Here is a 69,466-nt window from a genome sequence, read left to right as displayed (position 1 = left end):
CCGGAGGGGCTGCATTGGATTCTGGGTCTCCCACTTCTCCATCCTTCCCCGTGAGTTTCTTAGTTGAGACCCCCTGGTCTGGAGGCTGTGTGGGAAACACTGACCCGTTTCTGTCGGGTACTGGGAGAGGCTTCAGCCCTGATGAGCCATGGTAAGATACAGCCCCGGGCGTGGAGGCCCGGGGCGAGTGGAGCACTATCCATTTTGTGCATCCTATCCCTCCGAACTTCCCCGGGAGATTCTGAGCAAGGAACCCAGAGCCTGGCGGGTGTTTGTGTTTGTGTGAGCCCATCTTTCAGGTACAGGAACGGCTTCAGGCACAGTGAGCCATAGCGAGCAGCCCCGGGCGTGGAGGCCCGGGGCGAGCAGCCCCGGGCGTGGAGGCCCGGGGCGAGCAGCCCCGGGCCTGGAGGCCCGGGGCGAGCAGCCCCGGGCCTGGAGGCCCGGGGCGAGCAGCCCCGGGCCTGGAGGCCCGGGGCGAGCAGCCCCGGGCCTGGAGGCCCGGGGCGAGCAGCCCCGGGCCTGGAGGCCCGGGGCGAGCAGCCCCGGGCCTGGAGGCCCGGGGCGAGCAGCCCCGGGCCTGGAGGCCCGGGGCGAGCAGCCCCGGGCCTGGAGGCCCGGGGCGAGCAGCCCCGGGCCTGGAGGCCCGGGGCGAGCAGCCCCGGGCCTGGAGGCCCGGGGCGAGCAGCCCCGGGCCTGGAGGCCCGGGGCGAGCAGCCCCGGGCCTGGAGGCCCGGGGCGAGCAGCCCCGGGCCTGGAGGCCCGGGGCGAGCAGCCCCGGGCCTGGAGGCCCGGGGCGAGCGGGGCACTTCCTATTTTGTGTCCCCAAACCCTCGGACCTTTCTGGGGAGTTTCTGAGCTGAGACCCCTGTGTCTGGAGCCTGTTTCTGGTTCTGTGACCCCTTTATCTCAGGTACAGGGAAAGGCTCCAGCCATGGTGAGCCATGGTAACGACTCAGGGCCTGGAGGCCGGGGCTCGTAGCAGGTGTTTGGGATTCTGGGTCTCGCATCTCTCGGTCCTAACCCGGGAGTTTCGGAGCTGAGAGGAAGGGTTTGTTGGCTTTTCAGGATTCAGGCATATGCCTCCTTGGGTTTTTGGGCTTGTTGCATAGCCCCCGGAGGGGCTGCATTGGATTCTGGGTCTCCCACTTCTCCATCCTTCCCCGTGAGTTTCTTAGTTGAGACCCCCTGGTCTGGAGGCTGTGTGGGAAACACTGACCCGTTTCTGTCGGGTACTGGGAGAGGCTTCAGCCCTGATGAGCCATGGTAAGATACAGCCCCGGGCGTGGAGGCCCGGGGCGAGCGGAGCACTACCCATTTTGTGCATCCTATCCCTCCGAACTTCCCCGGAGATTCTGAGCAGGGAACCCAGAGCCTGGCGGGTGTTTGTGTTTGTGTGAGCCCATCTTTCAGGTACAGGAACGGCTTCAGGCACAGTGAGCCATAGCGAGCAGCCCCGGGCGTGGAGGCCCGGGGCGAGCAGCCCCGGGCGTGGAGGCCCGGGGCGAGCAGCCCCGGGCGTGGAGGCCCGGGGCGAGCAGCCCCGGGCCTGGAGGCCCGGGGCGAGCAGCCCCGGGCCTGGAGGCCCGGGGCGAGCAGCCCCGGGCCTGGAGGCCCGGGGCGAGCAGCCCCGGGCCTGGAGGCCCGGGGCGAGCAGCCCCGGGCCTGGAGGCCCGGGGCGAGCAGCCCCGGGCCTGGAGGCCCGGGGCGAGCAGCCCCGGGCCTGGAGGCCCGGGGCGAGCAGCCCCGGGCCTGGAGGCCCGGGGCGAGCAGCCCCGGGCCTGGAGGCCCGGGGCGAGCAGCCCCGGGCCTGGAGGCCCGGGGCGAGCAGCCCCGGGCCTGGAGGCCCGGGGCGAGCAGCCCCGGGCCTGGAGGCCCGGGGCGAGCAGCCCCGGGCCTGGAGGCCCGGGGCGAGCAGCCCCGGGCCTGGAGGCCCGGGGCGAGCAGCCCCGGGCCTGGAGGCCCGGGGCGAGCAGCCCCGGGCCTGGAGGCCCGGGGCGAGCAGCCCCGGGCCTGGAGGCCCGGGGCGAGCGGGGCACTTCCTATTTTGTGTCCCCAAACCCTCGGACCTTTCTGGGGAGTTTCTGAGCTGAGACCCCTGTGTCTGGAGCCTGTTTCTGGTTCTGTGACCCCTTTATCTCAGGTACAGGGAAAGGCTCCAGCCATGGTGAGCCATGGTAACGACTCAGGGCCTGGAGGCCGGGGCTCGTAGCAGGTGTTTGGGATTCTGGGTCTCGCATCTCTCGGTCCTAACCCGGGAGTTTCGGAGCTGAGAGGAAGGGTTTGTTGGCTTTTCAGGATTCAGGCATATGCCTCCTTGGGTTTTTGGGCTTGTTGCATAGCCCCCGGAGGGGCTGCATTGGATTCTGGGTCTCCCACTTCTCCATCCTTCCCCGTAAGTTTCTTAGTTGAGACCCCCTGGTCTGGAGGCTGTGTGGGAAACACTGACCCGTTTCTGTCGGGTACAGGGAGAGGCTTCAGCCCTGATGAGCCATGGTAAGATACAGCCCCGGGCGTGGAGGCCCGGGGCGAGTGGAGCACTACCCATTTTGTGCATCCTATCCCTCCGAACTTCCCCGGAGATTCTGAGCAGGGAACCCAGAGCCTGGCGGGTGTTTGTGTTTGTGTGAGCCCATCTTTCAGGTACAGGAACGGCTTCAGGCACAGTGAGCCATAGCGAGCAGCCCCGGGCGTGGAGGCCCGGGGCGAGCAGCCCCGGGCGTGGAGGCCCGGGGCGAGCAGCCCCGGGCCTGGAGGCCCGGGGCGAGCAGCCCCGGGCCTGGAGGCCCGGGGCGAGCAGCCCCGGGCCTGGAGGCCCGGGGCGAGCAGCCCCGGGCCTGGAGGCCCGGGGCGAGCAGCCCCGGGCCTGGAGGCCCGGGGCGAGCGGGGCACTTCCTATTTTGTGTCCCCAAACCCTCGGACCTTTCTGGGGAGTTTCTGAGCTGAGACCCCTGTGTCTGGAGCCTGTTTCTGGTTCTGTGACCCCTTTATCTCAGGTACAGGGAAAGGCTCCAGCCATGGTGAGCCATGGTAACGACTCAGGGCCTGGAGGCCGGGGCTCGTAGCAGGTGTTTGGGATTCTGGGTCTCGCATCTCTCGGTCCTAACCCGGGAGTTTCGGAGCTGAGAGGAAGGGTTTGTTGGCTTTTCAGGATTCAGGCATATGCCTCCTTGGGTTTTTGGGCTTGTTGCATAGCCCCCGGAGGGGCTGCATGGGATTCTGGGTCTCCCACTTCTCCATCCTTCCCCGTAAGTTTCTTAGTTGAGACCCCCTGGTCTGGAGGCTGTGTGGGAAACACTGACCCGTTTCTGTCGGGTACGGGGAGAGGCTTCAGCCCTGATGAGCCATGGTAAGATACAGCCCCGGGCGTGGAGGCCCGGGGCGAGCGGAGCCCCATTTTGTGCATCCTATCCCTCCGAACTTCCCCGGAGATTCTGAGCAGGGAACCCAGAGCCTGGCGGGTGTTTGTTTGTGTGAGCCCATCTTTCAGGTACAGGAACGGCTTCAGGCACAGTGAGCCATAGCGAGCAGCCCCGGGCGTGGAGGCCCGGGGCGAGCAGCCCCGGGCCTGGAGGCCCGGGGCGAGCAGCCCCGGGCCTGGAGGCCCGGGGCGAGCAGCCCCGGGCCTGGAGGCCCGGGGCGAGCAGCCCCGGGCCTGGAGGCCCGGGGCGAGCAGCCCCGGGCCTGGAGGCCCGGGGCGAGCGGGGCACTTCCTATTTTGTGTCCCCAAACCCTCGGACCTTTCTGGGGAGTTTCTGAGCTGAGACCCCTGTGTCTGGAGCCTGTTTCTGGTTCTGTGACCCCTTTATCTCAGGTACAGGGAAAGGCTCCAGCCATGGTGAGCCATGGTAACGACTCAGGGCCTGGAGGCCGGGGCTCGTAGCAGGTGTTTGGGATTCTGGGTCTCGCATCTCTCGGTCCTAACCCGGGAGTTTCGGAGCTGAGAGGAAGGGTTTGTTGGCTTTTCAGGATTCAGGCATATGCCTCCTTGGGTTTTTGGGCTTGTTGCATAGCCCCGGAGGGGCTGCATTGGATTCTGGGTCTCCCACTTCTCCATCCTTCCCCGTAAGTTTCTTAGTTGAGACCCCCTGGTCTGGAGGCTGTGTGGGAAACACTGACCCGTTTCTGTCGGGTACAGGGAGAGGCTTCAGCCCTGATGAGCCATGGTAAGATACAGCCCCGGGCGTGGAGGCCCGGGGCGAGTGGAGCACTATCCATTTTGTGCATCCTATCCCTCCGAACTTCCCCGGGAGATTCTGAGCAAGGAACCCAGAGCCTGGCGGGTGTTTGTGTTTGTGTGAGCCCATCTTTCAGGTACAGGAACGGCTTCAGGCACAGTGAGCCATAGCGAGCAGCCCCGGGCGTGGAGGCCCGGGGCGAGCAGCCCCGGGCGTGGAGGCCCGGGGCGAGCAGCCCCGGGCGTGGAGGCCCGGGGCGAGCAGCCCCGGGCGTGGAGGCCCGGGGCGAGCAGCCCCGGGCCTGGAGGCCCGGGGCGAGCAGCCCCGGGCCTGGAGGCCCGGGGCGAGCAGCCCCGGGCCTGGAGGCCCGGGGCGAGCAGCCCCGGGCCTGGAGGCCCGGGGCGAGCAGCCCCGGGCCTGGAGGCCCGGGGCGAGCAGCCCCGGGCCTGGAGGCCCGGGGCGAGCAGCCCCGGGCCTGGAGGCCCGGGGCGAGCAGCCCCGGGCCTGGAGGCCCGGGGCGAGCAGCCCCGGGCCTGGAGGCCCGGGGCGAGCAGCCCCGGGCCTGGAGGCCCGGGGCGAGCAAACCCTCGGGCCTGGAGGCCCGGGGCGAGCAGCCCCGGGCCTGGACTCAGGCCCGGGGCGAGCAGCCCCAGCCATGGTGAGCCGGGGCGAGCAGCCCCGGGCCTGGAGGCCCGGGGCGAGCAGCCCCGGGCCTGGAGGCCCGGGGCGAGCAGCCCCGGGCCTGGAGGCCCGGGGCGAGCAGCCCCGGGCCTGGAGGCCCGGGGCGAGCAGCCCCGGGCCTGGAGGCCCGGGGCGAGCAGCCCCGGGCCTGGAGGCCCGGGGCGAGCAGCCCCGGGCCTGGAGGCCCGGGGCGAGCAGCCCCGGGCCTGGAGGGTGGAGGCCCGGGGCGAGCAGCCCCGGGCCTGGAGGCCCGGGGCGAGCAGCCCCGGGCCTGGAGGCCCGGGGCGAGCAGCCCCGGGCCTGGAGGCCCGGGGCGAGCAGCCCCGGGCCTGGAGGCCCGGGGCGAGCAGCCCCGGGCCTGGAGGCCCGGGGCGAGCAGCCCCGGGCCTGGAGGCCCGGGGCGAGCAGCCCCGGGCCTGGAGGCCCGGGGCGAGCAGCCCCGGGCCTGGAGGCCCGGGGCGAGCAGCCCCGGGCCTGGAGGCCCGGGGCGAGCAGCCCCGGGCCTGGAGGCCCGGGGCGAGCAGCCCCGGGCCTGGAGGCCCGGGGCGAGCAGCCCCGGGCCTGGAGGCCCGGGGCGAGCAGCCCCGGGCCTGGAGGCCCGGGGCGAGCAGCCCCGGGCCTGGAGGCCCGGGGCGAGCAGCCCCGGGCCTGGAGGCCCGGGGCGAGCAGCCCCGGGCCTGGAGGCCCGGGGCGAGCAGCCCCGGGCCTGGAGGCCCGGGGCGAGCAGCCCCGGGCCTGGAGGCCCGGGGCGAGCAGCCCCGGGCCTGGAGGCCCGGGGCGAGCAGCCCCGGGCCTGGAGGCCCGGGGCGAGCAGCCCCGGGCCTGGAGGCCCGGGGCGAGCAGCCCCGGGCCTGGAGGCCCGGGGCGAGCAGCCCCGGGCCTGGAGGCCCGGGGCGAGCAGCCCCGGGCCTGGAGGCCCGGGGCGAGCAGCCCCGGGCCTGGAGGCCCGGGGCGAGCAGCCCCGGGCCTGGAGGCCCGGGGCGAGCGGGGCACTTCCTATTTTGTGTCCCCAAACCCTCGGACCTTTCTGGGGAGTTTCTGAGCTGAGACCCCTGTGTCTGGAGCCTGTTTCTGGTTCTGTGACCCCTTTATCTCAGGTACAGGGAAAGGCTCCAGCCATGGTGAGCCATGGTAACGACTCAGGGCCTGGAGGCCGGGGCTCGTAGCAGGTGTTTGGGATTCTGGGTCTCGCATCTCTCGGTCCTAACCCGGGAGTTTCGGAGCTGAGAGGAAGGGTTTGTTGGCTTTTCAGGATTCAGGCATATGCCTCCTTGGGTTTTTGGGCTTGTTGCATAGCCCCCGGAGGGGCTGCATTGGATTCTGGGTCTCCCACTTCTCCATCCTTCCCCGTGAGTTTCTTAGTTGAGACCCCCTGGTCTGGAGGCTGTGTGGGAAACACTGACCCGTTTCTGTCGGGTACTGGGAGAGGCTTCAGCCCTGATGAGCCATGGTAAGATACAGCCCCGGGCGTGGAGGCCTGGGGCGAGTGGAGCACTATCCATTTTGTGCATCCTATCCCTCCGAACTTCCCCGGGAGATTCTGAGCAAGGAACCCAGAGCCTGGCGGGTGTTTGTGTTTGTGTGAGCCCATCTTTCAGGTACAGGAACGGCTTCAGGCACAGTGAGCCATAGCGAGCAGCCCCGGGCGTGGAGGCCCGGGGCGAGCAGCCCCGGGCGTGGAGGCCCGGGGCGAGCAGCCCCGGGCCTGGAGGCCCGGGGCGAGCAGCCCCGGGCCTGGAGGCCCGGGGCGAGCAGCCCCGGGCCTGGAGGCCCGGGGCGAGCAGCCCCGGGCCTGGAGGCCCGGGGCGAGCAGCCCCGGGCCTGGAGGCCCGGGGCGAGCAGCCCCGGGCCTGGAGGCCCGGGGCGAGCAGCCCCGGGCCTGGAGGCCCGGGGCGAGCAGCCCCGGGCCTGGAGGCCCGGGGCGAGCAGCCCCGGGCCTGGAGGCCCGGGGCGAGCAGCCCCGGGCCTGGAGGCCCGGGGCGAGCGGGGCACTTCCTATTTTGTGTCCCCAAACCCTCGGACCTTTCTGGGGAGTTTCTGAGCTGAGACCCCTGTGTCTGGAGCCTGTTTCTGGTTCTGTGACCCCTTTATCTCAGGTACAGGGAAAGGCTCCAGCCATGGTGAGCCATGGTAACGACTCAGGGCCTGGAGGCCGGGGCTCGTAGCAGGTGTTTGGGATTCTGGGTCTCGCATCTCTCGGTCCTAACCCGGGAGTTTCGGAGCTGAGAGGAAGGGTTTGTTGGCTTTTCAGGATTCAGGCATATGCCTCCTTGGGTTTTTGGGCTTGCTGCATAGCCCCTGGAGGGGCTGCATTGGATTCTGTGTCTCCCACTTCTCCATCCTTCCCCGTAAGTTTCTTAGTTGAGACCCCCTGGTCTGGAGGCTGTGTGGGAAACACTGACCCGTTTCTGTCGGGTACAGGGAGAGGCTTCAGCCCTGATGAGCCATGGTAAGATACAGCCCCGGGCGTGGAGGCCCGGGGCGAGTGGAGCACTATCCATTTTGTGCATCCTATCCCTCCGAACTTCCCCGGGAGATTCTGAGCAGGGAACCCAGAGCCTGGCGGGTGTTTGTGTTTGTGTGAGCCCATCTTTCAGGTACAGGAACGGCTTCAGGCACAGTGAGCCATAGCGAGCAGCCCCGGGCGTGGAGCTGGAGGCCCGGGGCGAGCAGCCCCGGGCGTGGAGGCCCGGGGCGAGCAGCCCCGGGCGTGGAGGCCCGGGGCGAGCAGCCCCGGGCGTGGAGGCCCGGGGCGAGCAGCCCCGGGCGTGGAGGCCCGGGGCGAGCAGCCCCGGGCGTGGAGGCCCGGGGCGAGCAGCCCCGGGCCTGGAGGCCCGGGGCGAGCAGCCCCGGGCCTGGAGGCCCGGGGCGAGCAGCCCCGGGCCTGGAGGCCCGGGGCGAGCAGCCCCGGGCCTGGAGGCCCGGGGCGAGCAGCCCCGGGCCTGGAGGCCCGGGGCGAGCAGCCCCGGGCCTGGAGGCCCGGGGCGAGCAGCCCCGGGCCTGGAGGCCCGGGGCGAGCAGCCCCGGGCCTGGAGGCCCGGGGCGAGCGGGGCACTTCCTATTTTGTGTCCCCAAACCCTCGGACCTTTCTGGGGAGTTTCTGAGCTGAGACCCCTGTGTCTGGAGCCTGTTTCTGGTTCTGTGACCCCTTTATCTCAGGTACAGGGAAAGGCTCCAGCCATGGTGAGCCATGGTAACGACTCAGGGCCTGGAGGCCGGGGCTCGTAGCAGGTGTTTGGGATTCTGGGTCTCGCATCTCTCGGTCCTAACCCGGGAGTTTCGGAGCTGAGAGGAAGGGTTTGTTGGCTTTTCAGGATTCAGGCATATGCCTCCTTGGGTTTTTGGGCTTGCTGCATAGCCCCCGGAGGGGCTGCATTGGATTCTGTGTCTCCCACTTCTCCATCCTTCCCCGTAAGTTTCTTAGCTGAGACCCCCTGGTCTGGAGGCTGTGTGGGAAACACTGACCCGTTTCTGTCGGGTACAGGGAGAGGCTTCAGCCCTGATGAGCCATGGTAAGATACAGCCCCGGGCGTGGAGGCCTGGGGCGAGCAGGAGCACTATCCATTTTGTGCATCCTATCCCTCCGAACTTCCCCGGGAGATTCTGAGCAGGGAACCCAGAGCCTGGCGGGTGTTTGTGTTTGTGTGAGCCCATCTTTCAGGTACAGGAACGGCTTCAGGCACAGTGAGCCATAGCGAGCAGCCCCGGGCGTGGAGGCCCGGGGCGAGCAGCCCCGGGCGTGGAGGCCCGGGGCGAGCAGCCCCGGGCGTGGAGGCCCGGGGCGAGCAGCCCCGGGCGTGGAGGCCCGGGGCGAGCAGCCCCGGGCGTGGAGGCCCGGGGCGAGCAGCCCCGGGCGTGGAGGCCCGGGGCGAGCAGCCCCGGGCGTGGAGGCCCGGGGCGAGCAGCCCCGGGCGTGGAGGCCCGGGGCGAGCAGCCCCGGGCGTGGAGGCCCGGGGCGAGCAGCCCCGGGCGTGGAGGCCCGGGGCGAGCAGCCCCGGGCGTGGAGGCCCGGGGCGAGCAGCCCCGGGCCTGGAGGCCCGGGGCGAGCAGCCCCGGGCCTGGAGGCCCGGGGCGAGCAGCCCCGGGCCTGGAGGCCCGGGGCGAGCAGCCCCGGGCCTGGAGGCCCGGGGCGAGCAGCCCCGGGCCTGGAGGCCCGGGGCGAGCGGGGCACTTCCCATTTTGTGTCCCCAATCCCTCCCACCTTTCTGGGGAGTTTCTGAGCTGAGAACCCAGTGTCTGGAGACTGTTTCTGGTTCTGTGACCCCTTTATCTCAGGTACAGGGAACGGCTCCAGCCATGGTGAGCCATGGGAATGACTCAGGGCCTGGAGGCCGGGGCTCGTAGCAGGTGTTTGGGATTCTGGGTCTCGCATCCCTCGGTCCTAACCCGGGAGTTTCGGAGCTGAGAGGAAGGGTTTGTTGGCTTTTCAGGATTCAGGCATATGCCTCCTAGGGATTTTGTGCTTGCTGCATAGCCCCTGGAGGGGCTGCATGGCATTCTGTGTCTCCCACTTCTCCATCCTTCCCCGTAAGTTTCTTAGCTGAGACCCCCTGGTCTGGAGGCTGTGTGGGAAACACTGACCCGTTTCTGTGGGGTACAGGGAGAGGCTTCAGCCCTGATGAGCCATGGTAAGATACAGCCCTGGGCGTGGAGGCCCCGGTCGAGCAGGAGCACAACCCATTTTGTGCAACCTATCCCTCCGAACTTCCCCGAGGATTTCTGAGCAGGGAACCCAGAGCCTGGCGGGTGTATGTATTGGTGTGAGCCCATCTTTCAGGTACAGGAACGCTTCAGCATAGTGAGCCATAGCGAGCAGCCCCGGGCGTGGAGGCCCGGGGCGAGCAGCCCCGGGCGTGGAGGCCCGGGGCGAGCAGCCCCGTGTGAGGAGGCCCCGGGCGAGCAGCCCGTGGAGAGGAGGCCTGGGGCGAGCGGGGCACTTCCTATCTTTAGTCTCCAATCCATCAGACCTTTCCGGGGAGTTTCTCAGCTGAGACCCTAGTGTCTGGAGTCTGTTTCAGGTTCTGTGACCCCTTTCTCTCAGGTAAAGGGAGCGGCTTCAGCCAAGGTGTCCCATCGTAATGACTCAGGGCCTCAGGCCGGGGTTCCTAGCAGGTGTTTGGGATTCTGGGTCTCGCATCCCTCGGTCCTAACCCGGGAGTTTCGGAGCTGACAGGAAGAGTTTGTTGGCTTTTTAGGATTCAGGCCTATGTTTCCTTGGGATTTTGAGTTCGCTGCATAGCCCCTGGAGGGGCTACTTGGGATTCTGTCTCCCACTTCTCCAACCTTCCCTGTAAGTTTCTTAGCTGAGACCCCCTGGTCTGGAGGCTGTGTGGGATACCGTGACCCGTTTCTCTCAGGTACAGGGGAAGGCAACAGGCATGATGAGGCATGGTATGAGACAGCCTCGGGCGAGGAGGCCCCAGGGCTAGCGGGGCACTTCCTATTCTCTGTCTCCAAACCATCGGACCTTTCTGGGGAGTTTCTCAGCTGAGACCCCAGTGTCTGGAGGCTGTTTCGTGTTCTCTGACCCCTTTCTCTCAGTTAAAGGGACCGGCTTCAGCCGTCTTGAGCCGTGGTAATGACTCAGGCCCTGGAGGCCAGGGGTCGTAGCAGGTGTTTGGGATTCTGGGTCTCGCATCCCTCGGTCCTAACCTGGGAGTTTCTGAGGTGAGAGGAAGGGTTTGTTCGCTTTTTAGGATTCAGGCGTATGTTGCCTTGGGATTTTGTGCTCGCTGCATAGCTTCTGGAGGGGCTGCTTGGGATTCTGTGTCTCCCACTTCTCCAACCTTCCCCCAAAGTTTCTCAGCTGAGACCCCATGGTGTGGAGGCTGTGTGGGATACTCTGACCCATTTCTCTCAGGTACAGGGAGTGGCTTCAGCCATGGTGACCCATGGTAATGACTCAGGGCCTGGAGGCCGGGGCTCGTAGCAGGTGTTTGGGATTCTGTGTCTCCCATCCCTCGGTTTTATCCCGGGAGTTTCTGAGCTGAGAGGAATGGTTTGTTGGCTTTTTAGGATTCAGGCATATGTCTCTTTGGGATTTTGTGCTCGCTGCATAGCCGCTGGAGGGGCTGCTTGGGATTCTTTGTCTCCGACTTCTCTAAACTTCCGGGTATGTTTCTCAGCTCATACCCCATGGTCTGGAGCCTGTGTGAGAAACACTGACCCATTTCTGTCGGGTACAGGGAGAGGCTTCAGCCCTGATGAGCCATGGTAAGATACAGCCCCGGGCGTGGAGGCCCGGGGCGAGCAGGAGCACTACCCATTTTGTGCATCCTATCCCTCCGAACTTCCCCGGGAGTTTCTGAGAAGGGAACCCAGAGCCTGGCGGGTGTTTGTGTTTGTGAGACCCCTTCTCTCAGGTACAGGAACGGCTTCAGCCATAGTGAGCCATAGCAGGCTGCCCCGGGCGTGGAGGCCCCGGGGCAAGCAGCCCCGGGCGAGGAGCCCCTGGGCGAGCAGCCCCGGGGCGAGGAGTCCCGGGGTGAGCCTGGAGGCCCGGGGCGAGCAGGGCCACTACCAATTCTGTGTCTCCAATCCCTCGGAACTTGCCCGGGAGTTTCTGAGCAGGGATCCCAGGGTCTGCCGGTGTTTGTGATTGTGTGACCCCATTCTCTCAGGTACAGGGAGTGGCCTCAGCCGTGGAAAGCCATGGTAATTGACTCCCGGCCTCGAAGCCGGGTCTCACAGTAGCTGATTGGGATTGTGTGTCTGGCATCCATCTGACCTATCTCGGGAATTTCTGAGCTGAGACCACAGGGTTTTTTGTGTCTAACTTATGTCTCCCTTGGGATTTTGTGCTCGCGCACATCCCTGGATGGGCTGCTTGGGTTTCTGTGTCTCTCTGATTTCTGGGACCATTTCCGGGAGATTCTAAGCTGAGACCCCAGGTTCTGGTATTCTGTGACCCCTTTCTCTCAGGTACAGGGAGCGGCTTCAGCCATGGTGAGCCATGGTAATTGACTAAGGGCCTGGAAGCCACAGCTCATAGCAGTTGTTTGGGATTCTGTGTCTGGCATTCCTCGGTCCTAACCCGGGACTTTCGGACCTGAGACCACAAGGTTTGTTGGCTTTTGGGATTCAGGCATATGTCTCGCTTGGGATTTTGTGCTCACTGCACAGCCGCTGGAGGGTCTGCATGGGATTCTGTGTCTCCCACTACTCGAACCTTTCCCGGAAGTTTCCTAGCTGAGACCCCATGGTCAGGAGGCTGCATTCAGGTACAGGGAGAGGCTTCAGGCATGATGAGCCATGGTAAGTGACAGCCCCGGACGAGGAGGCCCGAGGTGAGCAGCCCCTGGTGAGGAGGCCCAGAGAGGATCAGCCATGATGAGCCATGGTAAGTGACAGCCACGGGTGAGGAGGATGCTCAATTGCAGGGTTAGGGATTGAGGCAGGCTTAACTTTTGGTGGAGGGTCCCGGTTCGGGGTACGGTTAGTGTTAGGGTAAGGTCCCATGAGGCTCCCGGCACCGAACACACAACAGGGCAGTGGTCTCCCCGAAGGGCTGAGTTGAGGGCACAAGGGACGGTGCCGGCCAGGATCTGTCTTTGGCTGCCACGGCCACAAACTTCAATTGGCCCCTGGTCGAGGAGACTTCCGGAATCCTCTCGGGCAGGTGCAGCCGGGTGTGGGAAACGACATGGTGAGCTTCCAGTTTCCATGGCGAGTCAGCCTCCACCGCTTCTGGACCCCAGGCGCGTGGTATTTTCTGACGTTGGAATTGGGTCCCCATGGGGAGAGAGCCTTAGCTAGGGTTACGGTTCTGTCCAGGGACATTGCCAGGGCTGTAGCGACTCCCGTCTCATGATCTCCCTCGAGGGGTGAAGTGAGGGCCCATGCCAGAAGGCGGCTCAATTGCAGGGTTAGGGTTTGGGGCAGGCTTAGGTTTCGGTGGAGGGTCACGGTTCGGGGTAGGGTTAGGGTTAGGGTTAGCTCCCAGGAGGCTCCAGACGCCGAACCCACAACAGGGCAGTGGTCTCCCCAAGGGCTGAGATGAGGGCACAAGGGACGGTGCCTGTCAGGGTGCGGCTTTGTCTGCAAAGGCCACACACGTTGATCACCCCTGGTCGAGGAGGCCTCCGGAATCCTCTCCCGAGCTGCAGCCGGGCCTGGGAAACGACATGGTGGTCCTCCAGGTTCCCTGCCAAGTCGTCCTGCACCGCTTCTGGACCCCAGGCATGTGGAGTTGTCAGACGTTGGAATTGGGTCCCCATGGGGAGAGAGCCTTAGCTATGGTTCGGGTTCGAACCAGGGACGTCGCCAGGGCCGAAGTGACTCTGGTCTCATGATCTCCCTCGAGGGCTGAAGTGAGGGCCCATGCCAGAAGTCAGCTCAATTGCAGGGTTAGGGATCGAGGCAGGCTTAGGTTTCGGTGGAGGTTCCTGGTTTGGGATAGGGGTAAGGTTAGGGTTATGTCCCAGGAGGCTCCAGGCGCCGAACCCACAGCAGGGCCGTGGTCTCCCCGAAGGGCTGAGTTGAGGGCACAAGGGACGGTGCCGGTCAGGATCCCTCTTTGGCTGCCAAAGCCACACGCGTCCTTAAGCCCCTGGGCGAGGAGGCCTCCGGAATCCTCTAGGGCAGCTGCAGCGGGCCTGGGAAACGACATGGTGAGCTTCCAGGTTCCTTGCCGAGTCAGCCTGCACCGCTTCTGGAACCCAGGCGCGTGATGCTGTCAGACGTTGGAATTGGGTCCCCATGAGGGGAGAGCCTTAGCTAGGGTTAGGGTTCGGGCCAGGGACGTCGCCAGGGCTGAAGCGACTCCGGTCTCGTGATCTCCCTCGAGGGCTGAAGTGAGGGCCCATGCCAGAAGGCGGCTCAAATGCAGGATTAGGGATCGAGGCAGGCTTAGGTTTCGGGGAGGGTCCCGGTTCGGGGTAGGGTTAGGGTTAGGGTTAGGTCCCAGGAGGTTCCAGGCGCCGAACCCACAGCAGGGCAGTGTTCTCCCCGAAAGGCTGAGTTGAGGGCACATGGGACGGTGCCGGTCAGGATCCGTCTTTGGCTGTCAAGGCCACAAACTTCAATCGGCCCCTGGTCGAGGAGGCCTCCGGAATCCTTTCGCACTGCTGCACCCAGGCCTCGGAAACGACATGGTGAGCTTCCAGGTTCCATGCCGAGTCAGCTTGCACCGCTTCTGGACCCCAGGCCCGTGGTGTTGTCAGACGTTCGAATTGGGGCCCCATGGGGACTGAGCCTTAGCTCTGTTAGAGTTCGGTCCACGGACGTAGCCTGTGCCGAAGCGACTCCAGTCTTGTGATCTCCCTCGAGGGCTGAAGTAAGGGCCCATGCCAGAAGTCAGCTCAATTCCAGGGTTAGGTATCAAGGCAGGCTTAGGTTTCGGTGGAGGGTCCCGGTTCAGGGTAGGGTAGGTTTAGGGTTAGGTCCCCGCAGGCTCCAGGCGCCGAACCCTCAGCAGGGCAGTGGTGTCCCCAAAGGGCTGAACTGAGGGCACAAGGGATGGTTCTGTGCAGGATCTGTCTTTGGCTGCCTTGGCCACAGACGACGATTTGCCCCTGGTCGAGGAGGCCTCCAGAATCCTCTTAGTAGCTGCAGCCGGGCCTGGGAAATGACATGGTGAGCTTCTAGGTTCCATGCCGATTCAGCCTGCATCGCTTATGGACCCCAGGTGCGTGGTGTTGTCAGATGTTGGAATTGGGTCCCCATGGGGGAGAGCCTTAGCCTGGGTTAGGGTTCGGTCCAGGGACGTCGCCATGGAGGTGGCATAGGGAGATGGGTTAAATGGGTGATGGACTATGGAGGGCACTAGTAGTGAGGATCACTGGGTGTTGTATGTAAGTGATGGATGACTACATTCTTTACCTGAAGCTAACATTTCACTGCATGTTAACCAACTGGAATTTAAATAAAAACTTGAAAAAATGAGTACTAAAAAAACACATAAATACGTTTAAACTAAACTAAATAAATACATGTTAAAAAGGAAAAAGGAAACTCAGGTGATGATGTCAATAGACACAGAAAAAGCGTTCTGAGAAAATTTGGTATCCATTTGTGGTAAAAATCTCTTTAAAATTCTGTGTAGAAGGGTCCGATCTCAACATAACAAAGGCCATGTATGTGAAGCCAACAGCTAATGTCATACTCAGTAGTGAAATTGTTAAAGATTTTCCGCTAAGATCAGGCACAAGACAAGGATGCCCTAGATATGTGAAGGGGATTGGATGATGCAGGCTTCTGGTTATGCAATGAATGACTCAGATAGAAGATATAGGATAGGGCACATAGAGAATGGTACTGGAGTAGTGATGCATGGTGACAGATGATAGCTACACCTGTATTAGCATAGCAGAATGTATACATTTGCCAATGACTATGTTTTTCATATGAAACTAATGTAACGTAGTGTGTCAGCTATTCCCAAATAACATGTTGTTTTTTTTTTAACTAGGTAAAGGACTGAAATAAAAAGTTTAATGTAAAAGAACCTATTAATATCTAATCAAGAAATGCAGTGAAGTTCCAAACTATAAAGTCACCATATCAAATTCTGTATCATTCCTATACACTAACCCAATTATCTGAGAAGAAGTAAAGAAAACAATCCCATTTACAATAGCATCAAAAACAATAAAAATTATAGCAATACCATTAGCCAAGGAAATGAAAATCTCTCTACAGAAAACTATAAAACCTGTGTGCAGAAATGGAAGAAATTCAATTTGGGTGAAAGAAAGGGGAGAACACACAAGTCAGTGAAAAGCCATCCCATGTCCAACTTTCGGAGGAATTAATACAGATACAATGTCCATATTACCCAAAGCCATCTAGAGATTCAGTGCAATCTCTATCAAGACTCCGATGCAATATTTATGCAATTAGAAAATCATATCCTAAAATTTATTTGGAACCACAAAAAGACCCCATGTAGCCAACGCAAGAAAGAACAAAACAGGAGGCATCCACCTTCTTGATTTCAAGCGTCATTCTAACACAAAGAAATCAATTATGTCACTGGCATAAGCACACACACAAGACAATGGAACAGAAATTGAGAGCCCAAACTAAACCCATGCATCACAGTCACCTAGTATTCGACAAGGGAGTCAATAATACACAGTGGAGAAGAGTAGTCTTTTGAATAACTGGTGCTGGGAACATTGGATATTCACAAGTATAAGAACAAAGTTTAGCACAGTATAATACACCACTCCCTAGAGAGTGAAAGGAAGAAATAGAGAGAGATGTGGTTAGAGAGAAACAGAGACAAAGAGGAAGTACAAGAAGGAAAGTAGAGACCTGGTCTGGTATGTGGACACGGTTAGATGGGCCAGGGGAGAGGGGATGTAGGAAGTGGCTCTGAGTGCTGGGGCAGAAAGGGCTTCTATCATGGGCATCAGGGTTCCATGGCCCCAAGACTCCAACATCCCTGGGTCCAAGTTCTGCAGAGGCCATTGGAATTGAAAAGATGGGTCGCCCTCATTTCTTCTGGAATTGTGAGGTTCAGCCTCACGTTCTGTCATGGAGAGGGATGTCTTGAGGGAGAGTGTGCTGCTCTTTGGCAGGTAAACTCCATAGCCTGCCCTGTGGGGAGGTGTCCCAGGGCCATCTCCCTCAGTGCCCCAGGCTCTGTTGGATTTCCCCCCTCCCCCGCCAGCCTGCCTTCCTCAAGTTCTGAACCCAGGCATCAGGCATTGCGTTGCCCCCAGGTCCTGCAGTCTGGACCTGGCAGAGGTGGACTAGTAATATTGGTAAAAAAAAAAAAAAAAAAAAAAATATATATATATATATATATATATATATATATATATATTTGACAATAAGGTACACATCCTCCCTCTGGGACTAGCGGTGTGCATCCAAATCATAGGTTGCTATCCTCCTCTCCACAACCAATCTGAGGAATCCAGAAGGTAAGTGGACCCTTTCAAACACCCTAGTCTTCTCTTACATGAAATTCAAAGACATTTTCTTGACCCAGCTTTCTTTTAGTTCTGAAGAGATGGCAATTAGTCATTGAAGGCATAATAGTCCTATAGGAAATTGACCTATATGACGGATGGACATTATTTCATCCATCCGTATCCCTAAAGCACATTTCATTGGAAATATTAGCCAAGGATACACACTGTAAATTCACAACTGATGTGTAGCTCCCTGTAAGTTGCATTCTGACGTTGTCACATATGTGTCATCAAAGATGTTATTCGTGACTTTTCAGATAAGCTTTCAACACCAGGAAGGTGATGTTAGAGAATCTGGTATGAATGGAAATTCGCAGATTCTCAATGAGGAATGATTTTTCATTTTTAATGTTTCTTTTTTTGAGAGAACCCGAGCTGGGGAGGGGGATAGAGTGGGAGACACCGAATAGGAGGCAGGCTCAAGGCTCTGAGCTCTCAGGACAGAGCTTGATGCGGGGCTCAAACTCATGGACTGCCAAATCCTGACTTGACTCAAAGTCGGACGCTTAACCGACTAAGCCACCCAAGGGCCCCTGGAAGGATAGTTTAGTGGCAAAGAAGAAGAAATTAAAGATAGTGTAAAGGATGTCTATTTTTAATTGAAATATTGTTCACATATTCGTTGTGTTAGTTTTAGGCATACATTGTAGTCATTCCATATGTCTCTACATTATGTTGTACTCAACCACAAGTGTAGCTATCCTGTGAAAGCATGCAACAATATTGTTACAAGATTGACTCCATTCCATTGGCTGTCCCTTGTATCCCTAGGACTCATTCACTCCATAGCTGGACGCCGGTATCTCTCTCTCTCAAAGGTGTCCATTCTTTATCTAACCTAAGTATTTTGGTGGTAAACAAAATTACGTCTTGTTCAGCATGTGTAAATCGGTGGTCTATTTTTCTGTGAATATTGCTTAAAACATTACAAATGATGTCGTTACGTTAATAAATTCGGTTTCATTCTTCACTCACAAGAAAGAGAAGGAAAAGATTTTGGGTCCCAGGCCCTGTCACTAAAACCTTCCCAACGAGGAGAACAGGCTTAGTTGCCCAGAGCACCTTCGGTCTCTCAGCTGAGCAACCAGGGCCTTCAACATTGGAGGAATTCCCATGATGGCCAGCAGAGAGAGCTCAAGAACCACAGACCCCCGAGGGGCGGGTTCCTCTGCTGGGCAGTGATAGCCAGCAGAGGGCGCACCATCTGCTTTTCTGACCCAGGGCACCTCAGAGCAGGAAGGGCTTTGCTTGCTCTCAGAGGACTCAGGCCTCTGCTGGTGCCTGAGTACAGAGACGAGAGCTGCATTTCCAGCAGGTTCTGCCACCCGCCCCAGGGGAGACCTTGGGAGCTTAGCAGCAACTTGGCATCTCCTGAGTCGCCAGAGAGAAGCTGCCTTGTTGTACTGAGTGCTGAGGAGGGGGCGCCGGGTGGCTTCCCTGGTCAAGCTGGTCGCTGAGTTACACAGGCCTTTGCATTTTCTGGGCTGTTCCCGTGTTTCATTCCACCCCTTCCCGGACACTGTTTGAACAAGACGTATTTTACTAAAGGACTTGTGGATTGCGGGGTCCCACGACATCACCTCATAGATGCAATCGATGATTTGTTCCAGATCCAGGCTTGTTTCCGGGAAGAAACCCTAACAGAAATTCAGAAGCACGGGAGCTGCATTCAAGTAGGACGTGGATCCATGAAATGCTCGTCTCACGACCTTCTAGAAGAAGGAGCTGGGACCCATGTTCCGAGTCCTGCTGGACCCAGAGGCCAAGGTAAGGGCACAAACTGTCCCACATATCATACATGCTTTTTTAAAAATTTCATGGTTATTTTTCCAACCTAGTGAAGTGATTGAACACTACTGAAAACCCGGTAGGTAAGTCTCAGTAACCTTATGTTATCTTTGAATTTAAATTCCACTGAGTGAAGACACAGTGTAATATTAGTTTCAGGTGTCCAATATAGAGCACCACTTCCACACGTCACCCGGTGCTCATCCCAGGTGCACTTCTTAATCCCCATCCGCTGTTTCACCCATTCCCTCACCTCGCTGTGGAACTCCTCAGTTCCTTTCCTAGTTAAGAGTCCGTTTGTCTCCTCCCCCTGCCCCTTTGTTTTTTCTTGCCATGTGTTAGCGAAATCATTGGGTATTTGTCTTTCTCCGACAGGCTTATTTCCCCCAGCATAACATTCTCTCTCTCCATCCACCTTGTGGCAAATGGCAAGATTTCACGTTTTTACGGCTAAATCATATTACATTCCATAGACCACATCTCAATTTATTCATCAGTTGATGGGTGCTTGGATAGTTTCTGTCATTTGGCTTTTGTAGAAAATGCTGCTGTAAACATCACGGTGCATGTATCCCTTTGAAGATTTTGTATTCTTTGTGGAAATACCTTGTAGTGAAGTTGCTGGATTGTAAGGTACTTCTATTTCCAGTTTTGTTTTGTTTTTGACATCTCCATGTGGTTTTCCAGAGTGGCTGCACCAGTTTGCATTCCTACCCACAGTGCAAGAGGGTTATTCTTTCCCCACATCCATGGCAACACCTGCTGTGTCATCCTTCATTGATTTTAGCCATTGTGACAGATGTGATGTGTTCTCTCATTGTACTTTCGAATTGTATGTCCCTGAAGATCAGTATTGTTGAGCATTTTTTCATGTGTCTCTTGGCCATGTATATGTCTTCCTTCGGGAAATGTCCGCTCGTGTCTTCTGCCCATTTTTAATCAGATTTCTCATTTTTTGCGTGCTGTATAACTGTATATATTTTGGACACTAACCCTTTATCCGATGTCGTTTGCAAATATCATTCTGTTGATGTTTTCGTTTTGTTGATTATTTCCTTGGTGACGGAAGGTTTTAATTTTTATAAAGTCTCATTATTTTTGCTTGCGTTTCCCTTACCTCTAGAGATATATCTACAAAGACGTTTGTACAGGCAATGTCAAGTAAGATACTACCCGTGTTATCCTCTGGGATTTTTATGGTTTCAGGTTTCACATATAGGTCTTTGTCCATGTTGGATTTATTTTTGTGTATGTTGTAAGAAATTGGTACGTTGTTTTTGTTTTGTTTTGCAGATTGCTGTCCGGTTTTTCCAAAACCATATGTTGAGGAGCCTTTTTTTTTAATTTATGTATTTATTTTTGAGAGAGAGAGAGAGAGAGAGAGAGAGCGAGCGAGCATGCAGAAGAGGGGCAGAGAGATATGGAGAGAGAGAATCCCACGCATGCTCTGCACTGCCCTGAGATCATGACCTGAGCTGAACCCACCATCACACGCTTTCGTGACTGGGCCACCCATGTGTCCCAAGACTATCTTTTTTTTTCCATTGGATGTTCTTTCCTGCTTTGTTGAGAATTAATTGACCATAGAGGTGTGAGTTTATTTCTGGGTGTCCATGCTATTGATCTATGCGTATGAGTTTGTTGTTGTTGTTATGTTTTGTTGTTGTTTTGTCAGTACTGTTCAGTACGGACATACTGATCATACTGTTCTGATCAGTATAGCTTTGTAATATAACCGAAAGTCTGGAATTGTGATGTCTCCAGCTTTGCTTTTCTTCTACAAGTTTGTGTTGGCTGTTTGGGGACTTTTGTCATTCCATACACATTTTGAGATTATTTGTTCTTGTTCTGTGACAAATGCTTTTGTGAGTGTGATATCCCTATCACACTTCATTTCATTATATGTGTAGATTGCTTTGAGGAGTGTAGACATTTTAACAGTATTTTGTGCTTCCCATCCATGAACATGAAATGTATGTCCATTTCTTTGTGTCCTCTTCCATTTATTTCATCAGTGTTTCATAGCGTTTAGAGTACAGGTCTTTCACCTCTTTGGTTAGGTGTATGCCTGGTTTCTTGTGGTATTTGTGAGCCTGTCAATGGGATTGATCCCTTACTTTCTCTCTGTGTTAATTCATGATTTGTGTTAGAAATTCAATACATCTATGTTCCTTGATTTCTGTAGATTGTGACCTGTCGAATTCATATATCGATTCTAGCAATTTTTAAGGGAACCTTTCATGTTTTTTATAGAACCTATCATGTCAGTTCCAAACAGCGAAAGTGCTACTTCTTCCTTGCCGATTTGGATGCCTCTTATTTCTTTTTGTCGTCTGAGTGCTGTGGTTAGGGTTTCCCGTACTATGTGGGATAACAGTGGTGAGAGGGGTCATTCCTAGCTTGTCCCTGACTTTGGAAAAAAACTCTCAATTTTTACCCATTGAGGATGAGATGAGCTGTGGGTTTTTCATAGACGACCTTTATTATGTGCAGGTAGGTTGAGTCTCAATGTACTTTGCTGAGGGTTTTTATCATGAATGGATGTGACATTTTATCAAATAGTTTCCCTGCATCTGTTGAAAGCATCCTATTGTTCTTATGCTTTCTTCTATTATTGTGGTGCATCATGTTGATTGATCTGTGAATGTGGAACCACGCTTGCAGCCCAGGAATATATCCCACTTGATTATGGTAAATGATTCTATCAATGTATTGTGGACTTTGATTTGAAGGTATTTTAATGAGAATGTCGGCATACATAGTCATCAGGCTATTGCTCTGCAGTTTTATTTAAAATTTTTTAAACATTTTTTTAAATGCTTATTTCTTTCCTTAGATAGAGTACATAAAAGTGAGGGAGGGGCAGAGAGACAGGGAGAGAGAGAATCCTGGCCACGCCCCACACTGTCATGGCAGGGCCCAACGTGGGACTCGAACCCACGTACCGCAAGATAATGTCCTAATCCAAAATTAAGAGTTGGACAGTAAACCGACCGACCCACACAGGCGCAGCTGCAGTTTTCAGTTTTAGTGGAGGCTTCATCTCGTTTTGGTATCAGGGTAATGATGGCCTCATACGATGAATTTGTAAGATTTCCTTCTTTTTTTATTTTTTGTAATAATTTGAGGAGAATACATATTACCTCTTCCTTGAATGGATGGTAGAATTCATCAATGAAGCCATCTGGCCATGATCTCTTGTGTTGGGGGGAGATTTTTTTTAATTACTGATGGGGTATCTGACTGTTTTCAGATTTTAGGTATCTTCCTGTTTCAGTTTTGGTAGTGTGTGTGTTTCTAGTAATTTGTCCATTTTTCTCAGAGTGTCCAATTTGTTGCATATAGTTGTTCATAATATTATCTTCTAATTGTATTTTTGTGGTGTTGACTGTCATTTCTCCTTTCTTATTTGTGATTTCATTTGAGTTCTTTCTGTCTTCTTTGTGAAGAGTCTGCCTAGGAGGTTTTCAAGTTGATTACTGCTTTCAATGATCCAGCCCCTGCTTTCATTGATTTGGTCTAGTGTCTTTTTGGTTTCTATATTCCTTATTTCTGCCCTAAACTCTATTATTTCCTTCCTTCTGCTGCTCTTTTTCTCATTCCTTCAGGTGTAAGTTAGGATTCTTTGAGAATTTTCTTGCTCTTTAAGGTAGGCTTGTATTGCTATCTACTTCCATCATAGACTGCTTTTGCCGCATTCCAAAGGGTTTTACCAGTGTATTTTCATTTTCATTTGTTTCAGTGTATTTTCTCATTGATTTCCTGTTTGACCCATTCATTTAGTAGCATGTTACTTAACCTCCCTTTATTTGTGGCCTTCCCACCCTCCCCCCCCCCCCGCCCTCTTTTTGTGGTTGACTTCAAGTTTCCTAGCTTTGTGGTTAGAAAAGATGCTTGGTCTGATCTCTGTCGTTGGGTACCTCTTGAGGCCTGATTTATGCCCTACAATGTGATCAATTCTGGAGAACGCCCCGGGTATGCTTGAAAAGAATGTGTATCTGCCATTTTAGTATGGAGTGTTCTGAATATATCTGTTAAACCCTTCTGGTCCAGTGTGTCATTCAAAGCCATTGTTTCCTTGTTGACGTTCTGTTTATAGGTTCTGTCCATTGATGTGAGTGATGTGTTAAAGTCCTCTACTATCATCATATTATTATAAATGAGTTCCTTTACGGTTGTTGCTAAATGTTTTGTATACTTGGTGATCGCATGTTGGGTACATCGAAATTTACAATCATTGGATCTTCTTGTTTGGCTGTCCCCTTTAGTATGAGATCGTGTCTGCCTTCATCTCTTGTTATACCTGTATGTATGTATGTATGTATGTATTTTAATTTAAGTCTTAGTTGACATACAGTGCATTCTCGGGTTTAGGAGTAGAATTCGGTGATTCATCCTTTACATACAACACCCAGTGCTCATCACAACAAGTGCTCTCCTTAATACTCGTCCTCCATCTAGCCCAGCGCTGACCCATCTCCCTCCATCAACTTTCACTTTTTTTTTTCTCTAACATTAAGAGACTCATGTGGTTTGTTACCATGCTTCTCTTTTCCTGGCTCCTTCCTTAGTTTTCATGTGTTTTGTTTCTTAACTTCCACATGAGTGAAATCATATATGTGTCTTTCTCTGATTGACGTATTTCACGTAGCATAATACATTCGAGCTCCATCCACATCATTGCAAATGGCAAGATTTCATTCTTCTTGAAGCTGAGTTATATTTCATTGTATATACGTATGTATGTATATATGAACATACATGTATGTCCATATGCATATACATACATATACATACACACACCACAACTTCTTTACACCTTCATCAGTTGATGGATACTTGGGCTTTCTCCATAGTTGGGCTACTGTTGATAATTCTGCTATAAATACTGGGTGCATGCAATGTCACTATTAGGTATTTACCCAAAGGGTACCAAAATAGAGTCTCGGTTTTAAAGTTTATTTTGCCTGATATAAGTATGGCTACTGGCTTTCTTTTGACATTATTGGCATGATAAATATTTCTTCATTCCCTCACTTCAAATCTGCAGGAGACTTGGGGCGCCTGGGTGGCTCAGTCGGTTAAGGGGCCAACTTCGGCTCAGGTCATGATCTCCCAGTCCCTGAGGTCGAGCCCCACGTCGGGCACTGTGCTGACAGCTCAGAGCCTGGAGCCTGTTTCAGATTCTGTGTCTCCCTCTCTCTGACCCTCCCCCGTTCATGCTTGGTCTCTCTCTGTCTCAAAAATAAATAAACATTAAAAAAATTAAAAAAAAATAACAAATCTGCAGGAGACTTAAGTCCGAATAAGGCTTTGTAGGCAGCATCCAGATAGACATTGTTTTTTGTTTGCTTGTTTGTTTGTTTTGTCCATTCTGACGCCCTATCCAATGTCTTTGGATTGGAGCATTTAGTCCATTTATAGTCAGAGTGATTATTGCTAGGTATATATTTAGTCCCATTCTACTAGTTGTTTTATCATTGTTTCTTGATGTTTTCTCTGATCCTTTCATGTCTGTGACACTTTTAGTCTTTCCTTTCCACTCAAGAGCCTGATTTAAATATTCTTTTCTTTTGACTGGTGGTACATTTCTTTACTTATTTTTAATATTTCTTCTTTTTAAAATTGAAGCCCAAGTTAGTTACCTTATAGAGGAATACAGTTTCAGCAGTAGAATTTAGTGACCCATCAAGTACAAAATATACCCAATACTCATCCCAAGGTCCACCCCTAATGCCCATCACCCATTTAGCCCATACCCCTATTCAGTAACCCTCCAGGAACCCTGAGATTCTTCCCTCTATTTAACAGTCTCTTATCATTTGACTCCCTCTCTGTGTGTATCTTCTTTTTGCTTTCCTTGCACTATGTTCATCAGTTTTATTAAATTCGACAGATGAGAGGAATCATAGTATGTGTGTCGTTCTCTGGCATATTTTGCTTAGCTTAAGAAACTCCGGTTCCATCCCCGTTGTTGCAAAGAGCGAGATTTCATTCTTTTTGATCGCAGAGTAATAGTCCATTGTATGCATATACCATATCTTCTTTATCCATTCATCTGTCAGTGGTCATTTGGGCTCTTTGCATAACTTAGCTATTGTTGAGAATGCTGCTATAAATATTGGAGTACACGTGCCACTTCGAGTCAGCGTTAGTGTATCTTTTGGATCAATACCTAGTAGTGCAATTGCTGGGTCCTAGTGTAGCTCTATTTTTTGTTTTTGTGACGAATCTCCATACTATTGTCCAGAATGGCTACACCACTTTGCATTCGCACCAGCATTGCAAAAGGCTTCCCTTTCCCTGCATCCTTGCCAACATCTGTCGTTTCTGGAGATGTTAATTTTAGCTATTCTGATAGGTGTGAGGGGATATCTCATTGTGGGTTTCATTTGTATTTCAGTGATGACCAGTGAGATTGAGCATCTTTTCATGTGTGACCGATCTGGATGTCATCTTTCTTAAGGTGTCTCTTCATGTCTTTTGCCCATTTCTTCACTGGATTATTTGGTTTCTGGGTGTTGAGTGTGATAAGTTTTTATAGATTTTGGATACTAACCCTTTATCTGATATGTCACCTGCAAATATCTTCTCCCACTTCATTCAGTTGCCTTTTAGTTTAGCTGATTTTGTCCCCTGCTGTGCAGAAGCTTTTATCTTCAGGACCCAATAGTTCATTGTGGTTTTTATTGCCCTTGCTTCTGGAGACATGACAAGCGAGAAGTTGCTGCGGCCAGGATCAAGGAGGTACATTGCCTATTATCTCCTCTAGGATTTTGATGGTTCCTGACTTACATTTAGATAATTCATCCATTTTGAGGTGTGTGTGTGTGTGTGTGTGTGTGTGTGTGTGTGGTTTAAGAACAGTGTCCAGGTTCATCATTCTCACTGTCCAGTATTCCTAGTACCATTTGCTGAAGAGACTCTTATTCCATTGGATATTCTTTCTGTGTTAACAAAGATTACTCACCTTATGTTTGAGGGTATATTTCTGGGTTCCATATTCTGTTCCATTGACGTCTGTCTCCGTTTCTGTGCCTGTACATACTGTCTTGATGAATGCAGCTTTCTAATACACCATACATCCAAAATAGTCATGTTTCCACCTTTGTTTTCTTTTTCAACATGACTTTGGCTTTTGGTATCTTTTCTGCATCCTTACACATTTTAGGGTTGTTTGTTCTAGCTCTGTGGAGAAAGCTCATGTTTTTTGATAGGGATTGCATTGAGTGTGTCGATTGCTTTGGTAGTATTGACATCTTAACAATGTTTGTTGTTCTTTTTTTTTCAACGTTTATTTATTTTTTGGGGACAGACAGAGACAGAGCATGAACAGGGGATTGGAAGAGAGAGAGGGAGACACAGAATAGGAAACAGGCTCCAGGCTCTGAGCCATCAGCCCAGAGCCTGACGTGGGGCTCGATATCATGGATGGCGAGATCGTGACCTGGTTGAAGTCGGACGCTTAACCGACTGTGCCACCCAGGTGCCCCAAATGTTTGTTCTTCTAATACGTGAGCATGGAATGTTTTCCATTTCTTTGGGTTTCTTCAATTTTTCTCATAGACGATTTATGGTTTGTTGCTTACATCCCCATTGGGAGAGTGTCTGAGCTAGGGTTAGGGTTCGGTCCAGGACGTTGCCAGGGCCAAAGCAACTCCAGTCTCGTGATCTCCCTAGAGGAATGAAGTAAGGGACCAGGAGACAGCGGGGGTCAATTGTTTGATTAGGTTTCAAGATCGGGTTAGGATTCGGTTGAGGTTTCCGGTTAGGGGTAGGGATTAGGTTAGGACCCAAGAGGCTCCAGGTACTGAACCCACAGCAGGGCAGTGGTCACCCGAATGGGCTAAGTTGAGGGCACAGGGGAGAGGGCCCAGAACGTTCAGTCTTTGGCTTCCTGGCCACGCAAATCTATGGGCCACTGGTCAGGTAGGACTCAGGAATTCTCTCAGACAACTGCAGCCGGGCCTGCAGAATGACATTGTTAGGTTCCAGGCACCATGCCGAGGGACACTGCCATGCTTCTGGAACCCCAGGCACGTGGTGTTGCCAGACCATGCGATTGGGTCCACAAGGGGAGAGAGCCTTAGCTACGGTTAGTGTTTGGACCAGGGACGTAGCCAGGATCGAAGTGACTCCTGTCTCGAGATCTCCCTCGAGAGATGAAGTGAGGGCTCATGTAAAGGTGAGGTTAAAATGAAGGGATAGGGTTCAAGTCCGGCTTAGGATTAGGAGGAGGGTCTCGTTAAGGGTAGGGTTGGGGTTATGTCCCAGGAGGCCCCAGGTGTGAAGCCAGAACACTTCAGCGGTCTCCCCGAAGGACTGAGTTCAGGGCACAAGGGAGAGTTCCGGTCAGGGTCAGACTCTATGAGCGCCTGGCCGGGGAAGACTCAGGAATTCTCTCTGGCAGCTGCAACAGGCATGAGAAACGATATGGTGAGCTTCCAGATACCATATCAGGTGACCATGCAACCCAGAAGGATCCAAGGCGTATGGTGTTGTCAGACGTAGGGATTGGGTCCCCATGGGGAGAGAGCCTTAGCTAGGGGTAGGTTTCGGTAAAGGCACATCGCCAGGTCCATAGCGACTCCAGGGACGTGACCTCCTTCAGGACTAAATTGAGGGCCCATGCCAGAAGGTGGCTCAAATGCAGGATTAGGGATCGAGGCAGGCTTAGGTTTCGGTGCAGGCTCCCGGTTCGGGGTATGGTTAGAGTTAGGGTTAGGTGCCAGAAGGTTCCAGGCGCCGAACCCACAGCAGGGCAGTGGTCTCCCCGAAGGGCTGAGTTCAGGGCACAAGGGAAGGTGCCGATAAGGATCCGTTATGGCTGCCAAAGCCACACATTTGTTCCTCCCGTGGTCGAGGAGGCCTCCGGAATCCTCTCGGGAGCTGCAGCCGGTCCTGGGAAACGACATGGTGAGCTTCAAGGTTCCTTTCCGAGTCAGTCTGCACCGCTTCTGGACCCCAGGTGCGTGATGCTGTCACGTTGGAATTGGGTGCCCATGAGGGGAGAGCCTTAGCTAGGGTTAGGGTTCGGCCCAGGGACGTCGCCAGGGCCGAAGCGACTCCGGTCTCGTGATCTCCCTCGAGGGCTGAAGTGAGGGCCCATGCCAGAAGGCGGCTCAAATGCAGGATTAGGGATCGAGGCAGGCTTAGGTTTCGGTGCAGGCTCCCGGGTTGGGGTAGGGTTAGGGTTAGGTCACAGGAGGTTCCAGGCGCTGAACCCACAGCAGGGCAGTGGCCTCCCCGAAGGGCTGAATTGAGGGCACAAGAAACAATGCCAGTCAGGATCCCTCTTTGGCTGCCAAGGCCACATATGTTGTTCCTCCCGTGGTCGAGGAGGCCTCGGGCATCCTCTCGGGAGCTGCAGCCGGGCCTGGGAAACGACATGGTGAGCTTCCAGGTTCCTTGCCGAGTCAGCCTGCACGGCTTCTGGACCCCAGGCGCGTGATGCTGTCAGACGTCCGGATTTGGGTCCCCATGAGGGGAGAGCCTTAGCTAGGGTTAGGGTTCGGCCCAGGGACGTCGCCAGGGCCGAAGCGACTCCGGTCTCGTGATCTCCCTCGAGGGCTGAAGTGAGGGCCCATGCCAGAAGGCGGCTCAAATGCAGGATTAGGGATCGAGGCAGGCTTAGGTTTCGGGGGAGGGTCCCGGTTCGGGGTAGGGTTAGGGTTAGGGTTAGGTCCCAGGAGGTTCCAGGCGCCGAACCCACAGCAGGGCAGTGGTCTCCCCGAAGGGCTGAGTTGAGGGCACAAGGGACGGTGCCGGTCAGGATCCCTCTTTGGCTGCCACGGCCACACATGTTGTTCCTCCCGCGGTCGAGGAGGCCTCCGCAATCCTCTCGGGAGCTGCAGCCGAGCCTGGGAAACGACATGGTGAGCTTCCAGGTTCCTTGCTGAGTCAGCCTGCACCGCTTCTGGACCACAAGCGCGTGATGCTGTCAGACGTTGGAATTGGGTTCCCATGAGGGGAGAGCCTTAGCTAGGGTTAGGGTTCGGGCCAGGGACGTCTCCAGGGCCGAAGCGACTCCGGTCTCGTGATCTCCCTCGAGGGCTGAAGTGAGGGCCCATGCCAGAAGACGGCTCAAAAGCAGGATTACGGATCGAGGCTGGCTTAGGTTTCGGGGGAGGGTCCCGGTTCTGGGTAGGTTTAGGGTTAGGGTTAGGTCCCAGGAGGTTCCAGGCGCCGAACCCACAGCAGGGCAGTGGTCTCCCCGAAGGGCTGAATTGAGGGCACAAGGGACGGTGCCTGTCAGGATTCCTCTTTGGCTGCCACGGCCACACATGTTGTTCCTCCCGCGGTCGAGGAGGCCTCCGGAATCCTCTCGGGAGCTGCAGCCGGGCCTGGGAAACGACATGGTGAGCTTCCAGGTTCCTTGCCGAGTCAGCCTGCACCGCTTCTGGACCCCAGGCGCCTGATGCTGTCAGATGTTGGAATTCGGTCCCCATGAGGGGAGAGCCTTAGCTAGGGTTAGGGTTCGGGCCAGGGACGTCTCCAGGGCCGAAGCGACTCCGGTCTCGTGATCTCCCTCGAGGGCTGAAGTGAGGGCCCATGCCAGAAGGCGGCTCAAATGCAGGATTAGGGATCGAGGCAGGCTTAGGTTTCGGGGCACGGTCCCGGTTCGGGGTAGGGTTAGGATTAGGGTTAGGTCCCAGGAGGTTCCAGGCGCCGAACCCACAGCAGGGCAGTGGTCTCCCCGAAGGGCTTAGTTGAGGGCACAAGGGACGGTGCCGGTCAGGATCCCTCTTTGGCTGCCACGGCCACACATGTTGTTCCTCCCGCGGTCGAGGAGGCCTCCGCAATCCTCTCGGGAGCTGCAGCCGAGCCTGGGAAACGACATGGTGAGCTTCCAGGTTCCTTGCCGAGTCAGCCTGCACCGCTTCTGGACCACAAGCGCGTGATGCTGTCAGACGTTGGAATTGGGTTCCCATGAGGGGAGAGCCTTAGCTAGGGTTAGGGTTCGGGCCAGGGACGTCTCCAGGGCCGAAGCGACTCCGGTCTCGTGATCTCCCTCGAGGGCTGAAGTGAGGGCCCATGCCAGAAGACGGCTCAAAAGCAGGATTACGGATCGAGGCTGGCTTAGGTTTCGGGGGAGTGTCCCGGTTCTGGGTAGGTTTAGGGTTAGGGTTAGGTCCCAGGAGGTTCCAGGCGCCGAACCCACAGCAGGGCAGTGGTCTCCCCGAAGGGCTGAATTGAGGGCACAAGGGACGGTGCCTGTCAGGATTCCTCTTTGGCTGCCACGGCCACACATGTTGTTCCTCCCGCGGTCGAGGAGGCCTCCGGAATCCTCTCGGGAGCTGCAGCCGGGCCTGGGAAACGACATGGTGAGCTTCCAGGTTCCTTGCCGAGTCAGCCTGCACCGCTTCTGGACCCCAGGCTCCTGATGCTGTCAGACGTTGGAATTGGGTCCCCATGAGGCGAGAGCCTTAGCTAGGGTAAGGGTTTGGTCCAGGGACGTCGCCAGGGCCGAAGCGAGTCCAGTCTCGTGATCTCCCTCGAGGGCTGAAGTGAGGGCCCATGCCAGAAGGCGGCTCAAATGCAGGATAAGGGATCGAGGCAGGCTGAGGATTCGGGGGAGGTTCCCGGTTCGGGGTAGGGTTAGGGTTAGGGTTAGGTACCAGGAGGTTCCAGGCGCCGAACCCACACCAGGGCAGTGGTCTCCCCGAAGGGCTTAGTTGAGGGCACAAGGGACGGTGCCGGTCAGGATCCCTCTTTGGCTGCCACGGCCACACATATTGTTCCTCCCGCGGTCGAGGTGGCCTCCGGAATCCACTGGGGAGCTGCAGCCGGCCTGGGAAACGATATGGTGAGCTTCCAGGTTCCTTGCCGAGTCAGCCTGCACCGCTTCTGGACCCCAGGCGCGTGATGCTGTCTGACGTTGGAATTGGGTCCCCATGAGGGCAGAGCCTTAGCTAGGCTTAGGGTTCGGACCAGGGACGTCGCCAGGGCCGAAGCGACTCCGGTCTCGTGATCTCCCTCGAGGGCTGAAGTGAGGGCCCATGCCAGAAGGCGGCTCAAATGCAGGATTAGGGATCGAGGCAGGCTTAGGTTTCGGGGGAGGGTCCCGGTTCGGGGTAGGGTTAGGGTTAGGGTTAGGTACCAGGAGGTTCCAGGCGCCGAACCCACAGCAGGGCAGTGGTCTCCCCGAAGGGCTGAGTTGAGGGCAAAAGGGACGGTGCCGGTCAGGATCCCTCTTTGGCTGCCACGGCCACACATTTTGTTCCTCCCGCGGTCGAGGAGGCCTCCGCAATCCTCTCGGGAGCTGTAGCCGGGCCTGGGAAATGACATGGTGAGCTTCCAGGATCCTTGCCGAGTCAGCCTGCACCGCTTCTGGACCCCAGGCGTGTGATGCTGTCAGACGTTGGAATTGGGTCCCCATGAGGGCAGAGCCTTAGCTAGGCTTAGGGTTCGGGCCAGGGACGTCGCCAGGGCCGAAGCGACTCCGGTCTCGTGATCTCCCTCGAGGGCTGAAGTGAGGGCCCATGCCAGAAGGCGGCTCAAATGCAGGATTAGGGATCGAGGCAGGCTTAGGTTTCGGGGGAGGGTCCCGTTTCGGGGTAGGGTTTGGGTTAGGGTTAGGTACCAGGAGGTTCCAGGCGCTAAACCCACACCAGGGCAGTGGTCTCCCCGAAGGGCTTAGTTGAGGGCACAAGGGACGGTGCTGGTCAGGATCCCTATTTGGCTGCCACGGCCACACATATTGTTCCTCCCGCGGTCGAGGTGGCCTCCGGAATCCACTGGGGAGCTGCAGCCGGCCTGGGAAACGATATGGTGAGCTTCCAGGTTCCTTGCCGAGTCAGCCTGCACCGCTTCTGGACCCCAGGCGCGTGATGCTGTCTGACGTTGGAATTGGGTCCCCATGAGGGCAGAGCCTTAGCTAGGCTTAGGGTTCGGACCAGGGATGTCTCCAGGGCCTAAAGGCGCCGGTCTCCTGATCTCCCTTGAGGGCTGAAGTGAGGGCCCATGCCAGAGAGTGGCTCAAATGCAGGATTAGGGATCGAGGCAGGCTTACATTTCGGGGGAGCGTCCCGGTTCGGGGTAGGGTTAGGGTTAGGGTTAGGTCCCAGGAGGTTCCAGGCGCCGAAACCCACAGGAGGGCAGTGGTCTCCCCGAAGGGCTGAGTTGAGGGCACAAGGGACGGTGCCGGTCAGGATCCCTCTTTGGCTGCCACGGCCACACATGTTGTTCCACCCGCGGTCAAGGAGGCCTCCGCAATCCTCTCGGGAGCTACAGGGGAGCCTGGGAAACGACATGGTGAAATTCCAGTTTCCTTGCTGAGTCAACCTGCACCGCTTCTGGACCCCAGGCGCGTGATGCTGTCAGACGTTGGAATTGGGTCCCCATGAGGAGAGAGCCTTAGCTAGGGTTCGGGTTCGGGCCAGGGACGTCTCCAGGGCTGAAGCGACTCCGGTCTCGTGATCTCCCTCGAGGGCTGAAGTGAGGGCCCATGCCAGAAGGCGGCTCAAATGCAGGATTAGGGATCGAGGCAGGCTTAGGTTTCGGGGGAGGGTCCCGTTTCGGGGTAGGGTTAGGGTTAGGGTTAGGTCCCAGGAGGTTCCAGGCGCTGAACCCACAGCAGGGCAGTGGTCTCCCCGAAGGGCTTAGTTGAGGGCACAAGGGACGGTGCCGGTCAGGAACCCACTTTGGCTGCCACGGCCACACATATTGTTCCTCCCACGGTCGAGTATGCCTCCGGAATCCACTGGGGAGCTGCAGCCGGCCTGGGAGACGATATGGTGAGCTTCCAGGTTCCTTGACGAGTCAGCCTGCACCGCTTCTGGAACCCAAGGGCGTGATGCTGTCTGACGTTGGAATTGGGTCCCCATGAGGGCAGAGCCTTAGCTAGGCTTAGGGTTCGGGCCAGGGACGTCTCCAGGGCCGAAGCGACTCCGTTCTCGTGATCTCCCTCGAGGGCTGAAGTGAGGGCCCATGCCAGAAGGCGGCTGAAATGCAGGATTAGGGATCGAGGCAGGCTTAGGTTTCAGGGGAGGGTCCCAGTTCGGGGTAGGGTTAGGGTTAGGGTTAGGGTTAGGTCCCAGGAGGTTCCAGGCGCCGAACCCACACCAGGGCAGTGGTCTCCCCGAAGGTCTGAGTTGAGGGCACAAGGGACGGTGCCGGTCAGGATCCCTCTTTGGCTGCCACGGCCACACATGTGGTTCCTTCCGCGGTTCACGAGGCCTCCGCAATCCTCTCGGGAGCTGCAGCCGGGCCTGGGAAACGACATGGTCAGCTTCCAGGTTCCTTGCTGAGTCAGCCTGCACCGCTTCTGGACCCCAGGCGCGTGATGCTGTCAGACGATGGAATTGGGTCCCCATGAGGGGAGAGCCTTAGCTAGGGTTAGGGTTCGGGCCAGGGACGTCTCCAGGGCCGAAGCGACTCCGGTCTCGTGATCTCCCTCGAGGGCTGAAGTGAGGGCCCATGCCAGAAGGCGGCTCAAATGCTGGATTAGGGATCGAGGCAGGCTTAGGTTTCGGGGGAGGGTCCCGGTTCGGGGTAGGGTTAGGGTTAGGGTTAGGTCCCAGGAGGTTCCAGGCGCCGAACCCACAGCAGGGCAGTGGTCTCTCCGAAGGGCTTAGTTGAGGGCACAAGGGACGGTGCCGGTCAGGATTCCTCTTTGGCTGCCACGGCAACACATGTTGTTCTTCCCGCGGTCGAGGAGGCCTCCGGAATCCTGTCGGGAGCTGCAGTCGGGCCCGGGAAACGACATGGTGAGCTTCCAGGTTCCTTGCAGAGTCAGCCTGCACCGCTTCTGGACCCCAGGCGCGTGATGCTGTCAGACGTTGGAATTGGGTCCCCATGAGGGGAGAGCCTTAGCTAGGGTAAGGGTTTGGTCCAGGGACGTCGCCAGGGACGAAGCGAGTCCAGTCTCGTGATCTCCCTCGAGGGCTGAAGTGAGGGCCCATGCCAGAAGGCGGCTCAAATGCAGGATAAGAGATCGAGGCAGGCTGAGGATTCGGGGGAGGTTCTCGGTTCGGGGTAGGGTTAGGGTTAGGGTTAGGTACCAGGAGGTTCCAGGCGCTGAACCCACAGCAGGGCAGTGGTCTCCCCGAAGGGCTTAGTTGAGGGCACAAGGGACGGTGCCGGTCAGGATCCCTCTTTGGCTGCCACAGCCACAAATATTGTTCCTCCCGCGGTCGAGGTGGCCTCCGGAATCCACTGGGGAGCTGCAGCCGGCCTGGGAAACGATATGGTGAGCTTCCAGTTTCCTTGCCGAGTCAGCCTGCACCGCTTCTGGACCCCAGGCGCGTGATGCTGTCTGACGTTGGAATTGGGTCCCCATGAGGGCAGAGCCTTAGCTAGGCTTAGGGTTTGGACCAGGGACGTCTCCAGGGCCTAAAGGCGCCGGTCTCCTGATCTCCCTCGAGGGCTGAAGTGAGGGCCCATGCCAGAGAGTGGCTCAAATTCAGGATTAGGGATCGAGGCAGGCTTACATTTCGGGGGAGCGTCCCGGTTCGGGGTAGGGTTAGGGTTAGGGTTAGGTCCCAGGAGGTTCCAGGCGCCGAAACCACAGGAGGGCAGTGGTCTCCCCGAAGGGCTGAGTTGAGGGCACAAGGGACGGTGCCGGTCAGGATCCCTCTTTGGCTGCCACGGCCACACATGTTGTTCCACCCGCGGTCGAGGAGGCCTCCGCAATCCTCTCGGGAGCTACAGGCGAGCCTGGGAAACGACATGGTGAAATTCCAGTTTCCTTGCTGAGTCAACCTGCACCGCTTCTGGACCCCAGGCGCGTGATGCTGTCAGACGTTGGAATTGGGTCCCCATGAGGAGAGAGCCTTAGCTAGGGTTCGGGTTCGGGCCAGGGACGTCTCCAGGGCTGAAGCCACTCTGGTCTCGTGATATCCCTCGAGGGCTGAAGTGAGGGCCCATGCCAGAAGGCAGCTCAAATGCAGGATTAGGGATCGAGGCAGGCTGAGGATTCGGGGGAGGGTCACGGATCGGGGTAGGGTTAGGATTAGGGTTAGGTACCAGGAGGTTCCAGGCGCCGAACCCACATCAGGGCAGTGGTCTCCCCGAAGGGCTGAGTTGAGGGCACAAGGGACGGTGCCGGTCAGGATCCCTCTTTGGCTGCCACGTCCACACATGTTGTTCCTCCCGCGGTCGAGGAGGCCTCCGCAATCCTCTCGGGAGATGCAGCCGGGCCTGGGAAACGACATGGTGAGCTTCCAGGTTCCTTGCTGAGTCAGCCTGCTCCGCTGCTGGACCCCAGGCGCGTGATGCTGTCAGACGTTGGAATTGGGTCCCCATGAGGGGAGAGCCTTAGCTAGGGTTAGGGTTCGGTCCAAGGACGTCGCGAGGGCCGAAGCGACTCCGGTCTCGTGATCTCCCTCGAGGGCTGAAGTGAGGGCCCATGCCAGAAGGCGGTTCAAATGCAGGATTAGGGATCGAGGCAGGCTTAGGTTTCGGGGGAGGGTCCCGTTTCGGGGTAGGGTTAGGGTTAGGGTTAGGTACCAGGAGGTTCCAGGCGCTGAACCCACAGCAGGGCAGTGGTCTCCCCGAAGGGCTTAGTTGAGGGCACAAGGGACGGTGCCGGTCAGGAACCCACTTTGGCTGCCACGGCCACACATATTGTTCCTCCCACGGTCGAGTATGCCTCCGGAATCCACTGGGGAGCTGCAGCCGGCCTGGGAGACGATATGGTGAGCTTCCAACTTCCTTGACGAGTCTGCCTGCACCGCTTCTGGAACCCAAGGGCGTGATGCTGTCTGACGTTGGAATTGGGTCCCCATGAGGGCAGAGCCTTAGCTAGGCTTAGGGTTCGGGCCAGGGACGTCTCCAGGGCCGAAGCGACTCCGTTCTCGTGATCTCCATCGAGGGCTGAAGTGAGGGCCCATGCCAGAAGGCGGCTGAAATGCAGGATTAGGGATCGAGGCAGGCTTAGGTTTCGGGGGAGGGTCCCAGTTCGGGGTGGGGTTAGGGTTAGGGTTAGGTCCCAGGAGGTTCCAGGCGCCGAACCCACAGCAGGGCAGTGGTCTCCCCGAAGGGCTGAGTTGAGGGCTGAAGCCCCGGGAGAGGAGTCCCGGACGGGGAGGCGCCGGGCGAGCAGCCCCGGGATTGGAGGCCCCGGTGTGCAGCCCCGCGCCTGGAGGCCCCAGGCGAGTAACCCCAGGCGAGGATGCCCCGGGCGAGGAGGCCCCGTTCGAGCTGCCCCAGGCCTGGAGGCCCCGGGTGAGCAACCCCGGGCGAGGAGGCCCCGGGCGAATAGTCTCGGGCGAGGAGGCCCCGGTCGAGCTGCCCCAGGCCTGTAGGCCCGGGCGATCAGCCTCGGGCGAGAAGGCGGCGACCTAGCAACACCGGGCCTGGAAGCCCAGGGCGAGCTGCCCCGGGCCTAGAGGCCCCGGGCGTGCAGCCCCGCGCCTGGAGGCCCCGGGCGAGCAACCCCGGGCGAGTAGGCCCCGGGCGATCAGTCTCGGGCGAGGAGGCCCCGGGTGAGCAGCGCCGGGCATGGAGGCCCGGGCGAGCAGCCTCGGGCGAGAAGGCGCCAGGCGAGGAGGCCACGGTCGAGCTGCCCCAGGCCTGTAGGCCCGGGCGATCAGCCTCGGACGAAAAGGCGCCGACCTAGCAACACTGGGCCTGGAAGCCCAGGGCGAGCTGCCCCGGGCCTAGAGACCCCGGGCGTGCAGCCCCGCGCCTGGAGGCCCCGGGCGAGAATGCCCGTGCGAGGAGACCCCGGGTGAGCAGGCCCCGGGCGAGGAGGCCCCGGTCAAGCTGCCCCGGGCCTGGAGGCCCCGGGCGATCAGTCTCGGGCCAGGAGGCCCCGGGCGAGCAGCACCGGGCCTGGAGTCCTCGGGCGAGCAGCCTCAGACCTGGAGGCCCCAGGCGATCAGCCTCGGGCGAGGAGGCCCTGGGCGAGCAGCCCCGGGAATGGAGGCCCCAGGCGAGCAGCCCCAGGCGACGAGGCCCGGGGCTAGCAGCCCCAGGCGTGGAGGCCCCGGTCGAGCAACCCCGGGCATGGAGGCCCCCGGGCAAGCAGCCTCGGGAGAGGAGGCCCCTGGCGAGCAGCCCCGAGCGAGGAGGCACCGGACGAGCAGCCCCGGGGGAGGAGGCCCCGGTTGAGCAGTCACGGGCCTGGAACCCCGGGCGAGGAGCACCCGGGCGAGCAGCCCCGGTTGAGGAGGCCCCGATCGAGCAGCCTCGGGCGAGGAAGCCCCGGGCTAACAGCCTCGGGCCTGGAGGCTCCTGGCGAGCAACCCCGGGCGCTGAGGCCCCGGGCGAGCAGCCTCAGGGCAGGAGGCCCCGGGCGAGCAGCCCCAGGCCTGGAGGCCCCGGGCGAGAGGCCACGGGTGAGGAGTCCCCGGGCGAGCAGCCCCAGGCGAGGAGGCCTCGGGCGAGCAGCCACTGTCCTGGAGGCCCCAGGCGAACAACCCCGGTCCTGGAGGCCCCAGGCGAGCAGCCCCGGGCTTGGAGGCCCCTGTCGAGCATCCCCGGGTGAGCAGCCCCGGGCGAGGAGGCCCCGGGCGAGTGGGGCACTTCCCATTCTGGGTCTCCAAACCATCGGACATTTCCAGGGTGTTTCTCTGCTGAGACCCTAGTGTCTGGAGGCTGTTTCGGGTTCTTAGACCCCTTTCTCTAGGTACAGGGAGGGGCTTCAACCATGGTGAGCCATGGTAATGACTCAGAACCTAGAGGCCGGGGGTCATAGCAGGTGTTTGTGATTCTGGGTCTCGTATCCCTCGGTCCTAACCCGGGAGTTTCTCAGCTGAGAGGAAGGGTTTGTTGGCTTTTTAAAATTCAGGCATATAATTCCTTGGGATTTTGTGTTCGCTGCATAGCCCATGGAGGGGCTGCTTGGAATTCTGTGTCTCCCACTTCTGCAACCTTCCCTGTACATTTCACAGCTGAGACCCCATGGTCTGGAGGCTGTGTGGGATACTCTGACCCATTTCTCTCAGGTAGAGGAAGAGGCTTCAGGCATGATGAGCCAAGGTAAGAGACAGCCCCGTGTGAGGAGGCCCGAGGCGAGCAGCCCCGGGCGAGGAGGCCCCGGGCTAGCAGCCCCGCATCTGGAGGCCTCTGGTGAGCAGCCCCGGGCGAGGAGACCCCGGGCGAGCAGCCCTAGGCGAGGAGGCCTCGGGCGAGCAGGCCCGGGCATGGAGGCCCCGGGTGAGCAACCCCAGTACTGGAAGCCCCAGGCGAGCAGCCCCAGGCGAGGAGGCCCAGGGCTAGCAGCCCCGGGCGTGGAGGCCCTGGGCGAGCAACCCCGCGCCTGGAGGTCACAGGCAAGCAGCCCCGGGCGAGGAGGCCTGGGGCTAGCAGCCCCGGGCTTGCAGGCCCCTGGAAGAAGTCCCGGGTGAGCTGCCCCAGGCGAGGAGGCCCCCGGCGAGCGGGGCACTTCCCATTCTGTGTCTCCAAACCATCTGACATTTCCAGGGAGTTTCTCAGCTCAGACCCTAGTGTCTGGAGGCTGTTTCGGGTTCTGTGACCCCTTTCTCTAGGTACAGGGAGGGGCTTCAACCATGGTAAGCCATGGTAATGACTCAGAACCTAGAGTCCGGGGGTTGTAGCAGGTGTTTGTGATTCTGGGTCTCCTATCCCTCGGTCCTAACCCGGGAGTTTCTGAGCTGAGAGGAAGGGTTTGTTGGCTTTTTAGGATTCAGCCATATAATTCCGTGGGATTTTGTGCTCGCTGCATAGCCCCTGGAGGGGCTGCTTGAGTTCTGTGTCTCCCACTTCTGCAACCTTCCCCGTATGTTTCACAGCTGAGACCCCATGGTCTGGAGGCTGTGTGGGATACTCTGACCCATTTCTCTCAGGTAGAGGGAGTGGCTTCAGGCATGATGAGCCATGGTAAGGGACAGCCCCGTGCGAGGAGGCCAGGGGCGAGCAGCCCCGGGTGAGGAGGCACCGGGCGAGTAGCCCTGGGCCTGGAGTCCCGGGGCGAGTTGCCCCGGGCGAGGAGGCTCCGGGCGAGCAGCCCTGGGCCTGGAGGCCCAGGGCGACTAGCCCCGGGCCTGGAGGCCCCGGGCTGGCAGCCCTGCATATGGAAGCCTCTGGCGAGCAGCCTCCGGCGAGGATTCCCCGGGCGAGCAGCCCTGGGCCAGGAGGCTCCGGACGAGCAGCCCCGGGTGAGGAGGCTCCGAGCGAGCAGCACGGGCCAGGGGGCCCCAGGCGAGCGGCCCCGGGCGAGGAGTCCCCGGGCGAGCAGCCCCGGGCCAGGCAGCCCCGGGCGAGCAGCCCTGGTCGAGGAGTTCCCGGGCGAGCAGCCCCGGGCCAGGAGGCCCCGGGCGAGCAGCCCCGGGCCTGGTGGACCCGGGTGAGCAGCCCCGGGTCTGGAGGCCCTGGGCGAGCAGCCCTGGGCGAGGAGGCCCTGGGTGAGCAGGCCCCGGGCGACCAGGACCCTGGCGAGGAGGCCCCGGTCAAGCTGCCCCGGACCTGGAGGCCCCGGGAGAGCAGCCCCAGGTGAGGAGGCCTCGGGCGAGCAGCCCCGGGCATGGAGGCCCCGGGTGAGCCACCCTGTTCCTGGAGGCCCCAGGCGAGCAGCCCCGGGCGAGGAGGCCCGCGGCTAGCCGCCCCGGGCGTGGAGGCCCCAGGCGAGCAGCCCTGGTTGAGGAGGCCCGGGGCTAGCAGCCCCGGGCGTGGAGGCTCCAGGCGAGCAGCCCCGGTCGAGGAGGCCCCTGGCGAGAAGCCCCGGGTGAGCAGCACCAGGCGAGGAGGCCCACGGCGAGTGGGGTACTTCCCATTCTGGGTCTCCAAACCATCGGACATTTCCAGGGCGTTTCTCAGCTGAGACCCTAGTGTCTGGAGGCTGTTTCGGGTTCTGTGACCCCTTTCTCTAGGTACAGGGAGGGGCTTCAACCATGGTGAGCCATGGTAATGACTCAGAACCTAGAGTCCGGGGGTTGTAGCAGGTGTTTGTGATTCTGGGTCTCCTATCCCTCGGTCCTAACCCGAGAGTTTCTGAGCTGAGAAGAAGGGTTTGTTGGCTTTTTAGGATTCAGCCATATAATTCCGTGGGATTTTGTGCTCGCTGCATAGCCCCTGGAGGGGCTGCTTTGAGTTCTGTGTCTCCGAATTCTGCAAACTTCCCCGTATGTTTCACAGCTGAGACCCCATGGTCTGGAGGCTGTGTGGGATACTCTGACCCATTTCTCTCAGGTAGAGGAAGAGGCTTCAGGCATGATGAGCCAAGGTAAGAGACAGCCCCGTGGAGGAGGCCCGGGGCGAGCAGCCCCGCATCTGGAGGCCTCTGGTGAGCAGCCCCGGGCAGGAGACCCCGGGCGAGCAGCCCTAGGCGAGGAGGCCTCGGGCGAGCAGCCCCGGGCATTCAGGCCCCGGGCGAGCAACCCCAGTCCTGGAGGCCTGGGGCGAGCAGCCCCGGGCGTGGAGGCCTGGGGCTAGCAGCCCCGGGCGTGGAGGCCTGGGGCTAGCAGCCCCGGGCGTGGAGGCCTGGGGCTAGCAGCCCCGGGCGTGGAGGCCCCTGGTGAGCATCCCCGGGTGAGCAGCCCCGGGCGAGGAGGCCCCGGGCGAGTGGGGCACTTCCCATTCTGTGTCTCCAAACCATCGGACATTTCCAGGGTGTTTCTCTGCTGAGACCCTAGTGTCTGGAGGCTGTTTCGGGTTCTCTGACCCCTTTTTCTAGGTACAGGGAGGGGCTTCAACCATGGTGAGCCATGGTAATGACTCAGAACGTAGAGGCCGGGGGTCGTAGCAGGTGTTTGTGATTCTGGGTCTCGTATCCCTCGGTCCTAACCCTGGAGTTTCTGAGCTGAGAGGAAGGGTTTGTTGGCTTTTTAGGATTCAGCCATATAATTCCTTGGGATTTTGTGCTCGCTGCATAGCCCCTGGAGGGGCTGCTTGGAATTCTGTGTCTCCCACTTCTGCAACCTTCCCTGTACATTTCACAGCTGAGACCCCATGGTCTGGAGGCTGTGTGGGATACTCTGACCCGTTTCTCTCAGGTAGAGGGAGAGGCTTCAGGCATGATGAGCCATGATAAGAGACAGCCCCAGGCCAGGAGGCCCGGGGCGAGCAGGCCCGGTGCGAGGAGGCCCCGGGCGAGCAGCCCCAGGCCGGGAGGTCCGGGGCGAGTGCCGACTTCCTATTCTGTGTCTCGATTCCATCGGACCTTTCCGGGGAGTTTCTCAGCTGAGACCCTAGTGTCTGGAGGCTGTTTCAGGTTCTGTGACCCCTTTCTCTCACGTAAAGGGAGCGGCTTCAGCCAAGGTGAGCCATCGTAATGACTCAGGGCCTCAGGCCATGGGTCGTAGCAGGTGTTTGGGATTCTGGGTCTCGCATCCCTCGGTCCTAACCCAGGAGTTTCTGAGCTGAGAGGAAGGGTTTGTTGGCTTTTTTAAATTCAGGCATATAATTCCTTGGGATTTTGTGCTCGCTGCATAGCCCCTGGAGGGGCTGCTTGGAATTCTGTGTCTCCCACTTCTGCAACCTTCCCTGTACATTTCACAGCTGAGACCCCATGGTCTGGAGGCTATGTGGGATACTCTGACCCATTTCTCTCAGGTAGAGGAAGAGGCTTCAGGCATGATGAGCCAAGGTAAGAGACAGCCCCGTGTGAGGAGGCCAGGGGCGAGCAGCCCCGGGCGAGGAGGCCCCGGGCTAGCAGCCCCGCATCTGGAGGCCTCTGGTGAGCAGCCCCGGGCGAGGAGACCCCGGGCGAGCAGCCCTAGGCGAGGAAGCCTCGGGCGAGCAGCCCGGGGCATGGAGGCCCCGGGTGAGCAACCCCAGTACTGGAGGCCCCAGGCGAGCAGCCCCAGGCGAGGAGGCCCAGGGCTAGCAGCCCCGGGCGTGGAGGCCCTGGGCGAGCAACCCCGCGCCTGGAGGTCACAGGCAAGCAGCCCCGGGCGAGGAGGCCTGGGGCTAGCAGCCCCGGGCATGGAGTCCCCTGGCGAGCATCCCCGGTTGAGCAGCCCCAGGCTAGGAGGCCCCGGGCGAGTGGGGCACTTCCCATTCTGTGTCTCCAAACCATCGGACATTTCCAGGGTGTTTCTCAGCTGAGACCCTAGTGTCTGGAGGCTGTTTCGGGTCCTGTGACCCCTTTCTCTAGGTACAGGGAGGGGCTTCAGCCATGGCGAGCCATGGTAATGACTCAGAACCTAGAGGCCGGGGGTCGTAGCAGGTGTTTGTGATTCTGGGTCTCGTATCCCTCGGTCCTAACCCGGGAGTTTCTGAGCTGAGAGGAAGGGTTTGTTGGCTTTTTAGGATTCAGCCATATAATTCCTTGGGATTTTGTGCTCGCTGCATAGACCCTGGAGGGGCTGCTTGGAATTCTGTGTCTCCCACTTCTGCAACCTTCCCAGTACATTTCACAGCTGAGACCCCATGGTCTGGAGGCTGTGTGGGATACTCTGACCCGTTTCTCTCAGGTAGAGGGAGTGGCTTCAGGCATGATGAGCCATGGTAAGGGACAGCCCCGTGCGAGGAGGCCAGGGGCGAGCAGCCCCGGGTGAGGAGGCTCCGGGCGAGTAGCCCTGGGCCTGGAGTCCCTGGGCGAGTTGCCCCGGGCGAGGAGGCTCCGGGAGAGCAGCCCTGGGCCTGGAGGCCCAGGGCGACTTTCCCCGGGTCTGGAGGCCCCGGGCTAGCAGCCGTGCATATGGAGGCCTCTGGCGAGCAGCCCCGGGCGAGCAGCCCCGGGCCAGGAGGCCCCGGGCGAGCAGCCCCGGGCCTGGTGGCCCCGGGCGAGCAGCCCCGGGTCTGGAGGCCCTGGGCGAGCAGCTCCGGGCGAGTAGGCCCCGGGTGAGCAGGCCCCGGGCGACGAGGACCCTGGCGAGGAGGCCCCGGTCGAGCTGCCCCGGACCTGGAGGCCCCGGGAGAGCAGCCCCAGGTGAGGAGGCCCCGGGCGAGCAGCCCCGGGCATGGAGGCCCCGGGTGAGCCACCCCGTTCCTGGAGGCCCCAGGGGAGCAGCCCCGGGCGAGGAGGCCCGCGGCTAGCCGCCCCGGGCGTGGAGGCCCCGGGCGAGCAGCCCCGGGCGAGGAGGCCCGGGGAGAGCAGCCCCGGGCCTGGAGGCCCGGGGCGAGCAGCCCCGGGCCTGGAGGCCCGGGGCGAGCAGCCCCGGGCCTGGAGGCCCGGGGCGAGCGGGGCACTTCCTATTTTGTGTCCCCAAACCCTCGGACCTTTCTGGGGAGTTTCTGAGCTGAGACCCCTGTGTCTGGAGCCTGTTTCTGGTTCTGTGACCCCTTTATCTCAGGTACAGGGAAAGGCTCCAGCCATGGTGAGCCATGGTAATGACTCAGGGCCTGGAGGCCGGGGCTCGTAGCAGGTGTTTGGGATTCTGGGTCTCGCATCCCTCGGTCCTAACCCGGGAGTTTCGGAGCTGAGAGGAAGGGTTTGTTGGCTTTTCAGGATTCAGGCATATGCCTCCTTGGGTTTTTGGGCTTGTTGCATAGCCCCTGGAGGGCTGCATTGGATTCTGGGTCTCCCACTTCTCCATCCTTCCCCGTGAGTTTCTTAGTTGAGACCCCCTGGTCTGGAGGCTGTGTGGGAAACACTGACCCGTTTCTGTCGGGTACTGGGAGAGGCTTCAGCCCTGATGAGCCATGGTAAGATACAGCCCCGGGCGTGGAGGCCTGGGGCGAGTGGAGCACTATCCATTCTGTGCATCCTATCCCTCCGAACTTCCCCGGGAGATTCTGAGCAAGGAACCCAGAGCCTGGCGGGTGTTTGTGTTTGTGTGAGCCCATCTTTCAGGTACAGGAACGGCTTCAGGCACAGTGAGCCATAGCGAGCAGCCCCGGGCGTGGAGGCCCGGGGCGAGCAGCCCCGGGCGTGGAGGCCCGGGGCGAGCAGCCCCGGGCGTGGAGGCCCGGGGCGAGCAGCCCCGGGCGTGGAGGCCCGGGGCGAGCAGCCCCGGGCGTGGAGGCCCGGGGCGAGCAGCCCCGGGCGTGGAGGCCCGGGGCGAGCAGCCCCGGGCGTGGAGGCCCGGGGCGAGCAGCCCCGGGCGTGGAGGCCCGGGGCGAGCAGCCCCGGGCCTGGAGGCCCGGGGCGAGCAGCCCCGGGCCTGGAGGCCCGGGGCCAGCAGCCCCGGGCCTGGAGGCCCGGGGCGAGCAGCCCCGGGCCTGGAGGCCCGGGGCGAGCAGCCCCGGGCCTGGAGGCCCGGGGCGAGCAGCCCCGGGCCTGGAGGCCCGGGGCGAGCGGGGCACTTCCCATTTTGGGTCCCCAATCCCTCCCACCTTTCTGGGGAGTTTCTGAGCTGAGAACCCAGTGTCTGGAGACTGTTTCTGGTTCTGTGACCCCTTTATCTCAGGTACAGGGAATGGCTCCAGCCATGGTGAGCCATGGGAATGACTCAGGGCCTGGAGGCCGGGGCTCGTAGCAGGTGTTTGGGATTCTGGGTCTCGTATCCCTCGGTCCTAACCCGGGAGTTTCGGAGCTGAGAGGAAGGGTTTGTTGGCTTTTCAGGATTCAGGCATATGCCTCCTTGGGATTTTGTGCTTGCTGCATAGCCTCTGGAGGGGGCTGCATGGCATTCTGTGTCTCCCACTTCTCCATCCTTCCCCGTAAGTTTCTTAGCTGAGACCCCCTGGTCTGGAGGCTGTGTGGGAAACACTGACCCATTTCTGTGGGGTACAGGGAGAGGCTTCAGCCCTGATGAGCCATGGTAAGATACAGCCCCGGGCGTGGAGGCGCCGGGCGAGCAGGAGCACAACCCATTTTGTGCAACCTATCCCTCCGAACTTCCCCGAGGATTTCTGAGCAGGGAACCCAGAGCCTGGCGGGTATCTGTATTGGTGTGAGCCCATCTTTCAGGTACAGGAACGGCTTCAGGCATAGTGAGCCATAGCGAGCAGCCCCGGGCGTGGAGGCCCGGGGCGAGCAGCCCCGGGCGTGGAGGCCCGGGGCGAGCAGCCCCGGGCGTGGAGGCCCGGGGCGAGCAGCCCCGGGCGTGGAGGCCCGGGGCGAGCAGCCCCGGGCGTCGAGGCCCGGGGCGAGCAGCCCCGGGCCTGGAGGCCCGGGGCGAGAGGGGCCCTTCCCATTTTGTGTCCCCAATCCCTCCCACCTTTCTGGGGAGTTTCTGAGCTGAGAACCCAGTGTCTGGAGACTGTTTCTGGTTCTGTGACCCCTTAACTCAGGTACAGGGAACGGCTCCAGCCATGGTGAGCCATGGGAATGACTCAAGGCCTGGAGGCCGGGGCTCGTAGCAGGTGTTTGGGATTCTGGGTCTCGTATCCCTCGGTCCTAACCCGGGAGTTTCGGAGCTGAGAGGAAGGGTTTGTTGGCTTTTCAGGATTCAGGCATATGCCTCCTAGGGATTTTGTGCTTGCTGCATAGCCGCTGGAGGGGGCTGCATGGCATTCTGTGTCTCCCACTTCTCCATCCTTCCCCGTAAGTTTCTTAGCTGAGACCCCCTGGTCTGGAGGCTGTGTGGGAAACACTGACCCGTTTCTGTGGGGTACAGGGAGAGGCTTCAGGCCTGATGAGCCATGGTAAGATACAGCCCTGGGCGTGGAGTCCCCGGTCGAGCAGGAGCACAACCCATTTTGTGCAACCTATCCCTCCGAACTTCCCCGAGGATTTCTGAGCAGGGAACCCAGAGCCTGGCGGGTGTATGTATTGGTGTGAGCCCATCTTTCAGGTACAGGAACGCTTCAGCATAGTGAGCCATAGCGAGCAGCCCCGGGCGTGGAGGCCCGGGGCGAGCAGCCCCGGGCGTGGAGGCCCGGGGCGAGCAGCCCCGTGTGAGGAGGCCCCGGGCGAGCAGCCCGTGGAGAGGAGGCCTGGGGCGAGCGGGGCACTTCCTATCTTTAGTCTCCAATCCATCAGACCTTTCCGGGGAGTTTCTCAGCTGAGACCCTAGTGTCTGGAGTCTGTTTCAGGTTCTGTGACCCCTTTCTCTCAGGTAAAGGGAGCGGCTTCAGCCAAGGTGTCCCATCGTAATGACTCAGGGCCTCAGGCCGGGGTTCCTAGCAGGTGTTTGGGATTCTGGGTCTCGCATCCCTCGGTCCTAACCCGGGAGTTTCGGAGCTGACAGGAAGAGTTTGTTGGCTTTTTAGGATTCAGGCCTATGTTTCCTTGGGATTTTGAGTTCGCTGCATAGCCCCTGGAGGGGCTACTTGGGATTCTGTCTCCCACTTCTCCAACCTTCCCTGTACGTTTCTTAGCTGAGACCCCCTGGTCTGGAGGCTGTGTGGGATACCGTGACCCGTTTCTCTCAGGTACAGGGGAAGGCAACAGGCATGATGAGGCATGGTATGAGACAGCCTCGGGCGAGGAGGCCCCAGGGCTAGCGGGGCACTTCCTATTCTCTGTCTCCAAACCATCGGACCTTTCTGGGGAGTTTCTCAGCTGAGACCCCAGTGTCTGGAGGCTGTTTCGTGTTCTCTGACCCCTTTCTCTCAGTTAAAGGGACCGGCTTCAGCCGTCTTGAGCCGTGGTAATGACTCAGGCCCTGGAGGCCAGGGGTCGTAGCAGGTGTTTGGGATTCTGGGTCTCGCATCCCTCGGTCCTAACCTGGGAGTTTCTGAGGTGAGAGGAAGGGTTTGTTCGCTTTTTAGGATTCAGGCGTATGTTGCCTTGGGATTTTGTGCTCGCTGCATAGCTTCTGGAGGGGCTGCTTGGGATTCTGTGTCTCCCACTTCTCCAACCTTCCCCCAAAGTTTCTCAGCTGAGACCCCATGGTGTGGAGGCTGTGTGGGATACTCTGACCCATTTCTCTCAGGTACAGGGAGTGGCTTCAGCCATGGTGACCCATGGTAATGACTCAGGGCCTGGAGGCCGGGGCTCGTAGCAGGTGTTTGGGATTCTGTGTCTCCCATCCCTCGGTTTTATCCCGGGAGTTTCTGAGCTGAGAGGAATGGTTTGTTGGCTTTTTAGGATTCAGGCATATGTCTCTTTGGGATTTTGTGCTCGCTGCATAGCCGCTGGAGGGGCTGCTTGGGATTCTTTGTCTCCGACTTCTCTAAACTTCCGGGTATGTTTCTCAGCTCATACCCCATGGTCTGGAGCCTGTGTGAGAAACACTGACCCATTTCTGTCGGGTACAGGGAGAGGCTTCAGCCCTGATGAGCCATGGTAAGATACAGCCCCGGGCGTGGAGGCCCGGGGCGAGCAGGAGCACTACCCATTTTGTGCATCCTATCCCTCCGAACTTCCCCGGGAGTTTCTGAGAAGGGAACCCAGAGCCTGGCGGGTGTTTGTGTTTGTGAGACCCCTTCTCTCAGGTACAGGAACGGCTTCAGCCATAGTGAGCCATAGCAGGCTGCCCCGGGCGTGGAGGCCCCGGGGCAAGCAGCCCCGGGCGAGGAGCCCCTGGGCGAGCAGCCCCGGGGCGAGGAGTCCCGGGGTGAGCCTGGAGGCCCGGGGCGAGCAGGGCCACTACCAATTCTGTGTCTCCAATCCCTCGGAACTTGCCCGGGAGTTTCTGAGCAGGGATCCCAGGGTCTGCCGGTGTTTGTGATTGTGTGACCCCATTCTCTCAGGTACAGGGAGTGGCCTCAGCCGTGGAAAGCCATGGTAATTGACTCCCGGCCTCGAAGCCGGGTCTCACAGTAGCTGATTGGGATTGTGTGTCTGGCATCCATCTGACCTATCTCGGGAATTTCTGAGCTGAGACCACAGGGTTTTTTGTGTCTAACTTATGTCTCCCTTGGGATTTTGTGCTCGCGCACATCCCTGGATGGGCTGCTTGGGTTTCTGTGTCTCTCTGATTTCTGGGACCATTTCCGGGAGATTCTAAGCTGAGACCCCAGGTTCTGGTATTCTGTGACCCCTTTCTCTCAGGTACAGGGAGCGGCTTCAGCCATGGTGAGCCATGGTAATTGACTAAGGGCCTGGAAGCCACAGCTCATAGCAGTTGTTTGGGATTCTGTGTCTGGCATTCCTCGGTCCTAACCCGGGACTTTCGGACCTGAGCCCACAAGGTTTGTTGGCTTTTGGGATTCAGGCATATGTCTCGCTTGGGATTTTGTGCTCACTGCACAGCCGCTGGAGAGTCTGCATGGGATTCTGTGTCTCCCACTACTCGAACCTTTCCTGGAAGTTTCCTAGCTGAGACCCCATGGTCAGGAGGCTGCATTCAGGTACAGGGAGAGGCTTCAGGCATGATGAGCCATGGTAAGTGACAGCCCCGGATGAGGAGGCCCGAGGTGAGCAGCCCCTGGTGAGGAGGCCCGGAGAGGATCAGCCATGATGAGCCATGGTAAGTGACAGCCACGGGTGAGGAGGATGCTCAATTGCAGGGTTAGGGATTGAAGCAGGCTTAACTTTTGGTGGAGGGTCCCGGTTCGGGGTACGGTTAGTGTTAGGGTTAGCTCCCAGGAGGCTCCCGGCACCGAACACACAACAGGGCAGTGGTCTCCCCGAAGGGCTGAGTTGAGGGCACAAGGGACGGTGCCGGCCAGGATCTGTCTTTGGCTGCCACGGCCACAAACTTCAATCGGCCCCTGGTCGAGGAGACTTCCGGAATCCTCTCGGGCAGGTGCAGCCGGGCATGGGAAACGACATGGTGAGCTTCCAGTTTCCATGGCGAGTCAGCCTCCACCGCTTCTGGACCCCAGGCGCGTGGTATTTTCTGACGTTGGAATTGGGTCCCCATGGGGAGAGAGCCTTAGCTAGGGTTACGGTTCTGTCCAGGGACATTGCCAGGGCTGTAGCGACTCCCGTCTAGTGATCTCTCTCGAGGGGTGAAGTGAGGGCCCATGCCAGAAGGTGGCTCAATTGCAGGGTTAGGGTTTGGGGCAGGCTTAGGTTTCGGTGGAGGGTCACGGTTCGGGGTAGGGTTAGGGTTAGGGTTAGCTCCCAGGAGGCTCCAGACGCCGAACCCACAACAGGGCAGTGGTCTCCCCAAGGGCTGAGATGAGGGCACAAGGGACGGTGCCTGTCAGGGTGCGGCTTTGTCTGCAAAGGCCACACACGTTGATCACCCCTGGTCGAGGAGGCCTCCGGAATCCTCTCCCGAGCTGCAGCCGGGCCTGGGAAACGACATGGTGGTCCTCCAGGTTCCCTGCCAAGTCGTCCTGCACCGCTTCTGGACCCCAGGCATGTGGAGTTGTCAGACGTTGGAATTGGGTCCCCATGGGGAGAGAGCCTTAGCTATGGTTCGGGTTCGAACCAGGGACGTCGCCAGGGCCGAAGTGACTCTGGTCTCATGATCTCCCTCGAAGGCTGAAGTGAGGGCCCATGACAGAAGTCAGCTCAATTGCAGGGTTAGGGATCGAGGCAGGCTTAGGTTTCGGTGGAGGTTCCTGGTTTGGGATAGGGGTAAGGTTAGGGTTATGTCCCAGGAGGCTCCAGGTGCCGAACCCACAGCAGGGCCGTGGTCTCCCCGAAGGGCTGAGTTGAGGGCACAAGGGACGGTGCCGGTCAGGATCCCTCTTTGGCTGCCAAAGCCACACGCGTCCTTAAGCCCCTGGTCGAGGAGGCCTCCGGAATCCTCTAGGGCAGCTGCAGCGGGCCTGGGAAACGACATGGTGAGCTTCCAGGTTCCTTGCCGAGTCAGCCTGCACCGCTTCTGGACCCCAGGCGCGTGATGCTGTCAGACGTTGGAATTGGGTCCCCATGAGGGGAGAGCCTTAGCTAGGGTTAGGGTTCGGGCCAGGGACGTCGCCAGGGCTGAAGCGACTCCGGTCTCGTGATCTCCCTCGAGGGCCGAAGTGAGGGCCCATGCCAGAAGGCGGCTCAAATGCAGGATTAGGGATCGAGGCAGGCTTAGGTTTCGGGGAGGGTCCCGGTTCGGGGTAGAGTTAGGGTTAGGGTTAGGTCCCAGGAGGTTCCAGGCGCCGAACCCACAGCAGGGCAGTGTTCTCCCCGAAAGGCTGAGTTGAGGGCACATGGGACGGTGCCGGTCAGGATCCGTCTTTGGCTGCCAAGGCCACAAACTTCGATCGGCCCCTGGTCGAGGAGGCCTCCGGAATCCTTTCGCACTGCTGCACCCAGGCCTCGGAAACGACATGGTGAGCTTCCAGGTTCCATGCTGAGTCAGCTTGCACCGCTTCTGGACCCCAGGCCCGTGGTGTTGTCAGACGTTCGAATTGGGGCCCCATGGGGACTGAGCCTTAGCTCTGTTAGAGTTCGGTCCACGGACGTAGCCTGTGCCGAAGCGACTCCAGTCTTGTGATCTCCCTCGAGGGCTGAAGTAAGGGCCCATGCCAGAAGTCAGCTCAATTCCAGGGTTAGGTATCAAGGCAGGCTTCGGTTTCGGTGGAGGGTCCCGGTTCGGGGTAGGGTAGGTTTAGGGTTAGGTCCCCGCAGGCTCCAGGCGCCGAACCCTCAGCAGGGCAGTGGTGTCCCCAAAGGGCTGAACTGAGGGCACAAGGGATGGTTCCGTGCAGGATCTGTCTTTGGCTGCCTTGGGCACAGACGACGATTTGCCCCTGGTCGAGGAGGCCTCCAGAATCCTCTTAGTAGCTGCAGCCGGGCCTGGGAAATGACATGGTGAGCTTCTAGGTTCCATGCCGATTCAGCCTGCATCGCTTATGGACCCCAGGTGCGTGGTGTTGTCAGATGTTGGAATTGGGTCCCCATGTGGGAGAGCCTTAGCCTGGGTTAGGGTTCGGTCCAGGGACGTCGCCATGGAGGTGGCATAGGGAGATGGGTTAAATGGGTGATGGACTATGGAGGGCACTAGTAGTGAGGATCACTGGGTGTTGTATGTAAGTGATGGATGACTACATTCTTTACCTGAAGCTAACATTTCACTGCATGTTAACCAACTGGAATTTAAATAAAAACTTGAAAAAATGAGTACTAAAAAAACACATAAATACGTTTAAACTAAACTAAATAAATGCATGTTAAAAAGGAAAAAGGAAACTCATGTGATGATGTCAATAGACACAGAAAAAGCGTTCTGAGAAAATTTGGTATCCATTTGTGGTAAAAATCTCTTTAAAATTCTGTGTAGAAGGGTCCGATCTCAACATAACAAAGGCCATGTATGTGAAGCCAACAGCTAATGTCATACTCAGTAGTGAAATTGTTAAAGATTTTCCGCTAAGATCAGGCACAAGACAAGGATGCCCTAGATATGTGAAGGGGATTGGATGATGCAGGCTTCTGGTTATGCAATGAATGACTCAGATAGAAGATATAGCATAGGGCACATAGAGAATGGTACTGGAGTAGTGATGCATGGTGACAGATGATAGCTACACCTGTATTAGCATAGCAGAATGTATACATTTGCCAATGACTATGTTTTTCATATGAAACTCATGTAACGTAGTGTGTCAGCTATTCCCAAATAACATGTTGTGTTTTTTTTTAACTAGGTAAAGGACTGAAATAAAAAGTTTAATGTAAAAGAACCTATTAATATCTAATCAAGAAATGCAGTGAAGTTCCAAACTATAAAGTCACCATATCAAATTCTGTATCATTCCTATACACTAACCCAATTATCTGAGAAGAAGTAAAGAAAACAATCCCATTTACAATAGCATCAAAAACAATAAAAATTATAGCAATACCATTAGCCAAGGAAATGAAAATCTCTCTACAGAAAACTATAAAACCTGTGTGCAGAAATGGAAGAAATTCAATTTGGGTGAAAGAAAGGGGAGAACACACAAGTCAGTGAAAAGCCATCCCATGTCCAACTTTCGGAGGAATTAATACAGATACAATGTCCATATTACCCAAAGCCATCTAGAGATTCAGTGCAATCTCTATCAAGACTCCGATGCAATATTTATGCAATTAGAAAATCATATCCTAAAATTTATTTGGAACCACAAAAAGACCCCATGTAGCCAACGCAAGAAAGAACAAAACAGGAGGCATCCACCTTCTTGATTTCAAGCGTCATTCTAACACAAAGAAATCAATTATGTCACTGGCATAAGCACACACACAAGACAATGGAACAGAAATTGAGAGCCCAAACTAAACCCATGCATCACAGTCACCTAGTATTCGACAAGGGAGTCAATAATACACAGTGGAGAAGAGTAGTCTTTTGAATAACTGGTGCTGGGAACATTGGATATTCACAAGTATAAGAACAAAGTTTAGCACAGTATAATACACCACTCCCTAGAGAGTGAAAGGAAGAAATAGAGAGAGATGTGGTTAGAGAGAAACAGAGACAAAGAGGAAGTACAAGAAGGAAAGTAGAGACCTGGTCTGGTATGTGGACACGGTTAGATGGGCCAGGGGAGAGGGGATGTAGGAAGTGGCTCTGAGTGCTGGGGCAGAAAGGGCTTCTATCATGGGCATCAGGGTTCCATGGCCCCAAGACTCCAACATCCCTGGGTCCAAGTTCTGCAGAGGCCATTGGAATTGAAAAGATGGGTCGCCCTCATTTCTTCTGGAATTGTGAGGTTCAGCCTCACGTTCTGTCATGGAGAGGGATGTCTTGAGGGAGAGTGTGCTGCTCTTTGGCAGGTAAACTCCATAGCCTGCCCTGTGGGGAGGTGTCCCAGGGCCATCTCCCTCAGTGCCCCAGGCTCTGTTGGATTTCCCCCCTCCCCCGCCAGCCTGCCTTCCTCAAGTTCTGAACCCAGGCATCAGGCATTGCGTTGCCCCCAGGTCCTGCAGTCTGGACCTGGCAGAGGTGGACTAGTAATATTTGACAATAAGGTACACATCCTCCCTCTGGGACTAGCGGTGTGCATCCAAATCATAGGTTGCTATCCTCCTCTCCACAACCAATCTGAGGAATCCAGAAGGTAAGTGGACCCTTTCAAACACCCTAGTCTTCTCTTACATGAAATTCAAAGACATTTTCTTGACCCAGCTTTCTTTTAGTTCTGAAGAGATGGCAATTAGTCATTGAAGGCATAATAGTCCTATAGGAAATTGACCTATATGACGGATGGACATTATTTCATCCATCCGTATCCCTAAAGCACATTTCATTGGAAATATTAGCCAAGGATACACACTGTAAATTCACAACTGATGTGTAGCTCCCTGTAAGTTGCATTCTGACGTTGTCACATATGTGTCATCAAAGATGTTATTCGTGACTTTTCAGATAAGCTTTCAACACCAGGAAGGTGATGTTAGAGAATCTGGTATGAATGGAAATTCGCAGATTCTCAATGAGGAATGATTTTTCATTTTTAATGTTTCTTTTTTTGAGAGAACCCGAGCTGGGGAGGGGGATAGAGTGGGAGACACCGAATATGAGGCAGGCTCAAGGCTCTGAGCTCTCAGGACAGAGCTTGATGCGGGGCTCAAACTCATGGACTGCCAAATCCTGACTTGACTCAAAGTCGGACGCTTAACCGACTAAGCCACCCAAGGGCCCCTGGAAGGATAGTTTAGTGGCAAAGAAGAAGAAATTAAAGATAGTGTAAAGGATGTCTATTTTTAATTGAAATATTGTTCACATATTCGTTGTGTTAGTTTTAGGCATACATTGTAGTCATTCCATATGTCTCTACATTATGTTGTACTCAACCACAAGTGTAGCTATCCTGTGAAAGCATGCAACAATATTGTTACAAGATTGACTCCATTCCATTGGCTGTCCCTTGTATCCCTAGGACTCATTCACTCCATAGCTGGACGCCGGTATCTCTCTCTCTCAAAGGTGTCCATTCTTTATCTAACCTAAGTATTTTGGTGGTAAACAAAATTACGTCTTGTTCAGCATGTGTAAATCGGTGGTCTATTTTTCTGTGAATATTGCTTAAAACATTACAAATGATGTCGTTACGTTAATAAATTCGGTTTCATTCTTCACTCACAAGAAAGAGAAGGAAAAGATTTTGGGTCCCAGGCCCTGTCACTAAAACCTTCCCAACGAGGAGAACAGGCTTAGTTGCCCAGAGCACCTTCGGTCTCTCAGCTGAGCAACCAGGGCCTTCAACATTGGAGGAATTCCCATGATGGCCAGCAGAGAGAGCTCAAGAACCACAGACCCCCGAGGGGCGGGTTCCTCTGCTGGGCAGTGATAGCCAGCAGAGGGCGCACCATCTGCTTTTCTGACCCAGGGCACCTCAGAGCAGGAAGGGCTTTGCTTGCTCTCAGAGGACTCAGGCCTCTGCTGGTGCCTGAGTACAGAGACGAGAGCTGCATTTCCAGCAGGTTCTGCCACCCGCCCCAGGGGAGACCTTGGGAGCTTAGCAGCAACTTGGCATCTCCTGAGTCGCCAGAGAGAAGCTGCCTTGCTGTACTGAGTGCTGAGGAGGGGGCGCCGGGTGGCTTCCCTGGTCAAGCTGGTCGCTGAGTTACACAGGCCTTTGCATTTTCTGGGCTGTTCCCGTGTTTCATTCCACCCCTTCCCGGACACTGTTTGAACAAGACGTATTTTACTAAAGGACTTGTGGATTGCGGGGTCCCACGACATCACCTCATAGATGCAATCGATGATTTGTTCCAGATCCAGGCTTGTTTCCGGGAAGAAACCCTAACAGAAATTCAGAAGCACGGGAGCTGCATTCAAGTAGGACTTGGATCCATGAAATGCTCGTCTCACGACCTTCTAGAAGAAGGAGCTGGGACCCATGTTCCGAGTCCTGCTGGACCCAGAGGCCAAGGTAAGGGCACAAACTGTCCCACATATCATACATGCTTTTTTAAAAATTTCATGGTTATTTTTCCAACCTAGTGAAGTGATTGAACACTACTGAAAACCCGGTAGGTAAGTCTCAGTAACCTTATGTTATCTTTGAATTTAAATTCCACTGAGTGAAGACACAGTGTAATATTAGTTTCAGGTGTCCAATATAGAGCACCACTTCCACACGTCACCCGGTGCTCATCCCATCCGCTGTTTCACCCATTCCCTCACCTCGCTGTGGAACTCCTCAGTTCCTTTCCTAGTTAAGAGTCCGTTTGTCTCCTCCCCCTGCCCCTTTGTTTTTTCTTGCCATGTGTTAGCGAAATCATTGGGTATTTGTCTTTCTCCGACAGGCTTATTTCCCCCAGCATAACATTCTCTCTCTCCATCCACCTTGTGGCAAATGGCAAGATTTCACGTTTTTACGGCTAAATCATATTACATTCCATAGACCACATCTCAATTTATTCATCAGTTGATGGGTGCTTGGATAGTTTCTGTCATTTGGCTTTTGTAGAAAATGCTGCTGTAAACATCACGGTGCATGTATCCCTTTGAAGATTTTGTATTCTTTGTGGAAATACCTTGTAGTGAAGTTGCTGGATTGTAAGGTACTTCTATTTCCAGTTTTGTTTTGTTTTTGACATCTCCATGTGGTTTTCCAGAGTGGCTGCACCAGTTTGCATTCCTACCCACAGTGCAAGAGGGTTATTCTTTCCCCACATCCATGGCAACACCTGCTGTGTCATCCTTCATTGATTTTAGCCATTGTGACAGATGTGATGTGTTCTCTCATTGTACTTTCGAATTGTATGTCCCTGAAGATCAGTATTGTTGAGCATTTTTTCATGTGTCTCTTGGCCATGTATATGTCTTCCTTCGGGAAATGTCCGCTCGTGTCTTCTGCCCATTTTTAATCAGATTTCTCATTTTTTGCGTGCTGTATAACTGTATATATTTTGGACACTAACCCTTTATCCGATGTCGTTTGCAAATATCATTCTGTTGATGTTTTCGTTTTGTTGATTATTTCCTTGGTGACGGAAGGTTTTAATTTTTATAAAGTCTCATTATTTTTGCTTGCGTTTCCCTTACCTCTAGAGATATATCTACAAAGACGTTTGTACAGGCAATGTCAAGTAAGATACTACCCGTGTTATCCTCTGGGATTTTTATGGTTTCAGGTTTCACATATAGGTCTTTGTCCATGTTGGATTTATTTTTGTGTATGTTGTAAGAAATTGGTACGTTGTTTTTGTTTTGTTTTGCAGATTGCTGTCCAGTTTTTCCAAAACCATATGTTGAGGAGCCTTTTTTTTTAATTTATGTATTTATTTTTGAGAGAGAGAGAGAGAGAGAGAGAGAGCGAGCGAGCATGCAGAAGAGGGGCAGAGAGATATGGAGAGAGAGAATCCCACGCATGCTCTGCACTGCCCTGAGATCATGACCTGAGCTGAACCCACCATCACACGCTTTCGTGACTGGGCCACCCATGTGTCCCAAGACTATCTTTTTTTTTCCATTGGATGTTCTTTCCTGCTTTGTTGAGAATTAATTGACCATAGAGGTGTGAGTTTATTTCTGGGTGTCCATGCTATTGATCTATGCGTATGAGTTTGTTGTTGTTGTTATGTTTTGTTGTTGTTTTGTCAGTACTGTTCAGTACGGACATACTGATCATACTGTTCTGATCAGTATAGCTTTGTAATATAACCGAAAGTCTGGAATTGTGATGTCTCCAGCTTTGCTTTTCTTCTACAAGTTTGTGTTGGCTGTTTGGGGACTTTTGTCATTCCATACACATTTTGAGATTATTTGTTCTTGTTCTGTGACAAATGCTTTTGTGAGTGTGATATCCCTATCACACTTCATTTCATTATATGTGTAGATTGCTTTGAGGAGTGTAGACATTTTAACAGTATTTTGTGCTTCCCATCCATGAACATGAAATGTATGTCCATTTCTTTGTGTCCTCTTCCATTTATTTCATCAGTGTTTCATAGCGTTTAGAGTACAGGTCTTTCACCTCTTTGGTTAGGTGTATGCCTGGTTTCTTGTGGTATTTGTGAGCCTGTCAATGGGATTGATCCCTTACTTTCTCTCTGTGTTAATTCATGATTTGTGTTAGAAATTCAATACATCTATGTTCCTTGATTTCTGTAGATTGTGACCTGTCGAATTCATATATCGATTCTAGCAATTTTTAAGGGAACCTTTCATGTTTTTTATAGAACCTATCATGTCAGTTCCAAACAGCGAAAGTGCTACTTCTTCCTTGCCGATTTGGATGCCTCTTATTTCTTTTTGTCGTCTGAGTGCTGTGGTTAGGGTTTCCCGTACTATGTGGGATAACAGTGGTGAGAGGGGTCATTCCTAGCTTGTCCCTGACTTTGGAAAAAAACTCTCAATTTTTACCCATTGAGGATGAGATGAGCTGTGGGTTTTTCATAGACGACCTTTATTATGTGCAGGTAGGTTGAGTCTCAATGTACTTTGCTGAGGGTTTTTATCATGAATGGATGTGACATTTTATCAAATAGTTTCCCTGCATCTGTTGAAAGCATCCTATTGTTCTTATGCTTTCTTCTATTATTGTGGTGCATCATGTTGATTGATCTGTGAATGTGGAACCACGCTTGCAGCCCAGGAATATATCCCACTTGATTATGGTAAATGATTCTATCAATGTATTGTGGACTTTGATTTGAAGGTATTTTAATGAGAATGTCGGCATACATAGTCATCAGGCTATTGCTCTGCAGTTTTATTTAAAATTTTTTAAACATTTTTTTAAATGCTTATTTCTTTCCTTAGATAGAGTACATAAAAGTGAGGGAGGGGCAGAGAGACAGGGAGAGAGAGAATCCTGGCCACGCCCCACACTGTCATGGCAGGGCCCAACGTGGGACTCGAACCCACGTACCGCAAGATAATGTCCTAATCCAAAATTAAGAGTTGGACAGTAAACCGACCGACCCACACAGGCGCAGCTGCAGTTTTCAGTTTTAGTGGAGGCTTCATCTCGTTTTGGTATCAGGGTAATGATGGCCTCATACGATGAATTTGTAAGATTTCCTTCTTTTTTTATTTTTTGTAATAATTTGAGGAGAATACATATTACCTCTTCCTTGAATGGATGGTAGAATTCATCAATGAAGCCATCTGGCCATGATCTCTTGTGTTGGGGGGAGATTTTTTTTAATTACTGATGGGGTATCTGACTGTTTTCAGATTTTAGGTATCTTCCTGTTTCAGTTTTGGTAGTGTGTGTGTTTCTAGTAATTTGTCCATTTTTCTCAGAGTGTCCAATTTGTTGCATATAGTTGTTCATAATATTATCTTCTAATTGTATTTTTGTGGTGTTGACTGTCATTTCTCCTTTCTTATTTGTGATTTCATTTGAGTTCTTTCTGTCTTCTTTGTGAAGAGTCTGCCTAGGAGGTTTTCAAGTTGATTACTGCTTTCAATGATCCAGCCCCTGCTTTCATTGATTTGGTCTAGTGTCTTTTTGGTTTCTATATTCCTTATTTCTGCCCTAAACTCTATTATTTCCTTCCTTCTGCTGCTCTTTTTCTCATTCCTTCAGGTGTAAGTTAGGATTCTTTGAGAATTTTCTTGCTCTTTAAGGTAGGCTTGTATTGCTATCTACTTCCATCATAGACTGCTTTTGCCGCATTCCAAAGGGTTTTACCAGTGTATTTTCATTTTCATTTGTTTCAGTGTATTTTCTCATTGATTTCCTGTTTGACCCATTCATTTAGTAGCATGTTACTTAACCTCCCTTTATTTGTGGCCTTCCCACCCTCCCCCCCCCCCGCCCTCTTTTTGTGGTTGACTTCAAGTTTCCTAGCTTTGTGGTTAGAAAAGATGCTTGGTCTGATCTCTGTCGTTGGGTACCTCTTGAGGCCTGATTTATGCCCTACAATGTGATCAATTCTGGAGAACGCCCCGGGTATGCTTGAAAAGAATGTGTATCTGCCATTTTAGTATGGAGTGTTCTGAATATATCTGTTAAACCCTTCTGGTCCAGTGTGTCATTCAAAGCCATTGTTTCCTTGTTGACGTTCTGTTTATAGGTTCTGTCCATTGATGTGAGTGATGTGTTAAAGTCCTCTACTATCATCATATTATTATAAATGAGTTCCTTTACGGTTGTTGCTAAATGTTTTGTATACTTGGTGATCGCATGTTGGGTACATCGAAATTTACAATCATTGGATCTTCTTGTTTGGCTGTCCCCTTTAGTATGAGATCGTGTCTGCCTTCATCTCTTGTTATACCTGTATGTATGTATGTATGTATGTATTTTAATTTAAGTCTTAGTTGACATACAGTGCATTCTCGGGTTTAGGAGTAGAATTCGGTGATTCATCCTTTACATACAACACCCAGTGCTCATCACAACAAGTGCTCTCCTTAATACTCGTCCTCCATCTAGCCCAGCGCTGACCCATCTCCCTCCATCAACTTTCACTTTTTTTTTTCTCTAACATTAAGAGACTCATGTGGTTTGTTACCATGCTTCTCTTTTCCTGGCTCCTTCCTTAGTTTTCATGTGTTTTGTTTCTTAACTTCCACATGAGTGAAATCATATATGTGTCTTTCTCTGATTGACGTATTTCACGTAGCATAATACATTCGAGCTCCATCCACATCATTGCAAATGGCAAGATTTCATTCTTCTTGAAGCTGAGTTATATTTCATTGTATATACGTATGTATGTATATATGAACATACATGTATGTCCATATGCATATACATACATATACATACACACACCACAACTTCTTTACACCTTCATCAGTTGATGGATACTTGGGCTTTCTCCATAGTTGGGCTACTGTTGATAATTCTGCTATAAATACTGGGTGCATGCAATGTCACTATTAGGTATTTACCCAAAGGGTACCAAAATAGAGTCTCGGTTTTAAAGTTTATTTTGCCTGATATAAGTATGGCTACTGGCTTTCTTTTGACATTATTGGCATGATAAATATTTCTTCATTCCCTCACTTCAAATCTGCAGGAGACTTGGGGCGCCTGGGTGGCTCAGTCGGTTAAGGGGCCAACTTCGGCTCAGGTCATGATCTCCCAGTCCCTGAGGTCGAGCCCCACGTCGGGCACTGTGCTGACAGCTCAGAGCCTGGAGCCTGTTTCAGATTCTGTGTCTCCCTCTCTCTGACCCTCCCCCGTTCATGCTTGGTCTCTCTCTGTCTCAAAAATAAATAAACATTAAAAAAATTAAAAAAAAATAACAAATCTGCAGGAGACTTAAGTCCGAATAAGGCTTTGTAGGCAGCATCCAGATAGACATTGTTTTTTGTTTGCTTGTTTGTTTGTTTTGTCCATTCTGACGCCCTATCCAATGTCTTTGGATTGGAGCATTTAGTCCATTTATAGTCAGAGTGATTATTGCTAGGTATATATTTAGTCCCATTCTACTAGTTGTTTTATCATTGTTTCTTGATGTTTTCTCTGATCCTTTCATGTCTGTGACACTTTTAGTCTTTCCTTTCCACTCAAGAGCCTGATTTAAATATTCTTTTCTTTTGACTGGTGGTACATTTCTTTACTTATTTTTAATATTTCTTCTTTTTAAAATTGAAGCCCAAGTTAGTTACCTTATAGAGGAATACAGTTTCAGCAGTAGAATTTAGTGACCCATCAAGTACAAAATATACCCAATACTCATCCCAAGGTCCACCCCTAATGCCCATCACCCATTTAGCCCATACCCCTATTCAGTAACCCTCCAGGAACCCTGAGATTCTTCCCTCTATTTAACAGTCTCTTATCATTTGACTCCCTCTCTGTGTGTATCTTCTTTTGGCTTTCCTTGCACTATGTTCATCAGTTTTATTAAATTCGACAGATGAGAGGAATCATAGTATGTGTGTCGTTCTCTGGCATATTTTGCTTAGCTTAAGAAACTCCGGTTCCATCCCCGTTGTTGCAAAGAGCGAGATTTCATTCTTTTTGATCGCAGAGTAATAGTCCATTGTATGCATATACCATATCTTCTTTATCCATTCATCTGTCAGTGGTCATTTGGGCTCTTTGCATAACTTAGCTATTGTTGAGAATGCTGCTATAAATATTGGAGTACACGTGCCACTTCGAGTCAGCGTTAGTGTATCTTTTGGATCAATACCTAGTAGTGCAATTGCTGGGTCCTAGTGTAGCTCTATTTTTTGTTTTTGTGACGAATCTCCATACTATTGTCCAGAATGGCTACACCACTTTGCATTCGCACCAGCATTGCAAAAGGGTTCCCTTTCCCTGCATCCTTGCCAACATCTGTCGTTTCCGGAGATGTTAATTTTAGCTATTCTGATAGGTGTGAGGGGATATCTCATTGTGGGTTTCATTTGTATTTCAGTGATGACCAGTGAGATTGAGCATCTTTTCATGTGTGACCGATCTGGATGTCATCTTTCTTAAGGTGTCTCTTCATGTCTTTTGCCCATTTCTTCACTGGATTATTTGGTTTCTGGGTGTTGAGTGTGATAAGTTTTTATAGATTTTGGATACTAACCCTTTATCTGATATGTCACCTGCAAATATCTTCTCCCACTTCATTCAGTTGCCTTTTAGTTTAGCTGATTTTGTCCCCTGCTGTGCAGAAGCTTTTATCTTCAGGACCCAATAGTTCATTGTGGTTTTTATTGCCCTTGCTTCTGGAGACATGACAAGCGAGAAGTTGCTGCGGCCAGGATCAAGGAGGTACATTGCCTATTATCTCCTCTAGGATTTTGATGGTTCCTGACTTACATTTAGATAATTCATCCATTTTGAGGTGTGTGTGTGTGTGTGTGTGTGTGTGTGTGTGGTTTAAGAACAGTGTCCAGGTTCATCATTCTCACTGTCCAGTATTCCTAGTACCATTTGCTGAAGAGACTCTTATTCCATTGGATATTCTTTCTGTGTTAACAAAGATTACTCACCTTATGTTTGAGGGTATATTTCTGGGTTCCATATTCTGTTCCATTGACGTCTGTCTCCGTTTCTGTGCCTGTACATACTGTCTTGATGAATGCAGCTTTCTAATACACCATACATCCAAAATAGTCATGTTTCCACCTTTGTTTTCTTTTTCAACATGACTTTGGCTTTTGGTATCTTTTCTGCATCCTTACACATTTTAGGGTTGTTTGTTCTAGCTCTGTGGAGAAAGCTCATGTTTTTTGATAGGGATTGCATTGAGTGTGTCGATTGCTTTGGTAGTATTGACATCTTAACAATGTTTGTTCTTCTTCTTTTTTTTTCAACGTTTATTTATTTTTTGGGGACAGACAGAGACAGAGCATGAACAGGGGATTGGAAGAGAGAGAGGGAGACACAGAATAGGAAACAGGCTCCAGGCTCTGAGCCATCAGCCCAGAGCCTGACGTGGGGCTCGATATCATGGATGGCGAGATCGTGACCTGGTTGAAGTCGGACGCTTAACCGACTGTGCCACCCAGGCGCCCCAAATGTTTGTTCTTCTAATACGTGAGCATGGAATGTTTTCCATTTCTTTGGGTTTCTTCAATTTTTCTCATAGACGATTTATGGTTTGTTGCTTACATCCCCATTGGGAGAGTGTCTGAGCTAGGGTTAGGGTTCGGTCCAGGACGTTGCCAGGGCCAAAGCAACTCCAGTCTCGTGATCTCCCTAGAGGAATGAAGTAAGGGACCAGGAGACAGCGGGGGTCAATTGTTTGATTAGGTTTCAAGATCGGGTTAGGATTCGGTTGAGGTTTCCGGTTAGGGGTAGGGATTAGGTTAGGACCCAAGAGGCTCCAGGTACTGAACCCACAGCAGGGCAGTGGTCACCCGAATGGGCTAAGTTGAGGGCACAGGGGAGAGGGCCCAGAACGTTCAGTCTTTGGCTTCCTGGCCACGCAAATCTATGGGCCACTGGTCAGGTAGGACTCAGGAATTCTCTCAGACAACTGCAGCCGGGCCTGCAGAATGACATTGTTAGGTTCCAGGCACCATGCCGAGGGACACTGCCATGCTTCTGGAACCCCAGGCACGTGGTGTTGCCAGACCATGCGATTGGGTCCACAAGGGGAGAGAGCCTTAGCTACGGTTAGTGTTTGGACCAGGGACGTAGCCAGGATCGAAGTGACTCCTGTCTCGAGATCTCCCTCGAGAGATGAAGTGAGGGCTCATGTAAAGGTGAGGTTAAAATGAAGGGATAGGGTTCAAGTCCGGCTTAGGATTAGGAGGAGGGTCTCGTTAAGGGTAGGGTTGGGGTTACGTCCCAGGAGGCCCCAGGTGTGAAGCCAGAACACTTCAGCGGTCTCCCCGAAGGACTGAGTTCAGGGCACAAGGGAGAGTTCCGGTCAGGGTCAGACTCTATGAGCGCCTGGCCGGGGAAGACTCAGGAATTCTCTCTGGCAGCTGCAACAGGCATGAGAAACGATATGGTGAGCTTCCAGATACCATATCAGGTGACCATGCAACCCAGAAGGATCCAAGGCGTATGGTGTTGTCAGACGTAGGGATTGGGTCCCCATGGGGAGAGAGCCTTAGCTAGGGGTAGGTTTCGGTAAAGGCACATCGCGAGGTCCATAGCGACTCCAGGGACGTGACCTCCTTCAGGACTAAATTGAGGGCCCATGCCAGAAGGTGGCTCAAATGCAGGATTAGGGATCGAGGCAGGCTTAGGTTTCGGTGCAGGCTCCCGGTTCGGGGTATGGTTAGAGTTAGGGTTAGGTGCCAGAAGGTTCCAGGCGCCGAACCCACAGCAGGGCAGTGGTCTCCCCGAAGGGCTGAGTTCAGGGCACAAGGGAAGGTGCCGATAAGGATCCGTCATGGCTGCCAAAGCCACACATTTGTTCCTCCCGTGGTCGAGGAGGCCTCCGGAATCCTCTCGGGAGCTGCAGCCGGTCCTGGGAAACGACATGGTGAGCTTCAAGGTTCCTTTCCGAGTCAGTCTGCACCGCTTCTGGACCCCAGGTGCGTGATGCTGTCACGTTGGAATTGGGTGCCCATGAGGGGAGAGCCTTAGCTAGGGTTAGGGTTCGGCCCAGGGACGTCGCCAGGGCCGAAGCGACTCCGGTCTCGTGATCTCCCTCGAGGGCTGAAGTGAGGGCCCATGCCAGAAGGCGGCTCAAATGCAGGATTAGGGATCGAGGCAGGCTTAGGTTTCGGTGCAGGCTCCCGGGTTGGGGTAGGGTTAGGGTTAGGTCACAGGAGGTTCCAGGCGCTGAACCCACAGCAGGGCAGTGGCCTCCCCGAAGGGCTGAGTTGAGGGCACAAGAAACAATGCCAGTCAGGATCCCTCTTTGGCTGCCAAGGCCACATATGTTGTTCCTCCCGTGGTCGAGGAGGCCTCGGGCATCCTCTCGGGAGCTGCAGCCGGGCCTGGGAAACGACATGGTGAGCTTCCAGATTCCTTGCCGAGTCAGCCTGCACGGCTTCTGGACCCCAGGCGCGTGATGCTGTCAGACGTCCGGATTTGGGTCCCCATGAGGGGAGAGCCTTAGCTAGGGTTAGGGTTCGGCCCAGGGACGTCGCCAGGGCCGAAGCGACTCCGGTCTCGTGATCTCCCTCGAGGGCTGAAGTGAGGGCCCATGCCAGAAGGCGGCTCAAAAGCAGGATTAGGGATCGAGAAAGGCTTAGGTTTCGGGGGAGGGTCCCGGGTCGGGGTAGGTTTAGGGTTAGGGTTAGGTCCCAGGAGGTTCCAGGCGCCGAACCCACAGCAGGGCAGTGGTCTCCCCGAAGGGCTGAGTTGAGGGCACAAGGGACGGTGCCGGTCAGGATTCCTCTTTGGCTGCCACGGCCACACATGTTGTTCCTCCCGCGGTCGAGGAGGCCTCCGGAATCCTCTCGGGAGCTGCAGCCGGGCCTGGGAAACGACATGGTGAGCTTCCAGGTTCCTTGCCGAGTCAGCCTGCACCGCTTCTGGACCCCAGGCGCCTGATGCTGTCAGACGTTGGAATTCGGTCCCCATGAGGGGAGAGCCTTAGCTAGGGTTAGGGTTCGGGCCAGGGACGTCTCCAGGGCCGAAGCGACTCCGGTCTCGTGATCTCCCTCGAGGGCTGAAGTGAGGGCCCATGCCAGAAGGCGGCTCAAATGCAGGATTAGGGATCGAGGCAGGCTTAGGTTTCGGGGCACGGTCCCGGTTCGGGGTAGGGTTAGGATTAGGGTTAGGTCCCAGGAGGTTCCAGGCGCCGAACCCACAGCAGGGCAGTGGTCTCCCCGAAGGGCTGAGTTGAGGGCACAAGGGACGGTGCCGGTCAGGATCCCTCTTTGGCTGCCACGGCCACACATGTTGTTCCTCCCGCGGTCGAGGAGGCCTCCGCAATCCTCTCGGGAGCTGCAGCCGAGCCTGGGAAACGACATGGTGAGCTTCCAGGTTCCTTGCTGAGTCAGCCTGCACCGCTTCTGGACCACAAGCGCGTGATGCTGTCAGACGTTGGAATTGGGTTCCCATGAGGGGAGAGCCTTAGCTAGGGTTAGGGTTCGGGCCAGGGACGTCTCCAGGGCCGAAGCGACTCCGGTCTCGTGATCTCCCTCGAGGGCTGAAGTGAGGGCCCATGCCAGAAGACGGCTCAAAAGCAGGATTACGGATCGAGGCAGGCTTAGGTTTCGGGGGAGTGTCCCGGTTCTGGGTAGGTTTAGGGTTAGGGTTAGGTCCCAGGAGGTTCCAGGCGCCGAACCCACAGCAGGGCAGTGGTCTCCCCGAAGGGCTTAGTTGAGGGCACAAGGGACGGTGCCTGTCAGGATTCCTCTTTGGCTGCCACGGCCACACATGTTGTTCCTCCCGCGGTCGAGGAGGCCTCCGGAATCCTCTCGGGAGCTGCAGCCAGGCCTGGGAAACGACATGGTGAGCTTCCAGGTTCCTTGCCGAGTCAGCCTGCACCGCTTCTGGACCCCAGGCGCCTGATGCTGTCAGACGTTGGAATTGGGTCCCCATGAGGGGAGAGCCTTAGCTAGGGTAAGGGTTTGGTCCAGGGACGTCGCCAGGGCCGAAGCGACTCCAGTCTCGTGATCTCCCTCGAGGGCTGAAGTGAGGGCCCATGCCAGAAGGCGGCTCAAATGCAGGATAAGGGATCGAGGCAGGCTGAGGATTTCGGGGGAGGTTCCCGGTTCGGGGTAGGGTTAGGGTTAGGGTTAGGTACCAGGAGGTTCCAGGCGCCGAACCCACAGCAGGGCAGTGGTCTCCCCGAAGGGCTTAGTTGAGGGCACAAGGGACGGTGCCGGTCAGGATCCCTCTTTGGCTGCCACGGCCACACATGTTGTTCCTCCCGCGGTCGAGGAGGCCTCCGGAATCCTCTGGGGAGCTGCAGCCGGCCTGGGAAACGACATGGTGAGCTTCCAGGTTCCTTGCCGAGTCAGCCTGCACCGCTTCTGGACCCCAGGCGCGTGATGCTGTCAGACGTTGGAATTGGGTCCCCATGAGGGCAGAGCCTTAGCTAGGGTTAGGGTTCGGGCCAGGGACGTCGCCAGGGCCGAAGCGACTCCGGTCTCGTGATCTCCCTCGAGGGCTGAAGTGAGGGCCCATGCCAGAAGGCGGCTCAAATGCAGGATTAGGGATCGAGGCAGGCTTAGGTTTCGGGGGAGGGTCCCGGTTCGGGGTAGGGTTAGGGTTAGGGTTAGGTCCCAGGAGGTTCCAGGCGCCGAACCCACAGCAGGGCAGTGGTCTCCCCGAAGGGCTTAGTTGAGGGCACAAGGGACGGTGCCGGTCAGGATTCCTCTTTGGCTGCCACGGCCACACATGTTGTTCCTCCCGCGGTCGAGGAGGCCTCCGCAATCCTCTCGGGAGCTGCAGCCGGGCCTGGGAAACGACATGGTGAGCTTCCAGGTTCCTTGCTGAGTCAGCCTGCACCGCTTCTGGACCCCAGGCGCGTGATGCTGTCAGACGTTGGAATTGGGTCCCCATGAGGGGAGAGCCTTAGCTAGGGTTAGGGTTCGGGCCAGGGACGTCTCCAGGGCCGAAGCGACTCCGGTCTCGTGATCTCCCTCGAGGGCTGAAGTGAGGGCCCATGCCAGAAGGCGGCTCAAATGCAGGATTAGGGATCGAGGCAGGCTTAGGTTTCGGGGGAGGGTCCCGGTTCGGGGTAGGGTTAGGGTTAGGGTTAGGGTTAGGTACCAGGAGGTTCCAGGCGCTGAACCCACAGCAGGGCAGTGGTCTCCCCGAAGGGCTTAGTTGAGGGCACAAGGGACGGTGCCGGTCAGGATCCCTCTTTGGCTGCCACGGCCACACATATTGTTCCTCCCGCGGTCGAGGAGGCCTCCGGAATCCACTGGGGAGCTGCAGCCGGCCTGGGAAACGACATGGTGAGCTTCCAGGTTCCTTGCCGAGTCAGCCTGCACCGCTTCTGGAACCCAAGGGCGTGATGCTGTCAGACGTTGGAATTGGGTCCCCATGAGGGCAGAGCCTTAGCTAGGCTTAGGGTTCGGGCCAGGGACGTCTCCAGGGCCGAAGCGACTCCGTTCTCGTGATCTCCCTCGAGGGCTGAAGTGAGGGCCCATGCCAGAAGGCGGCTCAAATGCAGGATTAGGGATCGAGGCAGGCTTAGGTTTCGGGGGAGGGTCCCGGTTCGGGGTAGGGTTAGGGTTAGGGTTAGGTCCCAGGAGGTTCCAGGCGCCGAACCCACAGCAGGGCAGTGGTCTCCCCGAAGGTCTGAGTTGAGGGCACAAGGGACGGTGCCGGTCAGGATCCCTCTTTGGCTGCCACGGCCACACATGTTGTTCCTTCGGCGGTTGAGGAGGCCTCCGCAATCCTCTCGGGAGCTGCAGCCGGGCCTGGGAAACGACATGGTGAGCTTCCAGGTTCCTTGCTGAGTCAGCCTGCACCGCTTCTGGACCCCAGGCGCGTGATGCTGTCAGACGTTGGAATTGGGTCCCCATGAGGGGAGAGCCTTAGCTAGGCTTAGGGTTCGGGCCAGGGACGTCTCCAGGGCCGAAGCGACTCCGGTCTCGTGATCTCCCTCGAGGGCTGAAGTGAGGGCCCATGCCAGAAGGCGGCTCAAATGCAGGATTAGGGATCGAGGCAGGCTTAGGTTTCGGGGGAGGGTCCCGGTTCGGGGTAGGGTTAGGGTTAGGGTTAGGTCCCAGGAGGTTCCAGGCGCCGAACCCACAGCAGGGCAGTGGTCTCCCCGAAGGTCTGAGTTGAGGGCACAAGGGACGGTGCCGGTCAGGATCCCTCTTTGGCTGCCACGGCCACACATGTTTTTCCTCCCGCGGTCGAGGAGGCCTCCGCAATCCTCTCGGGAGCTGCAGCCGAGCCTGGGAAACGACATGGTGAGCTTCCAGGTTCCTTGCCGAGTCAGCCTGCACCGCTTCTGGACCCCAGGCGCGTGATGCTGTCAGACGTTGGAATTGGGTCCCCATGAGGGAGAGCCTTAGCTAAGGTTAGGGTTCGGTCCAGGGACGTCGCCAGGGCCTAAAGGCGCCGGTCTCGTGATCTCCCTCGAGGGCTGAAGTGAGGGCCCATGCCAGAGAGTGGCTCAAATGCAGGATTAGGGATCGAGGCAGGCTGAGGATTCGGGGGAGGGTCCCGGTTCGGGGTAGGGTTAGGGTTAGGGTTAGGTCCCAGGAGGTTCCAGGCGCCGAACCCACAGCAGGGCAGTGGTCTCCCCGAAGGGCTGAGTTGAGGGCACAAGGGACGGTGCCGGTCAGGATCCCTCTTTGGCTGCCACGGCCACACATGTTGTTCCTCCCGCGGTCGAGGAGGCCTCCGCAATCCTCTCGGGAGCTGCAGCCGGGCCTGGGAAACGACATGGTGAAATTCCAGTTTCCTTGCTGAGTCCACCTGCACCGCTTCTGGACCCCAGGCGCGTGATGCTGTCAGACGTTGGAATTGGGTCCCCATGAGGGGAGAGCCTTAGCTAGGGTTAGGGTTCTGGCCAGGGACGTCTCCAGGGCTGAAGCGACTCCGGTCTCGTGATCTCCCTCGAGGGCTGAAGTGAGGGCCCATGCCAGAAGGCGGCTCAAATGCAGGATTAGGGATCGAGGCAGGCTGAGGATTCGGGGGAGGTTCCCGGTTCGGGGTAGGGTTAGGGTTAGGGTTAGGTCCCAGGAGGTTCCAGGCGCCGAACCCACAGCAGGGCAGTGGTCTCCCCGAAGGGCTTAGTTGAGGGCACAAGGGACGGTGCCGGTCAGGATCCCTCTTTGGCTGCCACGGCCACACATGTTGTTCCTCCCGCGGTCGAGTAGGCCTCCGGAATCCACTGGGGAGCTGCAGCCGACCTGGGAAACGACATGGTGAGCTTCCAGGTTCCTTGCCGAGTCAGCCTGCACCGCTTCTGGACCCCAGGCGCGTGATGCTGTCAGACGTTGGAATTGGGTCCCCATGAGGGCAGAGCCTTAGCTAGGCTTCGGGTTCGGACCAGGGACGTCGCCAGGGCCGAAGCGACTCCGGTCTCGTGATCTCCCTCGAGGGCTGAAGTGAGGGCCCATGCCAGAAGGCGGCTCAAATGCAGGATTAGGGATCGAGGCAGGCTTAGGTTTCGGGGGAGGGTCCCGGTTCGGGGTAGGGTTAGGGTTAGGGTTAGGTCCCAGGAGGTTCCAGGCGCCGAACCCACAGCAGGGCAGTGGTCTCCCCGAAGGGCTGAGTTGAGGGCACAAGGGACGGTGCCGGTCAGGATCCCTCTTTGGCTGCCACGGCCACACATGTTGTTCCTCCCGCGGTCGAGGAGGCCTCCGGAATCCTCTCGGGAGCTGCAGCCGGGCCTGGGAAACGACATGGTGAGCTTCCAGGTTCCTTGCCGAGTCAGCCTGCACCGCTTCTGGACCCCAGGCGCGTGATGCTGTCAGACGTTGGAATTGGGTCCCCATGAGGGCAGAGCCTTAGCTAGGGTTAGGGTTCGGGCCAGGGACGTCGCCAGGGCCGAAGCGACTCCGGTCTCGTGATCTCCCTCGAGGGCTGAAGTGAGGGCCCATGCCAGAAGGCGGCTCAAATGCAGGATTAGGGATCGAGGCAGGCTTAGGTTTCGGGGGAGGGTCCCGGTTCGGGGTAGGGTTAGGGTTAGGGTTAGGTCCCAGGAGGTTCCAGGCCCTGAACCCACACCAGGGCAGTGGTCTCCCCGAAGGGCTGAGTTGAGGGCACAAGGGACGGTGCCGGTCAGGATCCCTCGTTGGCTGCCACGGCCACACATGTTGTTCCTCCCGCAGTCGAGGAGGCCTCCCCAATCCTCTCGGGAGCTGCAGCCGGGCCTGGGAAACGACATGGTGAGCTTCCAGGTTCCTTGCGGAGTCAGCCTGCACCGCTTTTGGACCCCAGGGCCGTGATGCTGTCAGACTTGGAATTGGGTCCCCATGAGGTAAGAACCTTAGCTAGAGTTAGGGTTCGGGCCAGGGACGTCGCCAGGGCCGAAGCGACTCTGGTCTCGTGATCTCCCTCGAGGGCTGAAGTGAGGGCCCATGCCAGAAGGCGGCTCAAATGCAGGATTAGGGAAGGCGGCAGGCTTAGATTTCGGGGGAGGGTCCCAGTTCGGGGTGGGGTTAGGGTTAGGGTTAGGTCCCAGGAGGTTCCAGGCGCCGAACCCACAGCAGGGCAGTGGTC

General features: G+C 56.0%; 1 long non-coding RNA gene across 2 annotated transcripts; it reads left to right on the top strand.

Moving 5' to 3' along the window:
• Nucleotides 1–17,750: 17,750 nt before the first annotated feature.
• LOC123383640 lies at nucleotides 17,751–54,543 on the top strand. Of its 2 annotated transcripts, XR_006593553.1 has the most exons (3): nucleotides 17,751–18,547; nucleotides 53,785–53,941; nucleotides 54,318–54,543. It is a non-coding gene; the product is annotated as an uncharacterized LOC123383640 (long non-coding RNA). The 2 variants fall into 2 exon arrangements; XR_006593554.1 differs by lacking the exons at nucleotides 53,785–53,941; nucleotides 54,318–54,543 and adding an exon at nucleotides 19,256–19,481.
• The last annotated feature ends 14,923 nt before the right edge of the window (nucleotides 54,544–69,466 follow it).

Source organism: Felis catus (assembly GCF_018350175.1).
Source record: "Felis catus isolate Fca126 chromosome E2 unlocalized genomic scaffold, F.catus_Fca126_mat1.0 chrE2_random_Un_scaffold_55, whole genome shotgun sequence".
Classification (NCBI taxonomy): Eukaryota; Metazoa; Chordata; class Mammalia; order Carnivora; family Felidae; genus Felis; species Felis catus.
Note: the sequence above shows the minus strand (reverse complement) of the source record. Positions and strands in the feature narration are given on the sequence as shown.